General features: G+C 44.3%; 2 protein-coding genes and 1 long non-coding RNA gene across 5 annotated transcripts in view; 1 reads left to right on the top strand and 2 right to left on the bottom strand.

Annotated features, from left to right (window-relative positions):
* LOC120639522 (cytochrome P450 93G1-like) overlaps positions 1-6156 on the top strand; it is a 6844-nt gene extending 688 nt beyond the window's left edge. The window contains exons 1-7 of one of the 3 annotated variants that reach the window (XM_039915380.1): positions 1-78; positions 229-342; positions 461-595; positions 736-815; positions 1387-3462; positions 3556-5099; positions 5201-6156. The exon at positions 1-78 is cut by the window's left edge and continues 688 nt beyond it. In XM_039915380.1, coding sequence (XP_039771314.1) covers positions 4191-5099; positions 5201-5836 — 1545 coding nt within the window. In that variant the 5' untranslated portion in view covers positions 1-78; positions 229-342; positions 461-595; ... (1 more) ...; positions 1387-3462; positions 3556-4190 and the 3' untranslated portion in view covers positions 5837-6156. The remainder of the gene's footprint in view (positions 79-228; positions 343-460; positions 596-735; positions 816-1386; positions 3463-3555; positions 5100-5200) is intronic. The other 2 variants (XM_039915378.1, XM_039915379.1) reach the window with 2 other exon arrangements.
* Positions 6157-22560: 16404 nt separating this feature from the next.
* LOC120643031 (ELMO domain-containing protein A-like) lies at positions 22561-56200 on the bottom strand. The gene is made up of 8 exons (XM_039919571.1): positions 56099-56200; positions 55856-55924; positions 55378-55432; positions 33623-33707; positions 33341-33395; positions 33034-33154; positions 22797-22842; positions 22561-22666 (listed from the first exon to the last, which is right to left on the bottom strand). The coding sequence occupies exons 1-8, from the start codon at positions 56198-56200 to the stop codon at positions 22561-22563; spliced, it is 639 nt and encodes a 212-aa protein (XP_039775505.1).
* On the bottom strand, positions 29972-30608 carry LOC120639521. The gene is made up of 3 exons (XR_005661465.1): positions 30515-30608; positions 30185-30424; positions 29972-30099 (listed from the first exon to the last, which is right to left on the bottom strand). It is a non-coding gene; the product is annotated as an uncharacterized LOC120639521 (long non-coding RNA).
* Positions 56201-72089: the final 15889 nt, after the last annotated feature.

Below are 72089 nucleotides of genomic sequence, written 5' to 3'. Positions count from 1 at the left end.
TGGGGCTGCAGCAGTCCTAGGAGGTGCTGTTGTACCAGCAAGTCAACTACGGCAACGTCGACGGGATTGGCTCTCAAGGTATGTCACTCAGTCTCTCAGTCTGGGTGATAAATTTGTGCCCCTGTGAACGAATCGGTTGAGTTACTGATGTGAAATTTGTGCCCCTATGAACGAATCGGTTTTACTGATGTGCTGCTGTTGGCGGGGCAAATGTTGGCTTGATTGCAGTGGATTGACAAGGAAGGCAAGACACCCCTGATGGTCGCCTGCATGAGGCCTGACCTACTCAACGTGGCCAGGTGCTCATCGAGTTCAGAGCCAATGTGAATGCCTACCGCCCTGGTATGGACGCAGTTCTTGTCATGCCTTCTGCTGCTTGTTACTCGGCCATGTGGCATAGAAATTGGGTCTGCACAAGTTTAGTGATTTGTTACTTTTTGTTTCGGTGGTATGAAATCAGCTGAAGCCAGGTTATTATGCTCACTCAAGCTGAAGTAATTTATTTAAATACTACCAAGCATTTTGGGAGAAGGGGGTGGGGGTGGTTAAACTGCTCACTTGAGTAGCCAATTAGGGTAGATTTCGGGCAAGCAAGGTAAGGTTGACCTCTGCAGCCCCTTTAGATAGTTTTGAGTACTATATGCTCAGCAAAATCAAATCAAGAAACATTGGTTAATTGAAGAGATTTGCTCTGCTTGTCGCATTCGTAATCACCACATTTTATCCATTGGGTAGGGTCACATTGTGGGACTGCATCGCACCATGCTGCCAAGAAAGGCTCAACGAGACTGTCCATTTACTCCTCTCACATGGAGGTATATGAGGAACAATATATGGAATGCTTTATTCCTCTCTTGTGAATTGGATTGGGTCTCTGTTAATTGAATATATTGCTATATTCCTGCAGCTAATCCTTTCATACCAAATGATGATTGCAATACCTGCCCCTTTCTTTTAGTTTCTCGGTAGAAATCCTATATGATGCCCTTGATTTAATATTCCACATGAGCACAAACGTTTCGTTAATGGCAAAAAAGATGTATATTGAATTTTTTAAGGGAATACATCCCTTGATGTAATATTCCACATGGAGCCCATTTGGTCTTGGTAGTGGGTATAATAATGCGCAGGTTATCAGAAATGGGTGTCCAAGATGAAATAACATATTATAAGTACAGCTTGGATTCGTGTCATTTGTTCCAACGTATATCTGTTAGCAGATTGCAAAATCTTGTGAACTGTTGGACTTGGAAGAACCACTTTTACAGTAGGTTTACATGTTTCTCTTTGTGTCCCAAGACAGCATGCTATGATTTACACAGCCCTTCTAATTTCCCAAGAACTCCTTTGCTGCAGTAGGGTTACATTGATTTTCTTACACTGCAGATAGCTTATGGGGGAAGTATGCTATAGACATTCGGTTTCTGCAAGAGATAAGGATATAGACTTACATGATGTGCTCATCTCTTGACACCCAATGCTGAAAGAAAGGCAAGTAATACAAATCTCTTTTACAAAAGTTATGAACAATTCGCAGTTAGCCCTATAGATATTGCTGAAGACATAATCTTATTATGATATTCTTTTACTGAGAAATATGCAATGTGGTGCCCTTAATTTCATTTTTCTGGAGAAATGATTTCCTCTTCATGTTATCTACTAGCTTATATGGGTCCTTAACTTGCAATCAAATATTGTGCTGATAACCTTTGTGTTGTGACAGTATCATGGTTCTTAGTTGTTACTCTAACCTTATCATGATGCCATCTTTTCAGAGAACAGATAAGTATTTAGGCAGTATTGAAACCTGAAACAAAGTGGATAAATAACTTAATGAAGCCCTGAATGAGTTTGGAATGCCATGGCACATACGTTTGCACACTAAGAATAACCATTTTCTCTTAATATTTCCATGCGTTGCATTGGTACACAAAGCGCTAAAAATCCTACCAAGTATAACCTTGGGCATGTAGGACAGTGATTAATGGGGCTCATGGATTCTAGGTGGTCCTATCCTTTGGGAAGGAATGGACACCGAAATGCCATCATATCTCACTTAAAAAATGCTCGGCCAACTCTATGGCTGTTAATACAGCAATAAATACTCCTGCTGATCTCTGGTGATGGAATTGAGATTAGAGTATAATGTCTAATGAAATTAGAGTATAATTCCTATTCTTGGGACTGAAGCATTGAGATGCAAGAATTATCGATATGATACTTCCTAATTGTAGTCCTGATGAAACACTCCCACTGGCTAAAATTAGTAGCTGGATACTCAATCACTTAGCACATAAATGATTGGTGGGTGGTCATAGAAAGTAAATACGTGAAAGAAAGGAAAATTGTTCTTTTTGTGGTTAGATTTGTAGACACGTGAACGATGATTCAATGCGAATCACGCACATATCAAAATTTTCTTTGATCCTGCAGATGAACTCATCAACTGCACTAGGATTTCTCTCTTTTCTGCTACTGGGCTGGACTTCCTTACAATGAAATTACCGATCGATCAGATATTCTGATTAAATTAACTGCTTGTTTGATTAAAAATTAGCCTGGCCAAAGTAGTGATCTCTTATAGAAATATGTGGTCATTTTTATTCCTTCCGGATGTAGCTCAGCAAGTCTCAGTCTGTACCATCTTAAGGGTGAACGCCATTCCAGAAAGAAATATTCTCTGCTCAAGTTGTATTCAAACAAATCACTAGCCTGAACATTGTATGTAATATCAATCTGGAACCCTATCTCATGCAAATGTATTCTTTTCTGGCTATCTGATGAGCCATGTACAAGTTTCAGTTTGTACAATGTATATTCTCTGCGCGCTCAGTGAAAAAGCGACAAATTGTGGTGTATATGCAATGGCTAAGCTACTAAAAAGTATTGGGGTATGACAACATCCAGTCGGGATTTAGGCAGATTGCTAAAAATAATAATTAATGTATTTTGCTAAAAAATAACTCACCTTTCATAACTATTGTTCAGCGGTCATCAGAACGCCAACCAATTTGGCGGTATCGTGAGGCATGCCCCACCTTACCTCCATTTTCTGCTTGGTGAAAACAGTCATGGCTGAGCACTTACTTTGAATTATTTGATGCCCCAAATCTGCACTAAATGGTAGCTAAACAAGTCACCCACTATAGCTCTCTCTCTCCGCTCTAAATGGTTGTTTCTTTATGAAGCACTGCCGCTGCAGGGCAGAGCAAGCTTTTCACCTATACTAAATATTTCTGCACACATTTTTGATCTGCTACTGAATATTCTAAATCTATCATACTGTTCTGGTACCATTATCTAACATATTGAAGAAGTTCGATGGTGAGACTGACATAGGTTGTTCGGCCATCCACACCCTGACCTTGACTGAATCTCTATGTGGCTTCCAATTTGTTCTGACTCACTTCGATAACAGGCAGCTGCTGATCAAATCAAATCCTGGTGAAGTTGTGAGGCCTGGTAGGTGTTTCTTAACACAAGACTGCAAAATCGTGTCATTCTGCCTTGTATGTACGTTTGACCGATGCTCAATTTTGATGCAAAATTGTGCAGATTCTTTCAAGGCGATTAATGACGAGGGCATGCCCATGTACCAGAGGCCCTTCATGAAGGGCAAGCCGTACATCCACTCCTCGGTTGAGTTCCCGGACTCCTTGAACCCGGAGCAGTGCAAGGCCCTGGAGCTGTAGGCCGTGCTCCTGCCGAAGCCTAAAACACAATACACCGACATGGAGCTGGACGAGTGGAGAAAATGCCGTATGACGTATTGAGGAATAGATGCGGAGTCGGCAGCAATAGCACCAGGAGGCCTACGACGAGGAGGCAGACATGCCTGGCGGCGCCTAGAGGGTGCAGTGCGCCCAGCAGTAGGTGGCTGGCGCCGCAGCAAGAATTGTTTGATGGTGGCGGCAAATTTGTTTTTAAGCATTGTGCGACTATTGTTGGCTCCAAGTATTATCTCCGTACGATATACTAACGTGCACCACTTTTAAAAATTATAAACTATAATATTGTTTATGTATCTATGTTTCCTACAAATATTTTACGCCGCCGTGGAAATGCACGGGCATTCTACTAGTAATAATAAAAGAAGAGTTTCGAGCACTAATACTACTTGCTAGACAGCTCGATCTTTAGCTCACTAGCTATAAGACACTGCACCTCGCTCGATTACGGTGGCCAGAGGCATGCAAATGGAAGAGCAGCAGGGCAGCAGCATGGTCGCCGATCCGGTGACCGCAGTCCTAGTGGCGCTGATCGCGGCCTTCACCACCGCCGTGGCCTTGCACCACCTCATCATCTCCCGGTGGAGCCTGCAGCAGGCCCTCCGGCTGCCACCGGGCCCGACGAGCCTCCCGGTGATCGGGCACCTCCACCTGCTCCGGCCGCCGGTCCACCGCACCTTCCAGGAGCTGGCGTCCCGCGCGGGCCCCCTGATGCACATCCGCCTGGGCTCCACGCACTGCGTGGTGGCGAGCACCGCCGACGTCGCCGGCGAGCTGATCCGCGGCCACGAGGGCAGCATCTCCGAGCGGCCGCTCACGGCGGTGGCGCGGCAGTTCGCCTACGGCTCGGCGGGCTTCGCCTTCGCCCCCTACAACGCACACTGGCGCTTCATGAAGCGCCTCTGCATGTCGGAGCTGCTGGGCCCGCGCACCGTCGAGCAGCTGCGCCCCGTCCGCCGCGCCGGCGCCGTTGCGCTGCTGCGCGCCGCGTTGGCGGCGTCGGCGCGCGGCGAGGCGGTGGACCTCACCCACGAGCTCATCCGCCTCGCCAACACCTCCGTCATCCGGATGGTCGCCAGCACCGTGCCCCGGAGCGTCGCCGACTACATCGCCCTCTGCCGCGGCTGGGACCTCCAGGGCCTCCGCAGGCGAGCCGCCGACGTCCACCGCCGCTTCGACGCGCTGCTGGAGGAGATCATCAGGCACAAGGAGGAGGCCAGGGAGGAGCGGAGGCTCCTCACGGCCGACGACCACACGAAGGCCAAGGACTCCACGACGCACAAGGACCTGCTGGACATCCTCATGGACAAAGCCGAGGACAAGACTGCGGAGGTGAAGCTCACACGGGACAACATCAAGGCCTTCATCATCGTGAGTCGATCAGTCCTACTGGCTACTGCATGATCAAGGTTTTAAATAGTCAGCTATAGCTACCGCTGGATAATGATGTATGTAATATAATATGTATCTAGGACGTGGTGACTGCTGGGTCGGATACGTCGGCGGCCATGGTGGAGTGGATGCTGGCGGAGCTGATGAACCACCCAGAGGCCCTGCGCAAGGTGGTGGCGGAGATCGACGCCGTGGTGGGCGGGGGCCGGATCGCCGGCGAGGCGGACCTGCCGCAGCTGCCGTACCTGATGGCGGCGTACAAGGAGACGCTGCGGCTGCACCCCGCGGCGCCCATCGCGCTCCGCCAGTCGTCGGAGGAGATGGTGGTGCGCGGCTTCACCGTGCCGCCGCAGACCGCCGTGTTCATCAACATCTGGGCCATCGGGCGGGACCCGGCCTTCTGGGAGGAGCCCCAGGCGTTCCGGCCGGAGCGGTTCCTGCCCGGCGGCGGCGCCGAGGGGCTGGAGCCCCGCGGGCAGCACTTCCAGTTCATGCCATTCGGCAGCGGCCGCCGGGGATGCCCCGGCATGGGCCTGGCGCTGCAGTCCGTGCCGGCCGTGCTGGCCGCGCTCGTGCAGTGCTTTGACTGGGCGGCCGGTGGCGACGGCCACCAGTTGATTGACATGGATGAGTCCGACGGCCTGGTGTGCGCTCGCAAGCAACTGCTCCTGCTCCGCCCCACACCTCGCTTCAACCCATTCCCGGCCGTCGTCTGATCTAACTTTACCCCGTCGGTGATGACCATGTCCTCTATACATATATACATTACCTACCACCATGGAAGATAAAATCGAATTGAAGTATGTGGATGAGCAAGCTAAGATCCAAAGAAACAGCAGGCACCACCGTACCATGGATGGATACGGCGTGACATTCATTTGTCCAATGTCGTCCTTGGTCATCCCTTTGATTGATGAGCACTCATGAGTCATCAATTAAGTTGGCAGGACACTGCGTGCTTCTTTCTTTATGTTATAACCAAAGTTTTAAATAGCCGACTATAGCTTCCGTTATAGACCGCTATAGTTTCTAGAAAGGACAGCCGCTATGATATTTAGCCTGTTAAAACCGGCTGTAGCCGCTGTTGCTATATATCGCGCGGGCTACAAACACCAGATCCATCGCCTGAAGAGGAATCGGTTGGCGCTTGGGCCTTTTCTTTTGCATATTTGGCCCAACAACACAGTGTGGCCGTTAGCGCATTCGGTTTCTGGCCACCCGTCGGCATTAAATTTATCCGTACAGTTGGTCTGCCGGCTGCTTGCATGCATCATGCTGGATTTATTTTTCTTGCAAGGAATCTTGGCCAATCATGTGCATGCACAGCTTGCATGCAACATGCATAATTTATTTTCTTTCTTACTCCCCCTACCCAAAAAAACTAACGTTTAGGACATGATTGCGGTAACCAAAGAGTGGTTAATTAGGGGTTAGTTTGCCATCTCTGCCCCAAATAAATATGGTTGCAGTTGCTCTCTATACGAGAAAGTAAACCAGCCCACCTGGCTAGTGAGCGGAGGAATGAGAGTGGCGCTCCAAGTTCGAATCTTGGGGCTGCAAATTTGTTTTGCTGGCGCGATTAACGAAGGAAATTAAGGAAGGCAGCCGAACAGACTGCAGGGGCAAATACGTCCACGGACGGGTCGTGAGGCCACAACGTCAAGTTTTACTGCATGTTTATTTTGATGAGAACATGCAAACTGCAACATGCTAGAAGGCAGGATCTTTTTTCTTCTAATTTATTTTAATTTTCTTTCTATGCTGTCCTTAGCTGTTTTCATTTTTTTTATACTTTTAGTCTTTCTGTGGATAATATTTTTGGCATGTATCTCATCTTTATTTTTTCTCCCCTTTTATTTTATTTTTCTTTCTTCTTGTCTAATATTTTTATTTTCTATTATTCTTTTTCTTTCTTTATTTTTTTTAAGGATCGATGATAGGGATCGATGAAGTAAATGGGCTATCGCTAACAAGATGGTGATGCTGCCTATCGCTAACAAGATGTTTTTTTTTTGCTTGCTAGCTGATCGCTACGTGCTGTACAAGGCAATGGAAGGTTCACATTTATGAGCGATTCATGCTCAATGTATACTAATTTATTTGTCGCGATAGCGCGCTATAGCGCTGTCGTAGGTTTGTGGAGACCCACAGCCGGGTGGCGTAGTGCACCCGCCTAATCCCAGAGGGTGAATACTCGGGGAAGCGCTAAGCGATTCGGCAGGTCTACCTAGGGAGCAAGAACACAAGAACACTCGAGGATTTAGAGTGGTTCGGGCCGCCAAAGCGTAATACCCTACATCCACTATGAGTTGTATTGCTCTTGCGTAAGAATGAATCTATCCTCTGCCAAGACTGGGTACTGGCCTCTGCCGGGACTTCTCCAGCCTTGGCTTTCTCTAACGGGTGTCTCCCTTTTATAGCCCAAGGGGACGCGTACACAGGCGTTGAGACCCCGACAGGTGGTCCAATGCGGTGTATAGTATACTACGCAGAAGGCATTAATGGTGCTATAGTGGTTGAGAATCTCTCCCCTGATATGCTTCATCGCCCTGTGGACTCTCTGACCGAGGAGTGGATTCACTTGTCCCATCGGCGAGGCGCCCATTGAGATAGTGTAGGTTGCGGCGTAGACTGTTGGGTCTACTGCGTAGGCGTCATGATGGGCAAAGGCAAGCCATCGTGTCCAACTGGCGTAGCAGACTGACATGCGTGGCGTGGGCGGCGCCAGCGGTTGCACTGTGTGCCTTGGTAACGTGCGATCAACAGTGCAGTCTGGCAAAAGTCGCCTCGGGCTCTGCTGTGGCAGAGCGCACTTACGTCTCCCGTATTGAACGCGGTAGGTGGGCGAGTCTTCCCGAGGAAGCTTCGCGGCTGCGCGCGTGCCTACGCCTGCGGACACGTGGCGGCTCCGGACCTGCCCCAGGCGAGGTGTTTGTTCCCTCCCCGCTGAGGGGTTCGGATAGTATATGGGGTCCGGGACCCCGTGGGAGGTCCGGGGCCCCCGGTTGTTAAGGCGCGGAGCTTCCCCTCCTCAGGGACACGTGGCGTCACCGGACCCATCCTAGAGCGGGGAGCGGGTCCGGGGCCGTTGGCCCGATGAGGTAAGAGCCAGACCCGTGGGGCCCGGCTGCTCCGCCCCTTATGGCGTAATTACGGATGACTACGCAAGTCCTGTCTTGCTGCAGTAGGAGTGGGTATCCCTGTTACAGGGTACCGACAAGTGCCAAAATAGCGCCGCTATAGCGGCCAGAAGTAACTGTCGCGATGCTCATTAGTGTGCTATAGCGCGCTATAGCGCCGAATAGCGTCGCTACAGCGGTAAAATAGTGTTTTGGCTAAGCTCCCGCTAAATTCTATAGCCCACCATTTTAAACATTGGTAAAAATACTTATTTGTTTGTATTATTAAAATATTTGTTCCCGGTAGTCGAACCTAATTTTTTAGTATTAAAAAATATTTTTGAAAAAAATCGTGCAAATATAGGGAAGTGTGGTCTTGTTTTGAAGATCTTGTCATAAAAAAGATAATGATGCAATCCAAATTTAAATTGGATACTCGGTATAATAGTTATAACTTTTTTTAGTTTTGGATTTGCATGCAGATGGATGATGTCAACATTATTCGTCTATTTCTGCATGCATGCTCTCCTATAACCAGTGGTATGCCCGCAAATTTGATTGGATCTGTACGTGGGAATTGAATCTACACTCGGTCCAGTGATGGGAAACAGTCCGCTTTAGGTGATGGTTACCCTAATCATCACCCGAAGCGATGTATAGCCACGTCCGGCTATGGCCCGCTAAATGCCGGCTATAACCCGCTAAGCTGTGGAAGAACCGCCCGACATAAACCGGCTTAAGTGCGCTAACCATCATTGAAAATGCAATTAGGTTTAACTCGCACAGCATATGGAGCACATCGGCAGTCCGTCGGGTAAAATCCCGATGAAACCACTTAAACCTGGTTCGAACAAAGCAGCATAACTCACGCGAAGGCGAGTCTAGAGATTACAACACCTCACAATATACTACATCACAGAGTTTAACATAATATTAAAATTACAAACCAAGTTCCACACTTAACAAAGTACTTCTCGTAGCGCCAACATAAAAGAAATTCACCAGAGTTCTTTATTGCAGCAGATACAATACACAATATCTAACGACGGTATGGGTGTCACGATGAAGCCCGATTCGTGACATCACTCGTTCTTGTCATCGCCGGCCGGGGACGTATCCCACTCCACGGACCAACCCGGCGGGAGAGTGCAAGGCCAGGTCAGACTGGCAATCATGGCCTCAAAAGTATCTCCTGAAACAAATTGAGCCACAAGCAAGGCTGAGTATACTAATACTCAGCAAGACTTACCCGACTAGGATATACTTAGTCCTCTAACTAGACATGCAAGGCTTTTGGCTTGAGGGGGGTTTGTTTTTGCTGAAAAGCCACAAAGAGTAAGTCCTTATTTTCATATTTTTGCTTTCAAGTTCTAGTTCAATTAGCCATTCTACATTAGCATCTATCCAATAGCATACACGGTGGAATACAATTATCTTTCATCATCCAACAATATTCATCATCATATATTCCACTTATTACTCTATGTGGTAAAAGGATCAAGCAGTCTCAATAACCGGTGAGAAACGGACGATTCGAATCGAATTTGTTAACCTGGCCAGGCAGACCTAAACACACATCACGTGGTTACTCCCAGAGTCACACATGCAACTTTTCCCTTCAATTCCCGCTTCACGGAACAGACCCACCACCCTCGACTACAGAGCCCGGCTCTGCACCCGTCATTAGCTAGATGAGAACGACGTCAAGACGATGGGGAGTATATTCCGGCCGCGGTTCAATCCAGTACTTAAGCTTACCGATTACCATATTCTCGGCATGTGATTAGTACATTCAAACGCTTAACCACCACTACCACACACTGCGGCCTTATCACTTTTCACTAAACAGACGGGGCATCCCGAGTATCACGACCCCGCCCGTAGACCTTATAGTTGTAGCAAGTAGTAAACAACCAACTCCGATAATTTCTCGCGAGTGACAGGAAATCACTCGACTTCTACCGAACCATTAGCATAGCTAACTAGAGACCTACACATACTAGTGTTCAAGCATCGGTACCTAGGATCATGCAACTAAGGTTCCAGTCAACTACTGTGAACTTAAATGCACAAGTAGACAGGAACAATAGTAAGTTGCGTAAATTTAAAATAGAAGGACATGCTCCGGGGCTTGCCTTCCTGGGCGTAGCTAGTCTTGGGCTCTTCCGGATTCGAGTTCAGGTCTTCAGTAGCTTCAGTTAGATTCACTTGAGCTTCATGCTGCTCACTCTCGGACTCGGGCACCAGCTCGTATGTTCCGTCAGCGAGAGTAGTAGTATCTATATGAGATGCACATGGGTGAGTTGTTGTGATGGTAATAATTTATGAATTATTTCACAATAAAGGTGTAATCCAACAAGACTCAAATTAGAAAATAAAATACTGTCATTTTTCTTTCATTGGGCAGTCGTTTATAGAGTAGAAAACAACATTAGTTATTTCACAAAGTCAAAGTGGGGTTTTCAGCATATACCAAAACATACAAAAGATGTTTCCTTTAACAAAACTAACGATAACATGCTTTGTCCAAAACTATAGTTACACATCATTTCTGAGATTGAAATTCTTATTTAGTGTACTTCATAAAGTATAGATCTTGCTGTAAAAAATTGAGGAAATTTTCATGCAGCAGAAAAATTATGAAAAACCATATACACAGCCACTGCTAGGATATGAAACTATTTATACAAATCAAACCATGCAAGTAATGGTGCCAAAAATTTTTACTGAGTCGTGCCACACTTAAGAGGAGTCCACTGTTAATTTTTCAAATTTTATGGAGTAGTACACAGAGCATGAAAAATAAGACAAACTTTACTAGCAATAATGCAAACTTATTTCTACAGAGGGTTATACTTAGTTTCTGAGTCTCAAATTTTTACAGAGGAGTCTACATACGATTCTAAACACACTTTAAATTTATCAGAATTTTTTTCCAGACATAACACAGGAGTAATAAGATTGACAAATTTGATTTACATATAACAAGACTAATTAGTACAGAGAGTTACAAACTGTTTTTGGCTCTCAAAGTTTGTATGCTAGCTTATCTTCTGAAGACTAAGCCACGGTAAAATTTTTAGATTTTTCCATATGCAACAACTATTTATCACAATATAGCACCATTTTTAATGATTAATTCACAGAGCTAGCTACACAAATCTAAAAATAATGAAACTTGGACAGTGGTGTTCCTCTAGTATTGTAAGCACACAAAAAAGTTTCATTCACATGTCTATATAAAACATCCAGAAATAAAAAGTAAATTACTCTACTAGATCTAGCCAAGACTAGGGTTTCATCTAGTTACATGTGTTAACTGGTGCTCAAAATTTTACACAAAGCTAAGGATGGCATGAAGTAGCTACCAGCCAAAAATCACCCAAAGATGCTCAGTAGAACTCCTAGAATAATTGTAGACTATGTAATCTAATCTTTTTCCTAGATTAAAATATAGACAGAAAATAAATGTGTGCATTTAATGAAAGTTGTAGATCTAGTAACAAGGAACTCAGATCAATTGAGTTTGCATTTTTCCGATTTTTCTTCGAATTTATATCAATTTTACAAGTTCACTGCTTTGGAAAAACCAAAAAGGAAAAAGAACTTTTTGCGCAGAGGCCCCTGGAAGAAGTGTTTTCCTCGCGGATATGCCCCTGGCCGGACTTTGGAGTAGGGGAGGTGGCGGGCGGCCGAAATCCGGCGCCTGTGGTCGCCGGCGGTGAGGGCCCGGTGGGGGAAAGGCAAGAGGAGAGTGAGAGGAACCTAGGTGTGGGCTCGGTTGGGGCTGGGGTGGCCGGAACGGGCGGCGCCGCGGAGAGCAGCGGCCGGCAGTGGCGGCGAGCGGCGGCGGCGACCGTTCGGCGGTCGTGGGCGACGGCGAGCTGGTCGGGGAGTACTGGTGGAAGGCAAGGAAGCTTCCTGCGGGGTCCGTTGGACGTGAGGAAGAGCGGAAGAGGGGGCTCCGTGGGAGCCTAGGGGGCGGCGGCGGCCATGGTGGGCGGCGGCGGCCGTTCCCGGGCAAAGGGGCACACGGCCTCAGTTCTCGAGCTCAAGAGGGGAGAAGGAAAGGGGTGAAGACGTCTCGGAGCTCGCGGGAAGGGTCTAGGCGGTCAAGGGGGAGAGAAGGGGTGAGGCGCAGTCGGCCGGCTCGGCACGGCGTCGCCATGGCGCTTCGGTGGCCATCCTCGGCATGTGCGCAGGGGGCGGCGCCATGTGGCGAGGCCGAGCGGATTGGGAGGGGGCCGGTTTGGGAGAACCCGGTGGCGTGGAGGCGGTTTTGGCCGGGGAGGACGGCGCGTGGCCGGCGGCCTCGGCTCGGCCGGCACAGAGCAGGGGAGGGAGAGAGGGAAGAGAGAGAGAAGAGTAGAGAGAGAAAGAGATTTGACCGAGTCAAAATTCAAAATTTTCTCAAAATTTTCCACATGAACTCGAAAATTTTTGAATACGAAAGTTGTTCAAAATTTAAAATTCTACAACTTTCGTTTCAGGCATAAACTCATTTGAAGCCTAGTTAAAGAGTTAAATTTAAATTCTTGAGGAATGTACATTATTGCCCTATTCAAGTTTGAATTCAAAATTTTCCTTCAATTTTTGTATAGCAACTTGAAAAACTTTGAACACGAAAGTCGTTCATCATTTGAAACCCTACAATTTTGGTTTTAGGCTAAAGTTCATTTGAGCTATATTTTAGAAATTATTTTTAAAGCATTTTTGTTTAAAATTTGAAGGATAGTTTAAATGTTTGAAAACTGTGGTTTGAAAGACTCGTCATTTCATGTGCAAAATTTCATTTTCTCCCTTTGACTTCAACTAGCATTTGGTTTATCATAACGTTAGTGAGATACCTATTCAATCTCATATGCATACTTGCATTGGGTTAAAAGTTATTTAAGGTTTTTGACCTATGCACATATACACATAGACACACATACATACACATGCATTTATTTCGATGTTTCTTGGTTAAAGGTGCATGATTCGGTGCTAATGACCCTGGTTTAGCTAATTAAACACCTGGAGTGTTACAACCTACCCCCCTTAAAAAGAATCTCGTCCCGAGATTCAAGTGATTAGGCTAAGTGTGGAAGGTGTGTGTACCTTGGAGGGAAGCTAGAAAACCACGGTAATGTTCATTTAGATAAGTTTCAGTCTCCCAAGTGGCTTCTTCTTCAGTGTGATGACTCCACTGGATTTTGTACATTTTAACTACTTTTCTTCTTGTTACCCTTTCTTTCCGATCAAGAACTTTGATAGGATATTCCACATAGGAAAGGTCTGGTTCTACCCGTATATCCTCTTGTTCGATAATCTCCGTGGGAACTCGGACACATTTCTTAACCTGAGAAACATGGAAGATGTCGTGTATGGTGGATAGTTGCGGAGGAAGTCTCACTCTATAGGCCACGGGTCCTCAAGTTTATATGATTTCATAGGGACCAACATACCGGGGAGCTAGTTTTCCTTTCACTCCAAATCTTTGTACACCCTTGGTTGGGGAAACCCGAAGGTATACATGATCTCCAACTTCGAATTGCAAGGGCTCTCTTCTTTTGTCAAAATAGCTCTTTTGCCTAGATTGTGCCACTTTAAGATTTGCTTGGATTACCCTCACTTTTTCCTCTGCCTCGGTTACAAGATCCGGTCCAAATACCACTCGTTCTCCGACTTGCGACCAGCTCAAAGGAGTACGACACCTTCGACCATACAAGGCTTCAAATGGTGCCATTTTCAAACTCTCTTGATAGCTATTGTTGTACGAGAATTATGCTAGAGATAGGCACTTAGCCCAACTCTTGTCAAAGTGAATAACACTAGCCCTCAACATGTCTTCTAGGATTTGGTTTATTCTCTCTGTTTGTCCTTTGGTTTGAGGATGATAAGCTGAGCTTCGAATCAGTTTGGTACCAAGAGAAGCTTGCAATTGTTCCCAAAAGCATGCTATGAATTGAGTACCACGATCAGAAATGATCATTTTGGGTACGTCATGTAGGAAAACAATGCGATCGAGATAAATCTCGGCATATTTCTTGGCAGTGTAGGTAGTGTGTACTGGAATAAAATGTGCCGTCTTTGTGAGCCTATCCACGATAACCCAAATAGAGTCATGCTTCTGGAATGTGCTTGGCAATCCAACAATGAAATCCATACTTATGTCTTCCCATTTCCATAATGGGATAGACAAAGGTTGAAGAGGGCCGGCTACCTTCAAGTGGCTGGCTTTTACTCGCCGACAGGTATCACATTCGGAAACATATTTAGCAATTTCCCTTTTCATCCTAGTCCACCAGAAGTTTTGTCTACGATCTTGATACATTTTGTTACTACCTGGGTGAATAGAGAACTTGGAAAGGTGTGCCTCATCAAGGATTTGCTTTCGAAGTTCATGATTCTTCGGAACAACTATACGGCTTTCGAACCATAGAATTCCTTTATGATCTTGGTGAAAACATTTATATTTTTCTTCCCCTTTGAGAGCTTTTGCTTGATGATTTTAATACCTTCATCATGTAATTGCGCCATGATAATTTGATCGTGGAGGGTTGGTTCAATGGAAATGTGGTTTAAAGTGCCTTGGGGAATTATTTCCAAATTGAGTCTTCTCATTTCAGAACATAGTGTCTGGTTATAGGATTCCACAGCTAGGCAATTACAATGAGTTTTGCGGCTTAGTGCATCCACGACTACATTGGCCTTGCCCGGATGATAGTGCACCTCGAGATCGTAATCTTTGATTAATTCCAACCATCTCCTTTGCCTCATATTTAGATCGGCTTGGGTGAAGATCTATTTGAGACTCTTATGGTCTGTGTAGATATTGCAATGAGTGCCCATAAGATAGTGTCTCCAAATCTTTAAGGCATGAATGACGGCTGCTAACTCGAGGTCATGAGTAGGATAATTTTGCTCATGGGGCCGAAGAGCTCGTGAAGCATAGGCAATGACTCTATTGTCTTGCATGAGCACACAACCAAGACCCGTACCCGACGCGTCACAATACACATCAAAGGGCTTGGCATTATCAGGTTTAGCTAAGACGGGGGCCTTAGTCAACAGTTCCCTTAGAATATGAAAAGCCTTTTCACATTTTTCATTCCACACAAATTTTACTCTTTTCTTCAACAGTTCGGTCATAGGCTTAGCAATTTTTGAAAAGTCCGGAATGAATCGACGATAGTATCCGGCTAAACCAAGAAAACTGCGAATTTGATAAATGGAAGCAGGAGGTTTCCAGTCCATCACTCTTGCACCTTACTAGGATCAATGGCTATGCCTTCACTGGATATAATATGGCCCAAAAATTTCACCCTATCCAACCAGAATTCACATTTGGAAAACTTAGCATATAACTGATGATCTCTAAGACGTTGATGAACGATGCGCAAGTGTTTGGCATGGCCCTCCTTATTCTTGTAATAAACAAGGATGTCGTCGATGAAAACCACGACTAACTTGTCAAGCTCAGGTATGAACACCGAATTCATGAGATACATGAAATAGGCAGGTGCGTTTGTGAGGCCAAAGGACATGACTAAGTATTCATATAGTCCATATCGTGTGGAGAAGGCGGTTTTAGGAATATCACAGGGTCGGATTTTGGTCTGATGATATCCAGAGCGAAGATCCAACTTGGAAAACACCCTAGCTCCAGCCAGCTGATCAAATAAAACAAGAATGCGGGGAAGGGGATATTTATTTTTGATTGTCACCGCATTGAGAGGCCGGTAGTCCACACACAACCTCAAACTATCATCCTTTTTCTTCACAAATAGGGCCGGACAACCCCAAGGTGATGCACTAGGGCGAATGAAACCTTTGTCAAGAAGTTCTTGAAGTTGAATTTTTAATTCGGCCAATTACTTAGGTGGCATTCTATAGGGCCTCTTTGAAATAGGTGCAGTGCCTGGCTGCAACTCAATAACAAACTCTATGTCCCTATCCGGTGGCATTCCTGGCAAGTCATCCGGAAAAACATCGGCAAACTCGCATACCACTGGGATTTCTTCTAATCTGGATTCACTCATGGCATTTGCACAAGAATTGGTGCACTCTTGGGAGGGTAAATAAAGAGTAGTGGCTCCTTGGGTTGGAGAGTTTATTTCAACGGCTCGGGAAGGAATGTTTAGGGTTACTCCATGTCGAGTCATCCAATCCAAACCCAAAATAACATCCAGGCCTTCCAGTCCTAAGATGATAAGATCGCTGTTGATGATTTTACTACCCAGCTTGATTGGCACAAGCCGTATCATTTGATTAGAAGCAACTTTACCACCGGGTGTTGATATCATGTATGACCCCTTCGTATGATAGAAATCAAATCCCATTTTTGCACCAAATTTTGCACTAATGAAACTATGTGATGCACGGGAATCAAATAATATCACTGCAGGCTTGTGATGGATAGAAAATGTACCCGTCATTACTGGCGCTCCCTCCGGCAGTTCTGCAAGAGTGGTGAAGTTGACCCAACCTTGCCTGACCTGAATAGTCTGCCTTCTTCCCATGCTCTGGTTGTTCTGAGTAGAACCTTGACCCTGGTTTTGTCTCCTGGGCTATGGACAATTTCGGGCGAAATGAGCTGAACTCCCACAGTTGAAGCAACGATTATTATTGTCGGGATGAAATGGTTGCTGGGCATTTGGCCTGGGGCCTGCTAGCTGAGAAACAGGGGGTCGCATTACACCCTGCTGCTGTGGCGGCCTAAAAACCCAACGCCCTGGCGGAGGGGCCTTCTGAGGGATTGTAGAAGAAACATTCTGCATGAAATGATACCTCGGTGGCTGAACACTCGAGGGCCCAGGTGGAGCCTTTCGCTTTTTCTCGGCACGATGAGCCACAGTGCAATCCTCTTGTGTAATTGCCAGATTAACTAGCTCATTATATGTGTCGACCCTAGTGGGGTTCTGACATTCCTTGAGCTTGGTATTAAGTCCTCTGCGAAAGCGGTCACGCTTCTTAACATCTATGTCAGCATGATAGCCCGCGTACTGATAGAGACCATTAAAAGCTTGGGCATATTGGATAACCTTACGAGTTCCTTGAGTAAGAGCCAGGAACTCATTCAGTTTCCTTTCCATGAGACCCTCTGGAATATGGTGACCCCTAAATGCATTCTTGAATTCATTCCAAGTAACAATGTGATCGGCCGGGAGCATGCCATGATAGTTATCCCACCAAAGACGCATAGAACCGCGAAGCTGTTGCGCGGCAAAATGAGCCATATTTTCCTCCGAGCATGGTACCAGAAGTAGTGCAAACTTGGACTCGATTGTGCGAATCCAAGCATCCGCATCCAGTGGTTCTTCTGTCCTGTTGAACAGAGGAGGCTGGGTTGCGAAGAACTCCTGGTAACCAGCAACTTGAGGTTGATGGGCGTGGTGTCCACCTCGTTGCTGTCCTTGGACAAGTTGGCGGAGCAACTCAGTTTGGGCGCCTAGGACTTCCGCGAAGCCTGGTGGTTGGAGTGGCGGCTGTTGCGATCCGATACCACTCGCATTCGCAAAACCATCCGGAGTACCACGCGTCGATCCCACCATCTGGAACATGCAAAAACTCTTTTTTGAGCAAGTGGTATACAATGCCCCAAAGTACAAAAGAGTAAGTGCAGAAAAATAGAACTCGCATGAATTATTTAACAACATGGACAGAAGGTTGTTCGTTTCAAGAAAAAAATCACAACTCGCGTTCTGTTCAACCAAATCCTCCCAACTTTTGACAGCAGAGGGGTATTTTAACATTCTACAACTTTTGTATTCTACTCAAGCACTTCGGCAGATAAAGTCCTTTGCTGAGTTCAATAACTTCCTATATCCAGACATGGCAGACAAAACAGAGTCTAGATAGACCTTAATCGTGAAAAATAACACGTGCTCAGGTGCAAACCTCAATATTCCCCACTACCCACATGTACATTTATTGATTTCCAGTTTATGGTCATATGCATGCACGACCTATTCGTCCTCACAAAACAAACAACTACCAAATAGCTTTGGACTTATGGGGTTAGCACCGGTGGCATAGCACAAATTACGTCTCTCCCTATATTTGTTTAGCCGAATTCTAACCGTTCTTAACTTAACGTAATCACGGTTAGTGTACCTGTAGAAGATGCATAGCATGTATATATATGAATATTCACGACTGGACCCTTCGTGCCAGCACTCACGAACGGCCCCCATGTGTCCTACACCACATGGGTAACGCATGTGCAGTTGCCCACATATTCACCCATACATTACCGTTCACTATAGAAACGGCAGCCATACAATTTTTCCGCCGTATGGCCAACGTTAACATATGCCACCGAGATAACGTATTCACGAGTTCCTTTACTCCCAATATAATCCACTGATGGTTGGTATATTGGCAGCAGCTCAAGTAGGCCACTGCTTGAGCACAGCGTTCTGTTCGCATCACCGACGGGAAGGTCAGACTCCCTCAGCTGACTGAGTATATTTTACTCCCAATATAGTCAACCGATAGTTGGTATATTGGCAGCACCTCAAGTAAGCCATTGCTTGAGGCAGCGTTCAGCTCGCATCACCGACGAGAAGGTCAGACTCCCTCAGCTAACTGAGGATCCTTACCTTCTTACCTTAGCGTAGGTGCGTCGTTACAGAATCTAAGGGTTGATTATGCACAAAAATAAGGTCTGACAGAAAGTAAAGTGCTGGAAGTCAGATATATAATGACATAAATTAGGTAGCCACCTAGTAACTTCCCATAATTCCCCTAGGGCTTTACGAACTAGGCACCATCCTTAACGAACCAACGTATTTTGCAAATGCAATTTTTTTGTGTTCAAAATTTTAATAATAATTTTTTTTTCCAAAACTTGTCGCATTCTCTGGTGCACGCTTTGTTCGGCTCTGATACCAGCCGTGGCAAAACCGCCCGACATAAACCGGCTTAAGTGCGCTTACCATCATTGCAAAGGCAATTAGGTTTAACTCGCACAGCAGACGGAGCACATCGGCAGTCCATCGGGTAAAATCCCAATGAAACCACTTAAACCTGGATCGAACAAAGCAGCATAACTCACGCGAAGGCGAGTCCTGAGATTACAACACCTCACAATATACTACATCACAGAGTTTAACATAATATTTGAATTAGAAACCAAGTTCCACACTTAACAAAGTACTTCTTGTAGTGCCAACATAAAAGAAATTCACCAGAGTTCTTTGTTGCAGTGGATACAATACACGATATCTAACGACGGTATGGGTATCACGATGAAGCCCGATTCGTGACATCACTCGTTCTTGTCATCGCCGGCCGGGGACGTATCCCACTCCACGGACCAACCCGGCGGGAGAGTTCAAGGCCAGGTCAGACTGGCAATCATGTCCTCAAAAGTATCTCCTGAAACAAATTGAGCCACAAGCAAGGCTGAGTATACTAATACTCAGCAAGGCTTACCCGACTAGGATATACTTAGTCCTCTAACTAGACATGCAAGGATTTTGGCTTGAGGGGGGTTTGTTTTTGCTGAAAAGCCACAAAGAGTGAGTCCTTATTTTTAGATTTTTGCTTTCAAGTTCTAGTTCAATTAACCATTCTACATTAGCATCTATCCAATAGCATACACAGTAGAATACAATTATCTTTCATCACCCAATAATATTCATCATCATATATTCCACTTATTACTCTATGTGGTAAAAGGATCAAGCAGTCTCAATAACCGGTGAGAAACGGACGATTCGAATCGAATTTGTGAACCTGGCCAGGCAGACCTAAACACACATCACGTGGTTACTCCCAGAGTCACACGTGCAACTTTTCCCTTCAATTCCCGCTTCATGGAACAGGCCCACCGCCCTCGACTACAGAGCCCGGCTCTGCACCCGTCATTAGCTAGATGAGAACGACGTCAAGACGATGGGGAGTATATTCCGGCCGCGGTTCAATCCAGTACTTAAGCCTACCGATTACCATATTCTCGGCATGTGATTAGTACATTCAAACGCTTAACCACCACTACCACACACTGCGGCCTTATCACTTTTCACTAAACAGACGGGGCATCCCGAGTATCACGACCCCGCCCGTAGACCTTATAGTTGTAGCAAGTAGTAAACAACCAACTCCGAGCGGATTGGGAGGGGGCCGGTTTAGGAGAACCTGGTGGCGTGGAGGCGGTTTTGGCCGGGGAGGACGGCGCGTGGCCGGCGGCCTCGGCTCGGCCGGCGCAGAGCAGGGGAGGGAGAGAGGGAAGAGAGAGAGAGAAAGATATTTGACCGAGTCAAAATTCAAAATTTTCCACATGAACTCGAAAAATTTTGAATACGAAAGTTGTTCAAAATTTAAAATTCTACAACTTTTGTTTCAGGCATAAACTCATTTGAAGCCTAGTGAAAGAGTTAAATTTAAATTCTTGAGGAATGTACATTATTGCCCTATTCAAGTTTGAATTCAAAATTTTCCTTCAATTTTTGTATAGCAACTTGAAAAACTTTAAACACGAAAGTCGTTCATCATTTGAAACCCTACAATTTTGGATTTAGGCAAAAGTTTATTTGAGCTATATTTTAGAACTTATCTATAAAGCATATTTGTTTAAAATTTGAAGGACAGTTTAAATGTTTGAAAACTGTGGTTTGAAAGACTCGTCATTTCATGTGCAAAATTTCATTTTCTCCCTTTGACTTCAACTAGCATTTGGTTTATCATAACGTTAGTGAGATGCCTATTCAATCTCATATGCATACTTGTATTGGGTTAAAAGTTATTTAAGGTTTCTGACCTATGCACATATACACATAGACACACATACATACACATGCATTTATTTCGACGTTTCTTGGTTAAAGGTGCATGATTCGGTGCTAATGACCCTGGTTTAGCTAATTAAACACCTGGAGTGTTACATAAACGCTGTAACGACAACCCTGCCACAAAATGTCTTAGCCAGCGATTTAAAACCTTGGTTGTAACTGCACGATCAATAAATTGTTTGAATTGGGAGGAATCATGAGTCATGAAATTGCTTCAGTACATAAGTTAAATGCTTCTCTCCCGATCAATCATAAATTCCTAGTAATGAAATAAAATTGTGCATGGAAATCATTTGTTTGAGCACAATTGCATGAGTGATTTGGAGCTTCATTGGATTTTTCCAGTAGGAGATCTGAATTTTGAGTCCGTTCCTTGATTCAAATTCTCATCACAATTTAGAGCCTAGTAGTTAACTTTTTTTTGAGGGGCCTTAATAATTGACTAAAGCTTAAGGATATATCTAATCTACTACTTTTTTCTTTGGACCGTGACCCATCACATCAAGAGGCCTACTCCTGCCTTCAATGCAGTCCAGCCCAGCACTATCTCCCTTTTTCTTTGGCACAGCAAGCCGGCCCAGCTTCCCTTGGCCCAAACGCTCTCCCTACATCTCAATCGGGTTCGAAGCTTGGGACCGCGAGAACGGGCTCGAGATCCATATCCATTGTGACCGCCGTCTTCCTCGCCGTAGATCTCTCTCCTCGGTGAGCCCCCTCTCCTCGATCCCCGACTCCCCGTGTTGTGTTCCCAGAATCCCTTTGATCCGCGGGCCAACGACGAGAGCGAGGATGTTATGGTACCTGCTGATCCTTTTATTGAATGAATGAAACACACCCATCGTTTGGAGACTAATCTGAAGCACCAGATATGAATATGACTACTGTCGTTGTAACTGCTTATCGATCAAAATGTGCGTGCATCTTAATTTTGTTCATATGTGGGGGCTTATTTTCTCCATGAATCTCTGAATGTTTGTGACTATAGATAACTTTAGGTACCTTCACTTCTCCACAATGAAACCAAATAAAAAGTTACAGACTGATCTTTCAAGCATTATGTATATATCATCGCTGAGCGAAAATTGCTCATAATTAATAAGCGCATCCATCGAATTCCGCTTATATATATTAGGAGAGAGGTTCATCAATGACAAGGCATATTTCGACGGCATTCTGACAAGCAAGATGCTCATATATATATATATATATATATATATATATATATATATATATATATATATATATATAACTCGTTCGATATGCATACTAGATGCTACAAGAGAATGGACCTATAAATATGAGCAGATACCGAAAACACAAAGACGACCACACTACTAGTTCATGCATATAAATAGCCTTATATCTATAATTAAAAATGACACCAACGATCTATCGATGCTTGACACTAGCTTAGATGCAACCTAACATATATATGACTAAATATGAAGCAGATAGTAAGGATACTATGATGACGACCGACATTATTATTTGGATCCAACCTACTGATGTAAATTAATTCAAAATTAAGATCAATCCAGCAGCTTACTTTGAACTGCATATACGATATGACGCTCGCATCGCTAGCCACTGAGCATCCATCATCTCGAAAGAGATGCAGTAGAGCACGTCGAATGCATCCTCGTGATCAAATAATTAATTTGCAAGATCCATCCATCCATGTGGCAACCAAACACAAAACACTTAGTGGAGTTCATGAAAATCAGTCGCTCCTGGATGTGATAGATCAAATATACAGCAGCATTACTAGTTACATACCTGTCAACACTTTGATAAAGTTAATCCCCGGCAAAGATTTCGGCCGTGCTGAAACCCAAAAATAAAGCAAAGGAAAAGAATCGAAAGCAGTCAACAAGCTTTTCCTTTCTTTCAGGTATCGCGTATCATATCTGAAGGAATATATAACCCAAACCAGCACAGTTACTAGCAGTTATGGAACCAACAATCATTCAATCAGTTGTTGCTTGCAAAGAGATGGTACGTGATCAAACAAATTGAAACGAACTAGGTTCATGCCCGTGCGTTGCTACGGGAAAAAATATTTTTCATTAATATACACATCACCGATCAAGATAACTATAAGTGCTCAAACATAATTTACACGCAATAAACAGATCATTGATCAAAGATGAAATAGGAGTGTAAAACATAGTGTTATCAGAACTGTCGTCAAAACATCTGTCATGATTGTTGGTCAAATTTAGACCCGCAGAAGCAAAGTAATAATACATGAATGTTCATAACACCTTTTCAGTAATCTCAGCCTTCAACTTTCACATGATGAGAGTGTCACAGGGTCTAGTATAGTAAGAAAAATTGAACCAGGGACAAACAGAATTACATAGATTCAGCCTTCAGATGAGGAACAATAACTTTGTTGTGAGGAAAACGAGAATTAGTTTGGTGCGGCTGTGGTAGACCATTAGCAGCTTGATACAGAGACAAAAAAAACACCACGCTCAATAATTGGGATGTTCATTTTACGATAGGGATAACACGCATATACATAGTTGGTATACAAGAAACTTTAATTGGACACACAGCAGCGCGCAGGGCACAACTATCCTTGAGTCACTCACTTGATTTCAACACTTTTCCGGAATATCTGTGAATAAACAATTCAGGCCCGACTTAGTTTATTTACTGTTAATATCATGTTATGGATAGAATACAGATATTACTCATTACCTCTGCATCATCAACATACTGTATGGAGATCTCAAGTAGTATACCCATGACCAGACCTGAGACACAATTTCAATAAGTCAAGATAACACATTATTTATTTCGAGTTTATAGTCATTATGAATAAATACTATAGAAAAATAAACTGATAATTAAAACTATCATTACCTCACATCTATAGTGTAAGAACCTCCTTATATACAATATTTTTGGTGAACGTACCATTACCAATTGGAATATATTTGTTCTCAACCTTTTTTGTTTTCTGCTATTCTTTTTACCCTTCTTCTTCTTCCTCTTCTCGATTTTATTCGTTTCTTCATCCTCCTCAATAGCATTAGGCGGTTTTGCGAGAATCTTTATGTTCTTCCTTGAAGTGGCTCTAGACATCGCAACATACAGTTGGCCATGAGAGAATACCGGCTCAGGAAGGTACACACCGACATGTGGGATAGTTTGACCTTGTGATTTGTTGACAGTCATGGCAAAACTCAGTCTAATTGGGAACTGCTTCCTTTTAAATTGAAATGGGAACATCTCGTCATCAGATGGGCATAATGGTATCCGAGGGAGGAAAACACGTTTTCCAGCATGTTGACCTAACACAATTTCTGCGTCGATTGTATTTCTTTGAAAACCTAGTACAACCAGCCTTGTACCATTGCATAGCCCGTTAGCAGGATCTATATTCCTAAGCAGTATGACAGGACAACCAACCTTGAGTTTTAGCACATGAGGGGGGAGCCCATTAGGGGTTAGAGTATTAAGAAACTCCGCTGGATAATAGTTGCGAGGATCATCAACTGCAGCATCGAAACTATGGTACTCCATCTCACCACCTTGGAAAGTACCTATCATCTTCATATTAATCTTATCAACCCAATCATTTCTGGTAGATAATATAGCTCTCGAAGTGATGTAGTCTTTATTTAACATGTTCTCATTCAGATTTGGAAATATGCTATTAATTAATGTATCAAGGTCACTTGACTTCCTAGTATACGGGATGCAAATCTCATCCGGTAGTTTGACCTCACCGTCGGAATTAACCTCTTCCGTTCCACCACCGATGCGCAACAAATAATCCGTGAACCAAGGGTCTCTTTGTGCTCTCATATTGCGAACCAGTTTAAGATGTCGCATGGAACCCCATAGATACGATCTCCGTAGGGAAGCATCGACAATTTGAGCCCTGGACCCCCTTCTAACAACTGGTAGTACTTGCCTAAAGTCTCCACCGAACACAACTGTCTTACCCCCAAATGGCAACTGAGTCTGATCCATTATATCTCGTAGACTGTTGTCTAGTGCTTCAACAGCTTGCCTCTTTGTCATAGAAGCTTCGTCCCAAATAATAAGAGACACTTGACGGAGCAGCTTTGCAGTACCACTCTGTTTCGTGAAACTACAAAAACTTCCATTCTCAATGGTAAGGGGTATCTTGAAATGGGAGTGGGCCATTCTCCCACCAGGCATTATTGATGCTGCAACACCAGATGTAGCTGTCACCACGGCAAGCTTGTTCTGAGTTCGTAGTGTCGCTAGCAGAGATCTATATAGGAAAGTCTTTCCGGTACTGCTAGGACCATCCACGAAAAAGAGTCCACCTTTATCGGAATCAATAGTTGCCATGATCTCCTCATAGGCGTCCCTTTGTTCTTGGTTAAGGGAGTTGACCAATGACACATCATCGAAATTCACCTCGACAGTTGCCTCCTCAAATATTTCATGAGGAATACCATTAGCATCATCATACATCTCATCAATCTCCGGAAGAGGAAATGTCTTAATGTCCTTACCCATTGACTGCAACATATTTCTAATATCAATAAGTACCATTTGTGTGGCTATATTGGATGATGGACTATTTCATCGATAGTCCTCTGACATTGCATCCATGTGTTTCTGCCAAAGTGCAAACACATCACTTGGTTCACAAAACACCAAAATAGTTGCAAATAGCCTTCGTAGTGAAGAAGGCATTTGGAACGTAGAAGCTTCCATAAGACACTCATCTAATGTATTATCTTCTTCAATTATACCTCTTCTTTCGGCTGCCTCGCAGAATGTAGGTTGCACGACACCATCAACCATTTTAAGATGGTCGAATGAGGTAGCTCCAGCAACATGGTTAAGTAGAACGCGAAGATAATAGCGTTCCCCCTCAGCTGGGTGTGCGGAGACAATTCTACCAATCTGCTTGCGTCCCTCATATACCCTTCGCTTCTAGAATTTACCATTGGAGTGCCAAGTATAGAATTCCGGAAAATCATGATATAATATCCCACGTGCAAACTCGTTGACCCTATTTTGAGCAAAATATGTTGTAAGCATTGACTCTTCCGCACCAGGGCGATTTACTATATTTTGTATATTAGAACGCTGATGGAATGACACCGTATGCATATCGGGTAGATGAAGCTGCAATTGTTTCACTGGTGGGTGGTTTTTGCTTAGGTCGAAACCATATATCCTCCACATTGCTTTTGAAGGCGTCACCCACAGAGCATCCCTAAACTGCTTTATCTCATCAACGTTACCACAACTGTCTGCATTATCACCTTCTCTGACAGCAATAGATGCCCGATCATGACCCTTGTAAATGTATTTGATTAAATATTTTAACAGATTTAATGCTTCCACAAGCTTCAACATTAATATGGCAATTGAACGTGAGTAGCAAATAAGGGTTGTACGGGACTACCCATCGATTGTCTAGCTCATGACCTCTAACCATTTCCTTACGTCCATCATTACGTCACATGTATATGGGGTACGAGTCCTTCCCCTGAGATGTGGACTCGCAGAAGGCCCGTGGATAGCGATTCTTACAAGATGTACGTCCCTTAGTGCAAGGACAAAATGGGTTTAAAACACCACACGGGCCATGCATCATGTGCTTGGTGACCATCTTGTACAACTCAGGAAACATTTTCTTGTTAGGAAGTTCTGCTGAGATAAGAAGATCATATTGCTCAGGACACGTAAGCTTATACTTCCATTTCATGATCAGCAAGAAGTGAGCATGTGGTAACCCCCTCTTTTGAAACTCCACAACATATACATAAGCACGAACTTTACCAAGGATGTCATTCTTCATCAGTTTTGTCTTCAACACCTCAAGTTTTGCCCTGAAAACCCTAGTTACGAGATCAGGGCAATCTTGTGCAGTTTGACCAAGCAAAAGATGTTGTTTGATCTCATCCTAATTTGGGTTGCATGTCATTGTGAGGAAGATATCTGGTTTCCCATACTTTCGCACCAATGCCATGGCATCCATGTACCGATGTCTCATGTCCCGAGGACCTCCAATGAATGGCGTGGACAGCACTGTCCGTTTCCCAACAGCATCTGCACGACCCTCGCCGGCATGCAAACTATCAACGAGACCTTGGTATAAATCAGCCCGTAACTCCTGCTGATTATTCCTGATGTAATCTAAGCGTGAACTTTCAATCTTTATGTATGTGTCCACAGCAAACTGCTGGAATAGCCGTTTACCAAAAAATATTGGGTTAAATATACCAGGACGCATCTGGAATTTGTAGCAATAATAATCACGTACTGACACACATAAATTGCCAGGCCCACCTACAAATTTCCAAAGCTAATATTAGTGAAGTGCAATATGGTACAAGTAGTGTGTAATAAGAACTATGATTACTTTTTTGTAATCCATGAACTATACCTTCATCATCATCGCCATCACTTTCAGCACGAGCCTTTTGGTATGCACGGGCAGCCTCAACTTCTTGCATAGTCACACCAACCTTCAGAATGCAATTATGCCAACCGAGCTCCCCTCTGGAGAAGAAAAGTGGATATGATAATGCATCATAACACGCTTGATATGACCGAATCCCCTACACAGACCTATCCTTCCCTTGCAGGAGAACACTATTTTGGAACTAACCTAGGAGTTCACTACCCTCAATCCAAACGGCAGCAACCTCTGATGTAAGAGGCACATTATAAGTCCTCTAATCCAACTGTTGGTCCAGATTCAATGCAATATGGTAGTCTTCTATATCTTCAACGTGACCCATTGACCTCAGTTGTTCGGAGTATGGGTTGCCCCGAAGTATCCCAACTAATCTTTCTATAACCTCCTTGTCCTTTTCCAAGCAATCTTCACGACACCTACAGTATCGATGCTCAAGAGAAGGATCATCATCATAGAAGTATAATTCAAGGTGTATAGGTTCTGTGCCTTCTTCCTTACCAAATGATCGAACATTATGGTATATCTGACCATGTGCACGGAATGTATAAACCCCCTCATTTCGCATGTTGGTTGTCATATGGTCAAGGTGGCAATACAAAGATGTGAACGAGAAATGACCATTAAAGAATCTGATGTTTGCACGGAAGTGTCTAGCATCAGCATCAGAGCTTGACCAAAGCCTCATGAGTTCAAGTGGTGTGTCTGGGGATGATAAATGTATCTTCCCACTACGACAACAAAATCCAGGTGGCTTGAACTGAAATTTCTTTGCGTTGCAGTGTTCACAGTTATCAACCGGCTCAAGCATATGCGTCTCAGATGGTATGTTTTCAAACACTTTGCCAAAGGGATCAATTACATCTGGCACATCAATATCATCTCCACACAAACTAACATCAGCATCATTGTCGGCTTCACCGTCTGTACATATATTAAAAGCCATCAGTATTCCATTCTAGTAGAAGTTAACACCCTATTTTCCAATCAAATGACATATATTTTGCCAATACCTTGTCCAGCGAAAAAGTAACCTTCGTCTTCTTCATCATCCTCCTCGAAAATAACATCCTCATCCCCATCTATTTCAATAGTACGATCATTAAGTTGACCCGAATACAACATCAAATTGACTAAAGTTGTTAATGAAAAGTAGGGAGAGTACCATCCTCGACCATAGGAGATTGTGTCTACAACACTCAGGGTCTTTTTGCAGTCGCATGCCACCTAAACCTTTTAAATTAAAATTAAAGGTACAATTATTTTACCAACATAGTAATCATGCTTTTGAACATGAAATTAAAATGGTCAATATTACCATCAGGATTAGTGTAGATTGGCTGTGACTGTGATGCCATCCAGCTGCTGACCTTAGGTGCAGATCCACCTGGAGAGAATGCTTAGTTTGTTTGGTCCACACAATTGTACGGTGTAGCAATAATTTTCATTAGAGTTTTTTTTTTCATTTTACCAATATCAATTTCTTCATGCCCTTGAGTCTTAACCGGCTCCTTATAATCCTCATGGTCGTGTTGTTCTTCTGAAATAAAACCAGTCGCACATTAAATTTAATAATTCAATATAGCAGTTATTGTTATAAATTTAATCTTTGTTGTTAGGAAGTAATTACCCTCACGTGATTCTGTTGACAGTTGTTCGCCACACCCGTCTGCATCATATGTACAACTATGATTTTTTCCAATGGTTGCATGGAACTCAATGTTTCTTTGATTACGGAGTGCATTTCTCTCAACAGCAACCACACGACGCCTAGGTAGACTACGTCCAACCCCAGACTCCATGCCCTGAACATCTGGTATCTGTTCAACTATCGGTGGGATGTAAACAGGTGATCCGCTAAAACCCGGAATAACCAATTCACTCGCACTGGTTACGAGTTCTATGGGGGGTGGAACTATAATTTCGGGCACAAATTGAGGGTTTGCCATAGCTATAGAATCAGGGTGTAAGTTGTTGGCTCTGAATTCTTTCATTCTATGTTTATATTCATGTTTCCCCTCCTTTCGTGCTGGCAATCTGTTCCGCAACTTTTCCTTTTTAACCTCTTCTTCTGTCCTCAGCAACTTTTTCACGTGGTATAATTCTCGGCGACGCTGATTAATTAGCGCCCTCTCTTCAGTAGACATCGACTCCATTCGTGCTCTATACTTCTCCCTTCGTCGCTCCTTTGGGTTAATGGATTCTGACACACCCAACACGGGTGATTCAAATATTAGCAACTAATGGAATATATTGAACCATACTGAATCACATGCTACTATGTGAAAGGTAATATAGTTGATCAACCAAGGTGCTACGGGTTGTACAAATAATATTCAGCAAAATAATATAGTCTATATATATTCAAGACTCAGGTACAATAAAAAGTTGATAATAGTCTTTATTTTTTTGACAAAACAACAATATATATTCCCCACTAAGATCTATTGCACCCAAACCTAATATCATGTACCGAGTGAGGAAAACAATAACATTATTATGTGCATGTATAAAATATTGCAGACTGCTTGCACTATATTACGATCGCCAGAGCCGTAGTTGATTCAACTACATACCTGTACGTTGTGCTCCATTATCATCTATAATGGGTTGGTCATAAACAATAGCGTTATTCAAAGATCCATATGTGAATAGCCCTGATATGACCAAATTAGATATGTTAGATCGTGGTCGTCATTGAACAATTCAACACAAACACTATTCAAAAGCCAAACATAGTACCTGCAATTTCCCCCGCATTTACGGCACAATTCTCATGTGGATTAACAAATAACTCAGCAACATTCTTTTTGGTCGAAAGATTGTCATCTACAACATCAATCACATCAATAACTTCATGAAAAAAATAAATGCATTATGCATAACACACGTCGGAATTGCATTTACCTTGGTTACCGCCCGCATGCACAATATTCATCTCGTGTGAATTCAGGTTGTTCCCACACCCGAGGGCTTCGATCCCTGCTTGGAAAAATAGACAAAGTGTCAAAGATTGGAGCCCGAAATAGAATTTGATCTTGCATGGCCATCAATGTCTGGTGATGCGTGTACCTTGCCCACAACATAAATCTCTGATGAAGTTGTCACTCCTATGTAGCCATTCTGACCCCTCATCATCATCAGCTCGGTTCGGTCCTGTTGAGTACCCCAAAACAGCCCATTAGAAACTGCATTGTTTTCAGGCAAAAAACAGGTCAATAAATTGAGGTGAATACCAGTAAGATCAATAGTCTACTGCACCGCATGCTCATTTTCAGTAACAATAGATTCATTCTCTGCGGTAATCCCCTTTTTCCTCCTGTAAGCTTCACGACGCCTCTTGTTACGTTCGCTTTTTTGCTCTTCCGTCAACGAAGCAGACCTTGCTCGGTCCCTTTGCCGCTTAAGCTCTTTTGAGTCTACACGTACAGGAGTAAGATGAAACAGTTTCAACTGCGGATAACACCACAATCATGGATAATCTATATGTGGTAAGTGACTTACCAGCGCGGGGTGTGTTTGTCAAATCACCGAATGGTTCCCTTGACACACCATTCATAGAGATAAGGGTTGTTTTTTCTATTGCATGAAACCTCTCAGTGCAAATATTCCAAAAAAATGTTGAACCAGGATAATTTCGTTCAAAAAAAAATCTGATAGCCGATAGAAGCGCAATTTATAAACAGGGGCCAAATGTCAACCCTACTAACAAGCGCAATTAAAAAAATTAGAACACCACTACTATTCTTGCAGGTAGCATTCAGCTCGATGCAAGTTAATCTGATAGCCGATAGAACTTGCCTGAATTCATATTAGGAAACATGCTAGATGTGGGCAAACATAGTGTCAAATATCACAAAAATTTATAAACAGGGGCCAAATGTCAACCCTACTAACAAGCGCAATTAAAAAAATTAGAACACCACTACTATTCTTGCAGGTAGCATTCAGCTCGATGCAAGTTAATTATTATACCAGAAAAGTTTGATGGTCTTAACAAGTTTCTTCTTAGAAATATTTTATCTGAGAGAGTTGGTATTGATGGTCTAAAATATATGTTGTGCTAAAAAAACATAGGCAAAGTAACTTGATCATCTACTGGAAACCCTGCAAGCATGGTAACTTACCTCCCAGAGCGTCTTGTGTTGCTCGGTGTCCTGCACGGCCACCTCCTTCTTCAGATTTTGGAGCCTCTTATCAATCTGTCAACCCAAAACCGGAAACATTACACCATCAGTGCAGACAACATCGCTAGCCAACCAACCACTCGATGATATGTTGTGCTAAAAAAAAGGTAAGGAATCTCTTTTCAGCAACTAAAAAAAAATCTGCTCCGCTGATTTGATATTTGCAGAAAGGGGTTAACAGAGAGTGTGCCAAGCCATTAAATTATTCACAAGTGAATCTGATTTCATATCTGACGATCCCACATGAGGAGCAAAATTAAATAACAAAGGCAACAAAACATATAAATGACCCAACTCTGTGCAAAATGAGCAAAAGATCGAAGAACGCCGCCATGGTGGCCGGATTCCCTGCGATTCCAGGCGCGAGAGAGCGCGGGGAGTGGGGGAAACGAAAGAGGAGAGGGAGGGGGTTCCGTTTGTATCTTACTTGCAGCAGGGATGCATCGTGGTGGCCGCGCTCTGACCTAGAACCGGCGCGACGTTTCTGTTCGCTTGAGGAAGACAGGCGGCGGCGTTGCCTATCGCGCGGGTGGGAGAGGGACGCGAGCGGAGGGGGGGGGGGGGGGCCGCGACAACAGGAGGCGCGGGGTCGCAGGTCAGAGCGCGCAGGGCCAAAGCTGCGCTGTAGGGCAAGTCCGTGGGGACGGCGCACGGCTGCGGCGGCGGCGCTGCGCAGAAACCGCGGCGTCCTGATGGCGGCGCACGATCAACGCAATGGGTCAGAGCGGAGGCGTGGATCACGGGCTGATGGTGCGATCGTGCGTGGGGCGCGGAGCGATGGCGAGGGCATATGATCGTGCGATAGCAAGCGGTGATGCCGGTAATCACATGGCCGAGATTTTCGAGTCGCACGACCAACCGGTCGCCACTTTGTTCTTTTTAGTAGTGGGAGATAAACAAGCCTTTGTTTTCTGTTTGAAACCACATGATGATTCTGGTGAGACCAGCTTGTTCTGCATACTAGTATATATGGATGATCAGGCAAGGCAATCATGGGTGGCACAACGCATATATGCAACGGGACGAGACGGTTGCGCATCGGTTAGCAGTTAGCACCAGCTGCATCCATGTGCCCACTATTATAATGCTCATCATCGAACAGTCGTAATCAAATCCAAAGATTCCTCATCTTGAGAAAGGGAACAAAACCTAATACTATACAGCAATGTGGCTGCATAATCATGGGGCTGTTTGACTCGTACGAATGCAGTGGCACATGGTGGGTTAGATGTACATACGTACTTTGATTACTACTTTTAATAGTGCTTTGACCAAAAACAAATCTGTTATGATGCAACGCACATAGTCTATACATGTAAATTCTCAATTCCAAGAAACTACTAGACAGTTTCACATGCAAAGATTAGATGCCATTCCCGGCCCCTAAGAAAAAAAAAAGAATACCTGAGTTGAGCTCCAGCATCTGAATCAGCATGTATGAGATGTTTATACCGGCAACCGCAAAGGGGTACTCCCACACAGCTCGCATTCCTTGCTGCTTCAGCATTAACCTCTTGAAAGGAGCCTGCTTAATTGTTGGATCAAAATAACCGGCAAGCATCAGTCTATATACATATGCAAGGCAAGGTGGGCACTTTGCTCATTCCTAAGGATTTCATTTTATATACAAGATCGACGAATCCAGATTCCATCATATAACCTTGGTTTCTGGCACATACATCATTACACATACTAAAGAAAAAAGACATACCGGATATGTTGTTGCGAAAAACAAAAGGTTCTCAAGTGAAATAAATCCACAGCCCCTGAAATCATAGTCAGATGATACTGTTATCTGTCAGGGAATACATGCCATTTGCTGGAATAAACCAGAGGCTGATTGTGGACCTCTAAAAAGAAAGAGACAAGGAGCATTTAATTTATTTCCAGAAAGAGCATTATAATTTATTCCAGTAAAACTAAAAACCAACCGTGTGAAACTTAGTTTAGACAATCTAAAATAGGGCACACAGAAAAAAAAACTATAAGTAACCTGAAATCAGTCGCTGGGTTCACGCCCTGCCACCCCATATCTTTCCACTGTGCTGAAACTAAGCTATTTAGCTCTGTATCAGGCACTACCGGACTTCCAAACTTTGCCGAGTGTCAGATACACTCGGCAAAGGATATATTACACTCGGCAAAGTCTTTGCCGAGTGTAACACTTGGCAAACGACACTCGGCAAAGGTTCCCACGGCAAAGTTTATTTTGCCGAGTGTCGGAATACGAGCACTCGGCAAAGGTTTTGCCGAGTGCCCTGATACTCGGCAAAGAAGCCACGTGGCGCCACCCTGGTCCCGCGGTTTGCCGAGTGTCTAACGGCAGACACTCGGCAAAGTTTCAAACTTTGCCGAGTGTCCGACTCGGACACTCGGCAAAGTCCCCGCGCCAGGGTACCTCCATGTGTCTGGTTTGCCGAGTGCCAGTACTTTAGCACTCGGCAAAGTGACTGCGCTGCTGACCTGTGCAAGCTCCTTTGCCGAGTGTTTTGGCTTAAACACTCGGCAAAGTGGTGAATTTTTCTTTTTTTTTGTTTCGTTTTTCTCTATTTTTCCATACAAATACAACAGAAATATATGTGATTGCAGAGGTCATTACAGGCAGTTATAGTCCATCACATATGATTGACAATGACGAGAATGGCATCGATACAAATAACACAGTCCATCACATATATCACAAGTCCAATACATAACACGAGTCCGATACATAACACAAGTCCATCACATAGAATATAGTCCACATATGTCACAAGTCCGAAACATAACACTAGTCCATAAAACAGAATATAGTCCGATACGTATAATAAGTCCAATACACTAGTACTACAAGGCACTCACTGTAGCTAAAACCATCGGCAACCTGTCTCAACTCGGCACTCATGGACGAATCAGTTTGGCCCTGCAAGCGTATGCAGGATAGGTTGGTTAACACGTATAGCATGATACGGCGCCACTCTTCATGGTTCAAGGTCTTGTACCTCGCATCACTTGCACTTCCAAGTTGTCCTCGGAAGATGCTGAGACTCGATTCATTATCGCCGGCATTGTAACGAGGGGGTGGATTATGCACGCTAGGAATATTGTCACCATAGTATGTGGTTGTGAAGTTTGACACCTCCTCCAAAATATATGACTCGTCAATAGAAGCTTCAATTTTACATTTATTTTTGCATTTCGTTCGAAGGACCTTCAGACATCTCTCAATTGGATAGCACCAACGGTACTGCACAGGCCCCCCATCCGTGCTTCATACGGAAGATGTAGAAGCAAATGCTGCATCGGATTGAAGAAGGCGGGTGGAAAGATCTTCTCCAGCTTACATAGCAACACAGGGGCCACTTTTTCCATGTCCGAAATAACAACCCGAGATAACTCCTTAGCACACAGCTGGCGGAAGAAATTGCTCAACTCTGCCAACACTCGCCATATATTATCAGGGAGATAGCCTCGAACCATCACAGGAAGAAGCCGCTCAATCCATATGTGGTAGTCATGACTCTTCAGCCCGTTGATTCGCATCGTAGCCAAATTAACTCCCCTCCTCAGATTTGCTGCATACCCATCTGGAAATTGTAACTTTTGGATCCACTCTAGTGCTTCCTTTTTTTGGGGCCTCGTTAGGACGAAATCCGCCGGAGTCTTCCTCCATTGTCTCCCTGGTCTCGGAGTCTTCATTTCGTATCTTGGTCTATCACACAAGGTTGCCAGATCCACTCGAGCCTTGATGTTGTCCTTCTTCTTATCTCGCCCCAATTCTTTTCAGTGTGCATGGCATCAATATTGTGTGGAAGGAGAAGATCATTAATATAGGGAAGCCTCCACAAGCCAGAGACCTGAGTCCAAGAATGTTCTTCGCCATATCCCACAAAACCACCTGCATCATTGACCTGGAGAGCATCTATCTGAGCATGAAGCACGGCACCCATCAGCATCTGCGGTGCAGATTCTGTAACTACGACACCTTTTGTGAAGTTCTTAATGTCTCTTCTAAATGGATGGTCAGCAGGAAGGAATTGTCAATGTTTGTCAAACGACGAATACTTGCTCCCCTTTCTCAACCAAATGAACTGCAGAGTTGCCTTGAATGTTGGGCATGGAAACTTTCCATGAGTACACCACCCGCAGAAAATGCCATACGCTGGGAGGTCATGCAGAGAGTAGTGGTACCACACATACATTCTGAAGTTTGTCTTTGTCGCTCTATCGTACGTCCACACCCCCTCCTCCCATGCTTTGATCAACTCATCGATTAGAGGCTCCATGTAAACACTCATTTTATTCCCTGGGTGCTCAGGAATAATCAACGACACAAATATGGTTTGTCGTTGAAAGAGAACACCGGGGGGGGGGGGAATTCAAGGGAATAACGAACAGGCCAACATGAGTATGCTGCGGCCATCATACCATAAGGATTGAACCCATCGGTTGCTAGCGCAACACGTACTTTACGAGCTTCTTTAGCTTTCTCATGATGAATCTCATCAAAATGAGTCCATGACTCACCGTCGGAGGGATGCACCATCTTATCTGGGTTGTATCGAACACCTTTTTTTGTGCCATGTCATCTGTTTCGCGGTTTCCTCAGTCATATAGAGTCTTTGGATCCTTTGAATGAACAGAAGGTAACGTACGATTTTCACAGGAATCGTGAGCTGCCTCTTAGGCTGACCGTCACCTGCATCCACCTCCAGGAATCTTGAGGCTTTGCATTTTGGACAGTAAGTTTCAGCCTCGTGCTCTTTCCTAAATAAAATGCACCCATTAGGACAAGAATGTATCTACTCATATGGCATCTTCAGTGCACTAAGGATTTTCGTCGCCTGATACATTGTCTTGGGCAGAATGTGATCTTCCGGAAGAATGCTCCCAAAAACGGTCGACATACTATCAAAGGCGTCTTGGCTCAGGCCAAACTGGGACTTTAAGGCCATAAGGCGTCCAATGTCATCCAGCTGAGAAACCTTTGTTTGGCCGTGAAGAGGTTTCTGTGCCGCCTCCAACATCTCGTAAAACGACTTTGTGCTTGCCTCTGGCTCCTCCTCCTGCGGTCCTTCACCAAAATGTGCCTCCTCATAGTCGTGTAACATGTCCCCAATCCCACCAGCAGCATCACATTCATCGATGCGTTGCCTCACGACCTCGTCCCTCATACGATGGGCTTCACCGTGAAAGATCCACCGGGTATAGTCTGGTGTAAATCCATAATTGACAAGATGTTCGCCCATGACCTTCTTTGTCTTTCGTTTCTGGTTTCCACAACTCTTGCAGGGACACCACATGAATCTCGACCCTTCAGCTTGCGCCCATGCCCCTTCCAAGAACTCGTTAGTCTTCTCAATTCATTCATTGGTCATGCTAGCTCGAGTTACCCGGCCGGTGTACATCTGTAACACGCTAGGTGTCTGCACAGTAATTAAAAAGGTGTTTGCACAGTAATTGTGTATGTTTGCTATGCATCATGTGCTTGAATTACTTAAAAAGGATCTTTTTGTAATTATGAAAGGTTATATGTGTAATTATGATTTTATGCAAGGTCCTTTATATAGTTATTTTTGAATATAGCTTTTGTGGAGGGTGTTTTTGTAAAATTTCAGTGCATTTATTGCATGGTAGCCATTTTTGCTTGTAAGTCTACATTTGAAGTGAAATTGCTTTGAAAAAGACAAATTTCCTAGAATTCAAATTCCTTTCTATGTTTTTAATTTTAGCTCTTGAATCTTTGGTCAAATAAATTTTTGCACAACATCAAAGTTGTAGATCTTGAAAAGTTGAACAACTTTCATGTTGGGCACTTTTCCATTTGAGCTTTGGTTTAAAAGTTATTGCTTGTTTACAGACTAGTCCCTGGAATTTTTGGAAATTGCAAAATCGTCCTTATCCCCATCTCCCACCTCCCTGCTCTGCTTCTTGCCGCCGTCCACCGACAGCGCCACCACCGGCGCCGGGGGAAGCTTTCCCGGCCATTACTCCGCCACGCGCTGGCACCCACGCGTCGCACCGCTCCTCCTCCCTCTCCTGTTGCCTCGCGCTGGAGCTCCCCGGCCGTGCCACGCGTGCCGCCGAGTCCAGAAGCGCCCGCGCCGCCGCCACCTCGCCGTCGCGGTGGAGAGCCCGCTGCAGTGGCCGCCGCACTCTTCTAGCGAGCGCCCGAGCCCTACAAATACCCCAGAAACCGATTCCTACCGCCCTTTTGCTCTCTCCCCGCTCCCACACCGCAGAACACCGCCGCCGCCCCGCTGGAACGCCGGCGAGCTCACCCCGCCGCGGAGCCGCCACCCCAGAACCGCTCCACCCCAATAGCCCCCACCTTTAGCCGCGCCTCATCCTCGCGCAACTCCCAGACCACTTCCCCTCGCCCAATCCTCACCGGAGCACCCTCGCTGTCGCTTGCCTCCGCCGCCGAGCCGCCCTGATCCATCGAGCCGCCGCCTCCGAGCCCCTCCCCGCACCCCAAGACCACCCTGTGGTGCGCCTTGAACCCGTGAAGCTCCCACACCCCTCCACCCTCGCCGCCGGTGAGCCCCTCGCCGGGAAACGGCCGGTCAACCGCCGCCTCCCCTCTCTGACCCGGCCCAGGGACCTCGGGTTGAAAGGAAAGAAAACCCAGGGGGTTATTTGAATAGGCCTAGACTCAGTTGAATAGTGCCTTAGGGACTGCATTGTAATGTTTTTCAGTGAACTTTGAAATTCAATATCAATTCGTAGAAAATTCGTCAAATAGCAAATCTTGATGTTTTAGAATCCTCTTGAAGATATCTATGCAGTAGAACCATAATATGTTAGGCTTTAGTTGCAAGTTTTTGCTGTAGATTTTGATTTGTGTTTCTAGTGCATAAATATTAGTTGTTTTCATCTTTTTCTTAACTACTGCATAAAGCCATGTCTTGCAGTGAAACTTTTATGGTAGTTTACTTATGTAACACTAGCTTTTCTGTAAAAATTTCATGATTAGTTCTCTTGTGTAGCTATTTATTTGATTTAATCCTTGTTTATTAGACTTTATTTATGGTAAATAGTTCCTTTTCTTGTTAAATGCTGAAATTATTCCTGAGTGTTCATCTGGAGTATCTTAGCTTGTCTAGAAAGTTTGAACTTCAGTTCATGGCTAGATCAGGGGCTAAAAATAAATCTTGCTAATCTGTTGTCTATATTGTTTATTTTCTCATATTTATTCCTTTATAGATAAAATCATGAACACTTCGTAGTTGCTAGTTCCTTTCGGTGTCAACCTCCTGTTAAATTTTGAGCTTCTATTTTACTATAGTTTGACCTGTATAATTCAAGATTGTGCTAGGTGTTGCCTGCATGAATGATTTATTGTGATTAAATGGCTACATGTCTTGGCATGATTTTTATAGGGTAGATTACTTTGTTCAGGTTCTGTTTAGTGTATTTTTGGCAGAATTTAATTCTGTTTGTGATTTGAGTTGTTGTTTTATTAGCAATCCATGACTTGCTTGTTATAAGAAACCACCCCCACTTGTTAATGAAATTAGTATAACTTGTTTGTGCTGTTGATCATGATGCCTTGTGTAGTTAAATTTGATATTTAACTACTCTATAAACGATTGCCCATGTGTGATTATAATGTTGTTCTTGCATTACATGTAGACACGACTGCCTTATCGGACGGGACGTACGAACTGATCCCGGAATCTGACGGAGGTGATCTCGAAGTTCAAGTAAACACTGCTGAACTAACTGCAGCCCCGGACCAAAGTTCGGAAGAGCCTAGAGCTGAAATAGTTAGCAACTACCGAGAAGGCAAGCCCCGGACATAACCCATACTTCAAATTAATATCATTTACTGTATTATTTATTTGTGCATTTACAGTTCTTAGGAGTTGAAATGAAACCCTAGATGCATGATCCTAGGTACCCATGTACTGAATACTAGATTTGAGTTCGACTACTTGCTAAGCTTATAGGACCGGTAAAAGTCGAGTGATTGCCTGTCACTCGCGAGCTTTATGGGAATTGTTTGTTTACTTTCTGTTATCAATATAAGGACGACGGACGGGGTTGTGATCGATATCATGACTTTATGTGAGACCCCGTCTATGTTAATGAACTTGCTAAGGTCGCGGTGTGTGGTAGCGTTGGTTAAGTCTTTGAAAGTACTAGCCACATGCCGTCAATATGGTACGCGGCAAGCCTAGTAGCCGATTGGACCGAGGAGTGGATATACCTGACACTCTCTCTTAGGGATAGGTTTTATTTTTATGTTGCGCAACACTGCGACTTCAAGGGACAAGGGTGGACCTCGTAGAAGGGTGGACCTTGGAGCCCTGTAGTCGGGGAGGGTGTTCCTATCCACAAGCCGGAAAGAAAGGTCAACGGTTGTTTGGGAATGACCCGACGGTGTTCCAGACGTGTGTGCTAGGTTATCCTTGCAAGGTTGAATTTCGATTCAGAATCGTCCGCCTCTCACGATGAAATGAGACTGCTTGATCTCTTTGCCACACAGAGTAAGAAGAGCAACAATACTTTAATCAATATTGATGTTTGCTTAGTATTCTACCATGATTGGATAGTAGTTGCTTACATAGAACGGTTAATCAACTAGAACCTTGAAAGCTAAAACTTGAAAGTAAGGACATACTCTTTATTGCTTTTCAGCAAAAGAAAACCAGAGCCTCACAAAGCCTTGCATAGTCTAGCTAAGGTGGGCTGCTTATACCCGTTGGCGGTTAAGTCCTGTTGAGTATTAGAATACTCAGCCTTGTTGAAACCCTTTTTCAGGTATGAGTTTTGAGGATCAGATCGATAGCTTGACCTATCCTTGCTCGTTGCCTCCTGGCTGGTCCATAGAGTGGGATACGTCTTCGGCCGGCAATGACTATGACGAGTGATACCATGCTTGGGCTAGCCTGGTATACTTTTACGACGTGTTGTAGTCGTCGTGTTTTATCGTCCGCTGTTTTAAACTCTGAACTTATACTTATGGCTTGTATAACTGTTTTACTTAAGTTGGCTTTGTAAATAATCGTTTGAACTGGTTTGTAATCTTTACTATGCCTGTATTGTAAAATTGTGGTTGTAATATCTCTGAACTCGCCTTCGTGCGGGGTATGCTTGTTCGATCCAAGAATCGGTGGTTGTATCGGGACGTTACCCGACAGACCAAAAATTGTTCAGTTTGAAGTGCGTTTAAGCTAATGTTGCCTTTATGGTGATGGCCTGCGCACTTGAGCCGGGATAATTTAGGCGGTTCTGCCACAGCTGGTATCAGAGCTGCAAGCGTACACCAGAGGTGTTGGAACCCTAAAAATCGCTTTTCGTGTAAAATTGACCAAAAAGGTGTTTCTGAAAAACTACGTTGGAATCGTTAAGGATTGTGCATAGAACGTAAAGTCCTAGGGAATTTACGGGAATTATTAGGTGGTTATTTATGTATGGTTTATGTTATCTGACTTCCAGCACTTTACATTTTGTTAAACCATACTCACAAGCAATCCTTAATTATTGTAACGACGCACCTACATGAGGTAAGATGGTAAGGATCCTCAATCAGCTGAGGGAGTCTGACCTTCCCGTCGGTGATGCGAGCCGAACGCTGCCCTCAAGCAGTGACTTACTTGAGGTGCTTCCAATATACCGACTATTAGTTGACTATATTGGAAGTAAAGTGTGCTCAGTCAGCTGAGGGAGTCTGATCTTCCCGTCGGCGATGCGAACCGAACGCTGCGCTCAAGTAGTGCCCTACTTGAGCTGCTGCCAATATACCGACCTCGGTCGACTATATTGGGAGTAAAGGAACTTGTGAATACGCCTCTGAGTAGCGTATGCTAACATTGGCCATACGACGGGAATTGTATGGCTGCCGCTTCTATAGTGAGCGGTAATGTTTGGGAACGCTTTCATGAGTGCTGGCTTGAAAGGTTCATTGGATATATATATATATATATATATATATATATATATATATATATATATATATATATATATATATATATATATATATATATATATGTTCTGTCAAGCTTCTGCAGGAACACTAACCGCGATTCGATAAGTTAAGAACGGTTAGAATGTATCGACTAGCTATATAGGGAGAGCCGTATTTATGTATACCACCGTGCTAACCACGTAAGCCCAACGATAGTTGGCAATTGTTTATCTTGTGAGGAACGAACAGGACGTGCATGCATATTTGGTTAATGTTCTAATTGATTCCTAGTCTTTGAAGTTGTTACATGATCTTTTTAAGGAATTCCTAGTATGAATCCTCATAGATAAGTGTTAGTGTGCTTAAACTATAGGTGGATTAGATTTTGATTTTAGGAGCAGGCGTGTTAAATACTTAGATTTTCCTGGATGAAAAAGGTGGTTTTGAGTCATGCCTTCATCCTAAGCCCCATCTTGTTGTTTTAAGGATCTTTTACTTCCTTAGAATCTCAAATGATGAACCAGTACCGATTGTGGTTTATTATTCTTTGAGTTTGGAACCATATCATCTTTTGATTTAGAATCATATTTGTTTTTCCGCAGTCTTCTTAAAGCTTTATTTGAGAAGTCTTGAGATAATCACATTACTCACATTTGAATCCTTTTTGATTCAGATGGCGACTTGTTCCCAGGTCTTTTGGGATGAGGAGGGAAATGCTCATACCGATTGTCAGTACTGGGAGGGTTTTCCTAGGATTCTTTGGGATTCACTTCGTATCTTCCACTACCCAGATCCACCCCAGTACACGGGGCACCAGTTTTCGGAGGATGGAATTAAGAAGAACAGAGTTACAATGACCATTCCTCAGCACCCCACCTTGGAGTGGCCACCGATTGAGATTGAGGTGATTGGGTACCGTCTTGTGGATGCTTTTGAGAAAGCAGCTCTCAACGCTATCACCACTTTTTGTGAGCACCATCCCGAGGAGATAGCAGCATATCCTATTGGTTTGTTTCCAGCAGTTAGTGCTGGCAATGCAGAGTGGCTGTTCAGAGTCACACACTTTGGGCACTTGATTGGAGATGTAGCGGATGAGACTATTGAGGCAGTAGTCAGATATATGAATGCTCAGTCTCACTACCAGATACTCCAGCAGTGACACATGGACCAGGTGATAGACTTGGCCCAGAGTTTTCAGCGAGGCCTTCGTTTGAGGGATACTCAGATTCAGGGACTTCAGGATGCCGTTGCTGGGAGGGATCTAGCCATTGCACAGTTTGAGCATCAGGCTATGGAGCATGGTGCTGAGATAGAGCAGCGCAACATAGTTATTGGTTTTCTTCAGGGGCAGGTGAATGAGCTTCAAGCAGATTGGGTTGATGCTTTAGCACATGTTGGTATGCTCCAGGAGCAACTAGATGCCGCAGCCGAGCCTGCAGCAGCAGAAGAGGACGCGGAGGAGATTGAGGGAGTATCTGACATAGATTCAGAGCACGCACTTGCTGAGCCTAACCCTCAGCCGGATGACTCTTCTTCCGGCGTGCCTCTTCTGTGGGCAACCTCGACGACTTCTAGGCGCCTTAGACTAGTCCTAGATAGTTCGTGTTTTCTCTTGTTGTAGCTTGTACATAGGAAAGAGATGTTGTAAGATAGCCCTAGGGAGGAGTACCACTTGTTGTATTATATGTGGTAAGGGTGAGTGATGTAGGTTGTAAGAAAAATGCTGCTTTGGATGTAATATAAGTAGCGACTACCAGTTTGGAAATCAGGATCTTCCTACTTGCTAAATCTCTTCATTTGTGCATTTTCACGCCGTTTGATGAATGCTAAAGATGTTGCAAATTTTGTGGCATGTGTGCTCATCAAATGTAGCCTGTGGAATCTGTGAGACTAAATTTTAGTCCAATCCCTTCTATGATCTCTGATGTTTAGCAGCATAGCACATAGCAATGAAGAACAAATTGATAGATTATTTTCTTTACCCTTTTCTCTCAGCATTGAATCTTTATACGATGGAGCATGAAGCTATCTAACAGCTGACCAGTTTTGATTTTTGTGGGTGGCACAGTTATGTGTTGTGCATATTGTGCTACACCGCATCTAGTTAAATTTTGCTGATTTTGTTCTATCCAATGTATGATCATTGCACGTGCCATTGATTTCGGAAGCGAGAAATATTTATCTAATGGATGTCTTCCATAATTACAGATGGTTGGTCATACTCGCGGAACGCCTGATGGCTTCGGTTGTGAAGCTGGCAGTGGATCTCAGCAACCACCGCCACCCCCGTCGAATCTGGCCGAGTTAATGGCCATGCAAACAGAGTTGCTTCGCCAGCTAGTCCAAGGGCAACAAAATCAGCCACGCCAACAGTATGGAGGGCGGGAGGCACAACCAGCGGGTTACCAGGAATTCTTTGGTACCCAACCTCCGCTTTTCAGCAAAGCTGATGACCCACTGGACGCCGATGCTTGGCTCCGTACCATCAATTCCAAGTTTGCTTTGTTAGCAGTACCGTGTGTTGATGCAAACAAGGCCCACTTTGCCACTCAGCAACTTCGCGGTCCTGCACGTATATGGTGGGATCATTATTGTGCAATGCAGCCTGCTGAACATATCATATCTTGGGAGGAATTCAGAACTGCCTTCAGATCACATCATATTCTGGATGGACTAATTGAAAGGAAGTTGAATGAGTTCTTGGCTCTAGATCAGGGAACCCGCACTATTCTACAATATGCACAGACCTTCAATCATCTGTGCCAGTATGCGGGCCATCATGCTGATACTGATGCCAAGAAACGTGATCGTTTCCGTCGTGGACTCAATACCAAGCTCAAGGAATGTTTAAACTTGGTTCAGCCCAATACCTTTACTGAGCTGGTTAATATGGCCATTACGCAAGAGGACTGTATTGCTGCACATCGTGCTGAGAAAAAGCGAAAGGCACCAACGGGACCCTCGAGTGCCCAGCCACCGAGGTATCGTCTAGTGCAAAATACTCCACCTAGACCTCCACAGAGAAATGCCCCCGTGGGCAGACATGTCTTTAGGCCGCCTCAACAACCAGGAGGATTCAGACCTCCAGTGCCTCAGCAGCAGCAACAACAGCAGTTTAGTCAAAGGCCGAATGTCCCACAGTTCAATAGTGGGAATGGTAATAATTGATGCTTCAACTGCGGCAGTGCTTCTCATTTTGCCAAGAATTGTCCGCAGCCCAGAAGAAATAATCCAGGGCAAAACTCCAACCAGAACAACAACAAAGGCAAGGGCAAGAGGCAAATGGTGCAAGTCCGGCAAGGGCGAGTTAACTTCACTACTCTTGCAGACCTTCCAGAAGGAGCACCAGTAATGACGGGTACTTTCTCTATCCACAATAAACCCGCAGTCATATTATTTGATTCTGGTGCAACGCATAGTTTTATAAGTGCCAAATTTGGAGCAAGGGTAGGATTGGACTTTTGTCATACTAAGAGATCTTTTATGATAACAACTCCTGGTGGGAAGATAGCTTCCAATCAAATCACTACACATGTACCCCTTAAGTTGGGTAGTAAAGTGATAAAGACAGATTTGATTTTGTTGAATTTAGAAGGCATGGATGTTATTTTGGGCATGGATTGGATGACTAAGCATAAAGTACTGTTAGATATCCCTTCCCGAGCTGTCGAGATAGATTCACCACACCAAGGAGCCACCATACTCTATCTACCACAACGAGAGTGCTTCAACTCTTGTGCATATGCCACAAAAGAATTTAAACTTGAAGATATCCCTATTGTGTGGGAGTATGCAGATGTGTTTCCAGATGATTTGCCTGGAATGCCCCCTGATAGAGATATTGAGTTTGTCATTGAGCTTCAACCCGGTACCGCCCCTATATCTAAGAGGTCGTACCGAATGCCTCCAAATGAGTTAGTAGAATTGAAAGTCCAACTCCAAGACCTTCTTGACAAGGGCTTTATACGTCCAAGTTCTTCACCCTGGGGATGTCCAGCCTTGTTTGTGAAGAAGAAGGACAACAGCTTGAGGCTGTGTGTTGACTATCGACCACTCAATGCGGTCACTATTAAAAATAAGTATCCTCTTCCCCGCATTGATATTCTGTTTGACCAGTTGGCTGGAGCTAAGGTTTTCTCTAAGATTGATCTTCATTCTGGTTACCATCAAATAAAGATCAAGCCTTGTGATATTCCAAAGACTGCCTTCTCTACCAGATATGGACTATATGAATATCTGGTTATGTCTTTTGGCCTTACCAACGCCCCAGCATATTTTATTTACTTGATGAATTCAGTCTTTATGCCAGAGATGGATAAATTCGTCGTGGTTTTCATTGACGATATTTTGATCTACTCTAAGAATGAAGAAGATCATGCTGAGCATTTGCGTATCATTCTTCAACGATTACGGGATCATCATCTTTATGCCAAATTCTCCAAGTGTGAATTTTGGTTGGACAGTGTGAAATTCTTAGGCCACACTATCTCCAGTGATGGTATATCTATTGATCCAACTAAAGTACAAGAAGTGATGGATTGGGAATCTCCTATTTTAGTTCATCAAATTCGCAGTTTTCATGGTTTAGCTGGATATTATCGTCGGTTCATTACTGATTTCTCCAGAATAGCCAAGCCTATGACGGAGTTATTGAAGAAGGGAGTGAAGTTTGCTTGGAATGATAAATGTGAAGAAGCTTTCCAAACTCTCAAAGCACGTTTAACTACTGCTCCAGTATTGGCTACACCGGACAGTACCAAACCTTTTGATGTCTATTGTGATGCTTCGGGTACGGGACTTGGTTGTGTGCTTATGCAGGATAACCGGGTTATTGCCTATGCATCAAGAGCTCTCCGGAATCATGAGAAGAATTATCCAACCCATGATCTGGAGTTAGCAGCTGTCATTCACGCTCTTAAGATTTGGAGACATCATCTTATGGGGACTCACTGTAATATTTACACTGACCATAAGAGCCTCAAATATATCTTCACTCAAGCTGATCTCAACATGAGACAGAGACGCTGGCTAGAGTTGATAAAGGATTATGATCTAGAAGTGCATTATCATCCAGGAAAGGCTAATGTGGTTGCGGATGCACTCAGCCGCAAGTCACAATGCCATTGTCTATCTGTAGAACCATTCAATGAAACTCTATGCCAGGAAATGATGAAATTAAACCTAGAAATGGTACCTCAAGGAAGTTTGAACCATATATCCCTTGAGCCTACACTTCATGATAGCATCATCATGGGGCAATTACATAATGAGGGTATCAAGGTCATCAAGGAAAGTTATCACAAGGAGAAGCAAAGTATAAATGTTTCTGAGTGGATCATAGAGGAGTTCTATGGTTTGAATCTCGACTAGTTGTACCCAAGGATCCTCGGCTTAGAAAGCAAATCCTTGATGAAGCACATCTATCGAAGTTTTCGATTCATCCCGGTGGTACCAAGATGTACCACGATCTTAAACAAAACTTCTGGTGGACTCGAATGAAGAGAGAGATCGCCAGATATGTTTCTGAGTGTGATGTCTGTCAAAGAGTTAAAGCTAGTCATTTGAAAGTAGCTGGTACTCTCCAACCTTTATCTATTCCATCCTGGAAATGTGAGGACATCAGTATGGATTTTATCGTTGGCCTACCCACTACTCCTCATAAGCATGATTCTGTTTGGGTAATCGTTGATAGACTCACCAAGACTGCTCATTTTATTCCAGTACACACCACTTATTCTGCCAAGAGGTACGCAGAGATTTATCTCGATCAGATTGTTCGTTTACATGGAATTCCAAAGACGATTATTTCTGATCGTGGGCCTCAGTTTATTGCATGTTTCTGGGAGCAAATGCAAGAATCCCTTGGAACAAAATTGATTCATAGTTCAGCTTATCATCCACAAACAAATGGGCAAACTGAACGAATCAATCAAATCCTTGAAGACATGTTAAGGGCATGTACTATTCAATATGGCAAGAATTGGGTTAAATGCCTAGCACTGGCAGAGTTTTCATATAATAACAGTTATCAATCCAGCTTGCAATTGGCACCATTTGAAGCATTATACAGTCGAAGGTGTCGAACTCCTTTGAATTGGTCACAAGCTGGAGAACGCAAAATTTTTGGGCCAGATTTAGTCTCTGAGGCAGAGGAGCAAGTCAGAGTTATCCAGGTTAATCTTAAAGTAGCTCAATCAAGACAGAAAAGTTATGCAGACAAAAGAAGAGATCCTTTACAATTTGAGGTAGGGGACTTCGTATATTTGCGAGTATCTCCTACTAAAGGTGTTCAACGCTTTGGCGTAAAAGGGAAATTAGCACCCCGATACATCGGACCATTTGAAATTATCGAAACTTGTGGACCCGTTGCCTACCGACTTCGTCTTCCATCTCAGTTTGCTGCCATTCATGATGTCTTCCATGTATCACAACTCCAGAAGTGCACCAGGGTACCTACTGAGATCCTTGAACCACAGGATATCGAGATTGAATCCGATCTCTCTTATAAGGAGTATCCGATCAAGATTCTTGACACCAAAGAAAGAAGTACTAGAAGGGAGAAAGTTAAAATGTACAAAATCCAGTGGAATCAGCATACTGTAGAAGAAGCTACTTGGGAGACTGAAAATTTTCTCCAAAGAAACTTTCCCGACTTTCTTAGAACCAATCCAGGTACCAATTCTTTGCATCCTTTTCTTCCTGTAATCTCGGGACGAGATTCCTTTTAGGGGGGAAGGCTGTAACACCCTAGGTGTCTGCACAGTAATTGAAAAGGTGTTTGCACAGTAATTGTGTATGTTTGCTATGCATCATGTGCTTGAATTACTTAAAAAGGATCTTTTTGTAATTATGAAAGGTTATATGTGTAATTACGATTTTATGCAAGGTCCTTTATATAGTTATTTTTGAATATAGCTTTTGTGGAGGGTGTTTTTGTAAAATTTCAGTGCATTTAATGCATGGTAGCCATTTTTGCTTGTAAGTCTACATTTGAAGTGAAATTGCTTTGAAAAAGACAAATTTCCTAGAATTCAAATTCCTTTCTATGTTTTTAATTTTAGCTCTTGAATCTTTGGTCAAATAAAATTTTGCACAACATCAAAGTTGTAGATCTTGAAAAGTTGAATAACTTTCATGTTGGGCACTTTTCCATTTGAGCTTTGGTTTAAAAGTTATTGCTTGTTTACAGACTAGTCCCTGGAATTTTTGGAAATTGCAAAATCATCCTTATCCCCATCTTCCACCTCCCTGCTCTGCTTCTCGCCGCCATCCACCGACAGCTCCACCGCCGGCGCCGGGGAAAGCTTTCCCGGCCATTACTCCGCCTCGCGCTGGCACCCACGCGTCGCACCGCTCCTCCTCCCCCTCCTGTTGCCTCGCGCTGGAGCTCCCCGGCCGTGCCACGCGCGCCGCCGAGTCCAGAAGCGCCCGCGCCGCCGCCACCTCGCCGTCGCGGTGGAGAGCCCGCTGCAGTGGCTGCCGCACTCTTCTAGCGTGCGCCCGAGCCCTACAAATACCCCAGAAACCGATTCCTACCGCCCTTTTGCTCTCTCCCCGCTCCCACACCGCAGAACACCGCCGCCGCCCCGCTGGAACGCCGGCGAGCTCACCCCGCCGCGGAGCCTCCACCCCAGAACCGCTCCACCCCAATAGCCCCCACCTTTAGCCGCGCCTCATCCTCGCGCAACTCCCAGACCGCTTCCCCTCGCCCAATCCTCACCGGAGCACCCTCGCCGTCGCTTGCCTCCGCCGCCGAGCCGCCCTGCTCCGTCGAGCCGCCACCTCCGAGCCCCTCCCCGCACCCCAAGACCACCCTGTGGTGTGCCTTGAACCCGTGAAGCTCCCACACCCCTCCACCCTCGCCGCCGGTGAGCCCCTCGCCGGGAAACGGCCGGTCAACCGCCGCCTCCCCTCTCTGACCCGGCCCAGGGACCTCGGGTTGAAAGGAAAGAAAACCCAGGGGGTTTTTGAATAGGCCTAGACTCAGTTGAATAGTGCCTTAGGGACTGCTTTGTAATGTTTTTCACTGAACTTTGAAATTCAATATCAATTCGTAGAAAATTTGTAAAATAGCAAATCTTGATGTTTTAGAATCCTCTTGAAGATATCTATGCAGTAGAACCATAATATGTTAGGCTTTAGTTGCAAGTTTTTGCTGTAGATTTTGATTTGTGTTTCTAGTGCATAAATATTAGTTGTTTTCATCTTTTTCTTAACTACTGCATAAAGCCATGTCTTGCAGTAAAACTTTTATGGTAGTTTACATATGTAACACTAGCTTTTCTGTAAAAATTTCATGATTAGTTCTCTTGTGTAGCTATTTATTTGATTTAATCCTTGTTTATTAGACTTTATTTATGGTAAATAGTTTCTGTTCTTGTTAAATCCTGAAATTATTCCTGAGTGTACATCTTGAGTATCTTAGCTTGTCTAGGAAGTTTGAACTTCAGTTCTTGGCTAGATCAGGGGCTAAAAATAAATCTTACTAATCTGTTGTCTGTTTTGTTTATTTTCTCATATTTATTCCTTTATAGATAAAATCATGAAAACTTCGCAGTTGCTAGTTCTTTTTGGTGTCAACCTCCTGTTAAATTTTGAGCTTCTATTTTACTATAGTTTGACCTGTATAATTCAAGCTTGTGCTAGGTGTTGCCTGCATGAATGATTTATTGTGATTAAATGGCTACATGTCTTGGCATGATTTTTACAGGGTAGATTACTTTGTTCAGGTTCTGTTTAGTGTAGTTTTGGCAGAATTTAATTCTGTTTGTGATTTGAGTTGTTGTTTTATTAGCAATCCATGACTTGCTTGTTATAAGAAACCACCCCCACTTGTTAATGAAATTAGTATAACTTGTTTGTGTTGTTGATCATGATGCCTTGTGTAGTTAAATTTGATATTTAACTACTCTATAAACGATTGCCCATGTGTGATTATAATGTTGTTCTTGCATTACATATAGACACGACTGCCTTATCGGACGGGACGTAAGAGCTGATCCCGGAATCTGACGGAGGTGATCTCGAAGTTCAAGTAAACACTACTGAACTAACTGCAGCCCCGGACCAAAGTTCGGAAGAGCCTAGAGCTGAAATAGTTAGCAACTACCGAGAAGGCAAGCCCCGGACATAACCCATACTTCAAATTAATATCATTTACTGTATTATTTATTTGTGCATTTACAGTTCTTAGGAGTTGAAATGAAACCCTAGATGCATGATCCTAGGTACCCATGTACTGAATACTAGATTTGAGTTCGACTACTTGTTAAGCTTATAGGACCGGTAAAAGTCGAGTGATTGCCTGTCACTCGCGAGCTTTATAGGAATTGTTTGTTTACTTTCTGTTATCAATATAAGGACGACGGACGGGGTTGTGATCGATATCATGACTTTATGTGAGACCCCGTCTATGTTAATGAACTTGCTAAGGTCGCGGTGTGTGGTAGCGTTGGTTAAGTCTTTGAAAGTACTAGCCACATGCCGTCAATATGGTACGCGGCAAGCCTAGTAGCCGATTGGACCGAGGAGTGGATATACCTGACACTCTCTCTTAGGGATAGGTTTTATTTTTATGTTGCGCAACACTGCGACTTCAAGGGACAAGGGTGGACCTCGTAGAAGGGTGGACCTTGGAGCCCTGTAGTCGGGGAGGGTGTTCCTATCCACAAGCCGGAAAGAAAGGTCAACGGTTGTTTGGGAATGACCCGACGGTGTTCCAGACGTGTGTGCTAGGTTATCCTTGCAAGGTTGAATTTCGATTCAGAATCGTCCGCCTCTCATGATGAAATGAGACTGCTTGATCTCTTTGCCACACAGAGTAAGAAGAGCAACAATACTTTAATCAATATTGATGTTTGCTTAGTATTCTACCATGATTGGATAGTAGTTGCTTACATAGAACGGTTAATCAACTAGAACCTTGAAAGCTAAAACTTGAAAGTAAGGACATACTCTTTATTGCTTTTCAGCAAAAGAAAACCAGAGCCTCACAAAGCCTTGCATAGTCTAGCTAAGGTGGGCTGCTTATACCCGTTGGTGGTTAAGTCCTACTGAGTATTAGAATACTCAGCCTTGTTGTTGAAACCCTTTTTCAGGTATGAGTTTTGAGGATCAGATCGCTAGCTTGACCTATCCTTGCTCGTTGCCTCCTGGCTGGTCCGTAGAGTGGGATACGTCTTCGGCCGGCATTGACTATGACGAGTGATACCATGTTTGGGCTAGCCTGGTATACTTTTACGACGTGTTGTAGTCGTCGTGTTTTATCGTCCGCTGTTTTAAACTCTGAACTTATACTTATGGCTTGTATAACTGTTTTACTTAAGTTGGCTTTGTAAATAATCGTTTGAACTGGTTTGTAATCTTTACTATGCCTGTGTTGTAAAATTGTGGTTGTAATATCTCTGAACTCGCCTTCGTGCGGGGTATGCTTGTTCGATCCAAGAATCGATGGTTGTATCGGGACGTTACCCGACAGACCAAAAATTGTTCAGTTTGAAGTGCGTTTAAGCTAATGTTACCTTTATGGTGATGGCCTGCGCACTTGAGCCGGGATAATTTAGGCGGTTCTGCCACAACATCCACTCACGGTTTATCTTCCAAGATATCAGCGACTACTATCAAATTTAAATGCATGTAGACGTTCGGCTTAGACTCTAGTAGGTAAAGATAGGTCTTAATCCCACCTGACTATGCGTAGATGAGGTCAGTTTATATGATCCACTCCTATCCAAGACAGAATTTCGGCAGCACCTCCCAACTGTTCTCCAGATACACATCCCGGAAGGGAGATTGTGTATCCGGAGAACAATGGAGAGATGTTGCCAAGATTCTGTCTCGGATGTGAGCGGACCATGGAAACTAACCCCATCTACGCATCATCGGGCTATCCAAATAACGTGGACAATTCGAAACAGATACAGCCATAGATATGTAAAAATCTGCATATTTCGAACCATATCTATTTCGAACAGGAGACGCCTAACTGGGTTACGAGAACTACGAATAGAATACGAAAACAAAGTCTTGTACACGTGCTCACCTACGGGCTCGACGGTCGGTGCTGCTCGACGACGGCTTGCGGCCAAGTGAACGAGTCGACGACGGTGAATCAACCTCCCTTGTCAACAAAAGAAAAAAGGGTGTCAAATTAGTGTCAACAAAAGAAATCAAGCACTGGCAGAAAGAAATTAACCTGTTTTGCATTTGCATTTGGTCACCGCAATTTTGCATTGCAATTGTTTCTACTGTCAAGTACTACACTTGAAAAGTTATTTATTTTCTTGCAGTTAAGTTCTTGCGATTTATAGTGTAGACATCTACTGCTAATATTTTGCTGTTCACTTAAGAAATCCTGTTGTGTTGTAGCCTTCCAAGGGAAACCCTATCTGTGGGGAGTGTTCAGGCGCAGGTCATGCAAGAGCAAAGCAGCTAGTCAAGTGAAACAAAAGGTTTCTACATCACATGCTGCGAAGAGAAAGGACCAGTGCCACGGTTTCTACATCACATTGCAGTACATTATCTCACTAAAATAAACATAGCATATATATTTGAAGATCTCTAATTTGACAACACTAATGCAAAATCCTAGCATTATCTCATTCTACTTACCTTGTTCCTCAGCGGCAGTCCGCAGCGGCAGTGGCGGCGGCGGAGGGTGCCGGCGGTGGCAGCGGAGTGTGTCGTCGCGGCGCTGCAGAGCCGAGCTCACGCGGCTGCCATGGCGGGCTGGGTTTGCCGAGCTCACGCGGCGGGCGGGGCCGGCGTCGAGGTGCCGCGGGCGGGGCAGGCGTCGAGGTGCTGCGGCGTGGAGGCGCCGGGCGGGCGGGGGCAGGCGTCGAGGTGCCGCGGCGTGGAGGCGCCGGGCGGGCGGGGGCAGGCGTCGAGGTGCCGCGGCGTGGAGGCGCCGGGCGGGCGGGGGCAGGCGTCGAGGTGCCACGGCGTGGAGGCGCCGGGCGGGCGGGGCAGAGCCGATCTCACGAGGCGGCGTCTCTCCGGCGTGGAGGTGTTGGGCCCGCGGTGGCACGACGTCGGAGCGGCGTGGAGGTGGCGCGGGCGGGGTCGGCGTCGAGGCGGCGTCAATCCGGCCTGGAGGTGGCGTGCCAGCCGCGGAATGTGGCGTGGGCGGGGCCGGCGTGGACGCGGCGGGGCGGGGCGGCGCCGCAGCGGGCCGACGCCGCTCTGGCGGGGTGGCGCGGCTGCGTGCAGGTGGCGCGGTGGCATGGTGGCGTGCAGGTGGCACGGCGGCGCGGTGGCGTGGAGCTGGCGGGGCGGCGCTGCGACGCGGCGGCGAGGAGGTGGAGTGACTGTCAGCATTGTGTGTGTGTGTGTTGTGTGTCCGTGTGTGCGTTGTGCGGCTAAGTGGGGGGGGGACGGCGTATGCCGAGTGCTAGATCTAGTACTCGGCATATGCGGGGTTTGCCGAGTGCTAGTGATGCGGCACTCGGCATACTCAGGGTTTGCCGAGTGTCACAGATATGGCACTCGGCAAACATTTTTTGTTTTCTGATTTAAATTCTAGTACTTTCGATTCAAAATTTGAAATCACGAATTTCTTTTAATATAATTCGAAATTTAATTATCAAATGTACTCAACAAATCTTATTTCATGTGTCCATAAAAAATATTCCATTATTTCAATCACTAATAACTAAATGTCAAATTATAGGAACTAATTCTCTACATTTGCCAAAAAAATTGAAAAAATATTTACCTAATCAGAAAAATAACCAAAATTTAACACGAACCAGTTCATGATGTCTATTGCCTATACAAAAAATTTCACATGCTTCAACGAAGAAAATTACATTATTTCATGCACTATTAGTTTAAATTCAAGTTACATCACTATAAATACTATAGATGGAAAAAATTCGCGAAATTATCAAATGGATTCAGAAAATTACCAAAATTTAACATTACACAATCCATCATGTCTATTAGCTATAAAAAAATTTATGAAGTGAAACCCCAATTCGAACGTCACTCTGAATCATAATCTCAAAGAATACATCTCGGTTCTATGAAACTTCTTCGGAGATACTTCGTTTCGTAAGAGATATACGTGACAACTTTTACAAAACCTTCTCAATTTTTTTCTATAGACTCCCTGTATGTTATCATGATATCATAACAAATTTTATGGACTTTGACTACTTTTGATTTTTGTAGAATTTAAAATCTATTCGTCAACATCTCATTCTGTCCCGTTTCGTGATCAAGATGTTCAAATTTTCCTTTCAATTGATTGACAATGTCTCAAAATTGGACTAAATAACATGAATATAATTTTTTTCATTCATTATACTATATTATTCGAATCAATTACGGCTCCAATTTGAATTATCCAAAAATAGCATTTTAATGAAACAAATTAATAACATATACGGAACTTATACAGAAATATACCAAATTTCGATATGTTGTACCTTGACTAGTATAATAACAGAACAAAAAGTTTGGAAGGTAGAAGCTAAAGTTTTTTTTAGTTTGCCGAGTGCCTTGACTCTGACACTCGGCAAAATCGTAATATGCCGATTGCCGTGAACCTGACACTCGGCAAAGGAGCACATTTGCCGAGTGCTTGAGTTAAGGCACACGGGAAACACTACTTCCGTAACGGCGTTGGGACGGTGTTGGATCACATGGCGGGCGCGTGCTATCTTTGCCGAGTGCTACAAACACGGCACTCGGCAAAAGCCAATTTTACCGTGTGTTTGCGTTCCAGCACTCGGCAAAAGGTAAATTTGCCGAGTGTCAAAATGTTGCCGAGTGTTTTCTGGATAACACTCGGTATATTCCCTGGTTGCCGAGTGCTCGACTTTTGGCACTCGGCAAAGCGGTCGGCACTCGGCAACAATAGGGTTTCCGGTAGTGAGGAAAGGAGGCATTCCAAAGAGCCCTAAGTGATTCCTAATGTCAAAGTTCACAAGATAACGAAATACACAAGTCAACATCTGTTTCAAGTCAATGAGGTATAAATACTAAAATAAAGAGCAAAATACAGTTGCAAGCTGAAGCATACCATGCATGATGCTGAATGGACTTAGTTGCAAATTGAAGCACATTATTGTGCTGAATGAATGTAACTAGTTGCAAGTTGAAGCATATTATTGTGCTGATTATTGCAAGAATGAACTGAAATCATGGCAAATTTACATGATAGTTTAACACGCAGGGCTGAAACTATAGCTTTTCATGTCTCTTTTTCTATCCATACAAATAGTCTTGCAGCATATTCATTCTTTTAAATAACAAAATCAATTCCAGCCTTTACATCATGGGATGCACTCAGCCCTATTACTAAGTGTTCTGAAGCCAGTTAAAGTTTCTTACCTGATGTTCTGGCCGAGTTTCATCATAAGGTACATTTAGCCTTTCCTTCAATTTTTGCAATCTCTGTTCCTGAGTATTTAACAAAAGGTTGTTTCAGTTGCAAGAAGAGAAGAAATTTGATATGAACATTATATGTACTCTCTATATATCATTTCCTACAACGAGAGAAGAGACCATCCAGAATCCTCTAAGGGCGCATGTATTTTGCCTAAACACATTTTAGTGATGGCAGAAAATCTGTACCTGAAGAGGGGTCAGATCAAGCACTAACTTCTCTGCACTGACTTGTCGCCTTTTGCCTGAGCTGTTGAAGAGCCCTCCAAACCATGTCTTATTTCCAACCATACTACCATCAACTGCAATGAAGTTATTCATGGAGCAATTGAAAGGATCAGTACACTACAATAGTTACTAGTACTATCGAAACATATATCCAATAATGTTCATAAATAATGTGACACGCTACCGACACAAAATGTGTTTGGAAGAATCACTAATAATTTCCCTAAGACACAAGCAATCTTTCATGCTTAAACATATGAAGTAATAATATCCAAAATTAGAGATTGTGTATTATTGGGAAGGAAATTAAATGATGTACATCACATAGCTATCACGTCAGGTAATTCAGCAAGATGGCAACAGATGTGTGTCAATAAATATTAGTGATTTGTATGAACAATATACTATTGGAACACCAAAACTAAAATGGATTTGTGCATTAAGAAGAATTATGTGCTTCAATCTTCCTCAATATGGCCTGCTTCTATGCAAACTTCCATCACAAACATTGACATGCAGCGTACATAAATGGATCGGAAAATGCATTGACATTTGCAGAAATGATGATAACCGAAGAATTGTACATTGGCATATGAGCCTGCAGTTGTGATGTACATGTACATACTCTAACTCATATACGCCGTGGGAGGGAAGGCTTGGGAGCAATTGGATAACATGGAGCTGACACGTGTCTCGGTGGACAGCCCGATGCTGGCTCTGGAATTTGTCCCCGCCGGTTCACGCACGTGGCCGCTTCCCGTCCACGAGACGTCACCGTCTCCAATGCGCCGACTCCGGTCCTTTGTTGGGCCCACGCCACGCCGCGCACCCCCTCGTGGCTCCCACCCGCTATCTCTTTCGTTCGCCTTTTTCTCCACGGAGGCGCCGGAGGAGGGTGGGGAGAGCTGGGCTTCAGTGGAGTTGAGAGCTACGGTGGACGAGGAGGAGGTCCAGCGCTGGTGCGTCGGCCGGCGGTGGCGAGGCGCGGCTCCCAACTCCCGTCGGAGCACGAGCACCGCCCCTCGCCTGCACTGCCTCTACGGTGAGTTCCAGATATGGGCTTTAGTGGGGAAAAGAGCTAGGAGGGGAAATGAGCTGGGCCTCCCGGCGGAGCAGCGCCTGTCGCCTGCCGTGCGTCCGCCCTCTCTGCGCCTTGTGGTGAGTTCCAGATCTGGGCGAGTTAAGGCTTTTCTTTCTTCCTGGTGTTCCTTTCATGGATGGCTGATGTTTGCCTTCTATGTTTCCATGGATGCCTGATGTTTCGCTTGCCTGCCTGTGCTCTGTTCGTCGGCCGGCTGGACCAGTTCTCCTGCTGTTCACTGTCTCTCTGCGTTGTTCCAGTCAAGTTCGTCCTCCTAGTTTAGCTGATATATGTTCGTCGTTTGTTAGTTTTGTTCGATGCTTGTGCTTGTGCTTTTGTTCGTCGTTTGTTAGCTGGGCTCATGTTTTTCTAGTACAGAGCAGGGCATAAGTAGGAATGGTTCATGTACATCTGAAATATCGGATTGTGCTGTGTAAAGATCAGATTTATTTTCAGTGAAATGTAATATAGACCTTCAAGTATTATTGTGTGCTGGTACAAAGCAGCCCAGCTTCGTGCTAGATGGTGCTGCTTTTTTTTATATGGTGGCTAATGAGTTACTGCAGTTTGTGCTTGCTAAATATCAAAAAATTGCTAATCAATTAATTCTTTCATGCTTTTTGGGTGTCTTTCTCATGTTGCGACGCTAGCTGCTCGTGAGTATGGGGCTCCCTATTTTCATCAGGTGTGTTGCGACTTTTGTGGTGCTGCTTAGTTGCAGAGGCTTCGAGAAGACTGTGGGTGGCATACTGGCATACATTTTTTTTTGCGAAAGGGAAGGTATATTAGAAAAGTTGGAGCACAGTGCACCTCCCTAAACTTACAAATAGAACCTCAAAGAAAAAGAAAATTACAAAGAAGCCCCTAGAAGCCCTGTTCATCTTACTCCTATGCACCGTGGAGGGGAAGAGCTGAGAGCAATCGGACGCTCCCGAGCAACATGTGTCCTCGGAGAGTGGAAGCCCGACGTGCTTCCCTGAGAGAGGAAGTCCGATGTGGGGTATGCATTTGGTGTTCGCTCCTTCCGGCCCACCATACGCAACAATCAGTCTATTGTCACGCCCTCCAACATATCTTTCTTTCTGCTCTATATGCATATGTAACCATCAACACATTAACTATTTTGCTCTATATTTTCAAGTGGGTGCGGCGTAGCGCGCGGTTTACCTAGTGGTACCTGTTGGCGTTGGAGTTGAGATGTCAACGGAATGCCCATCAAATTGAAGGAGGCACTCTTTGTCAATGTGAATGGACCAGCTAGTAATCAATCGATCAATCAATGTGTGGGGACGAGGGCGGCGCATCAGGAGCTAAGTGGGGAACCATGATCCATGAACACACATGCGTATGCGTATCCCTCTGCCCCCTTGCTATTTGTTGCTGGTCGTTTTGGAGGAGGCATACACAGGATCCTGCGTTCTCTTCCTGTTGCTGCTGGATGAGAGCTGGAGATTGACGAAGGGAAGGGAGGGAAGAGATTGGAGAATTGGGAATGGATTATTCCAGGTTCCCCAATCTCTCCGTCGACCACCCCACCCCAGCCCAGCCCTGCCCTGCCCTCCGCGGATCGTCGCTGGAAACTATGCCAGCTCAAGGCATGCTATTTCTCTCTCTATGCTCTCCCCCATGTTGGCGACCGGCGCGGGTTTTAGGCACGCCGCCAGCTCATGCCGCACAACCATCCATCCCTCCCTTTCTTTGTCTGCAAAATTTTTCTTCCTTGGCTGACCATTAAGGAATAAGCTGACCACGCTGCTCTTGTTAACGGGTATTTTTTTTGTTCAGATTTGTTGGATTCTGGAACCATCCAAGCAAGTTCTTCAGATGAGAGTCTGTTGCATTTCATACTGACAGCAGGGAAGCAGTCCTTCAGTTGCAAAAAAGAGGAGGAGGCTCCTTTTTGGGGCCGGGGCTTGCCTGTCCCCTTTTGGTGTCCCGATTGGTGTCTCCTCACACGTGGAGCTCATTGGTACTGTTTCCTCCCGGAGCTGGGCCCTTTTTTTCTGCCAACAGCCTGGCGCTTGAGAAAACAGAACGGTTCCGGGTCCGTCTGAAGGGAAACGGGCACAGAAAAACAAAAATTTTCTACTCATATCCAGAAATTACTACTGTTCACACGCAGGTACTGTAGCAGGGTACTGCTCACTCGTGAGAAAAGGGTAGGGTTAGCCTTGGGTGCCCCCTTCCCCTTGCTTTTATAGCCCCTGGGCGCTCCCTTAGGTGGGCTCCTCTTGGGCGCCTTCTTTGGGCCTGAGAGGCCCATTAGTGCACCTAAATCCAGTCTAATTTGGATCTCATTCTTATTAGGTTTCTTTTCCTTAAGTGTGTGACCCTATGAGCTCACAAGCGAATAGACATGGCCCGAGTACTCTTACTCGGCCCAAAGCAAGACATGTCAACTCCTATATGCACGCAAAGATCATATCAAACGAGCCGTCACAATGTCATATACATGCTGTTCTTTTTGCCTCATGATATTTGGTCTAGCTCCAAGCCAACCGCTTTTTCTCGATCCTGTGATTCGAAATCCTTTGTTAACTCTTAACCCCCAGCATGGCCATGTATTTCCTGATCCGAATCACTCGAGGGGCCCAGAGATATCTCTCTCTTGCAGAGAGGGGCAAATCTCATCTTAACTGACCATGTCTCACAGCATGCTTCTTGACAGACCCAAAAGCCACCTTTATAACTATACAGTTACGGTGTAGCGTTTGATGGCTCCTAAGTAAGTCGGTTCACATCTTAAGTACATACGACGATCTCAGGTCTTAGGACACAGCGTACATATTGTGTAATGAGAAGTCATCATCTCGTGTTGGGTCAGTTCAGTCTCATGTCTCACATGAGACCACATTTTTAGTTTGACATCCCCATGTCCATGACTTGTGAAACATAGTCAATCAACTAATACATGTGTCAGTCTAATATTCATGTGTGTCCTCACATGAACTCCGACTAGGAACATTTTAGAATATCCATACAAGTAAAGAGTTTCACAAATACTTCACCTAAGCATTAATCAATACAAGTTGTCATCCATGGATATTCAAAGAACACTTTATTAATCATGAATACAAGAAAATATGATTACCTCTAGAGCATATTTCCAACACCGTCACCCCCGCTCTATCTGGCACAAGGCATCAGGACTCGATTTAGTGATGGGAACTTGAAGCTCGAGGGCAACATGCTCAATTTGGGTTGCGTGATCTTGGGCAGTAAGAAGTTCGATTTGGGCAGCAGCAAGCTTGAACTCGATGGCAGGCACCAGATTTTTGGTGATTGAATCCTCCCAATTCCAGCTGCTTGAACTCAATTTTTTATGGTGAAGAAGGTCTTCATTCATGTTTCTCTGATTTTGATTTAGGTGGCCTAGACCTAACAGATTCGAGTTGTAGGTTCTCGATTTGTAGGTTCAAGGTACTATATCCACCCAAACCAAAATTACGCAGCAATAATCAAGGTCCTGAACCCTGGAAACTCAAATCGAAATTAACGCAACAAGAATTGATGTTTCAACCATCAAAATTGTACTTTGCACCACCAAAATCTAGAAGCCGTAGCAGAATTCACGGCCCTATCCACCTAAATCGAACCAAGCACTAAAGAATTGAGGCTCCCGCTACCGAACTCGAGCTTCCTGGATCCCAAATCAAACAGGAAAGAGGAAAAACATAGAACGGAATGACACCGTTTTCTCTGATGGCAGTGGACAGAAAAGGAGGGCCCAACTCCTGGAAGAAGCAAATGGATGCCCTCCATGTGTCCGGGGACACGCATGGAGACACGCAAAGGGAACAGGGAAGCTGCAGCCCCTTTTTGGAGGCTAAGGCCTCTGCTTTCACAATTTATGCCTCCAAAATAGTTGTGCTTTAAGGTGATTAAGATTAGCAGATACTAGAAGAATAGGTTTGCACATTGCCTTGCACTACAGGCAAAAGCTGTGAACAATCACAGTTCAGCTTTTTTCTCTTGTAATTCCCGGGACCACCGGTCTACAGCACTTCAAAATGTAATGGGTCTGGTTGATCTTATTGATAACTTGACTGCATGGCCACATGCATCTGTGAGGAGCAGTTCACGGAGAAGCATTTATCCTATTGCTCTTTTTTAAAATAGCTGTAGTTTTCGTACCGTTCGTCAAATTTAAATTTTAATTGCACAGCTGTATTTCTTTTGAAAAGACCTTAACAAGACATCACTTGCATATGTTTCAACAATATTTTTCAAATACACATAAATTACTTACATAGATTAGAAAAATAAAAAAATACTCAATTGACTTGCTAAATTTACCCATTACTGATCATGCAATAAATATCCACCTACCCTAACACAATTATTTGCCAACATCCTCTAATCACATCATCCAATTATCTTCTAAATACCAACATCAATATCCACTTAACTAAATGTAGAGGAGTCGAGCAATATTTTGTAAAATGATGAGCAACTTTTGCAAAGTTCATAAGCAAATTAGAATACACTAAAAAGCATTTTCTGACATGAAAAAATATATATTTGAAACATAATGGTGTGGGATTTTATTTCAAAGCACTTGTTGAAATGAGTACAACTGTGTAATCGGATTTTGATTTGGACACTCAGTATTGAAACTACGATCTTTTTCAAAGCAGAAAGATTGCCACAATAGGAAATTGCTATTAGTGACTTTCCCTAAAAGGAACGGCCGTACGACGGGGCTAGCTTACTGTCGGCCGTATGTTAGCCTGATCCATGTTTAATATACTAGCAAAATGCCCGCGCATTGCAACAAGAGAAAAAAAGTATCCTTCAACATATTGTCTATTTAATATGGCTAAAAACTTAGTCTTGTGAAAGAAATAAAATTAATAATTACTTAATGTTATAGTAATAAAATGGTATATTAAATTAATATCAACATTATTAACATAATCCTTCTAACCAAGTAGAAAACCACAAACCCCACCAATCTTCTCAGCCTTATATTTTTTCTAAAAAATCGACGATACTGACACCCACTGTGGGTGCAGAGTGTTTCCTAATTTTTTTTTCTAATACAAAACTGTCCAAAGTGAAAGGATATTTTATTTTATATTTTAAAATCAAAGCACCCTTAGTTAGGACAACGATTTGATGTGATTTGTATTCTCTCTTTCATCTAATGCCTATAAGTTAAAAGAAAACGTGGCAAAGGTAAAATATTGAAATTGAATGTTTGTTCTGTTTTTTGTGTTTGCTCCTCTTAGATCATCTCTAGCAGAGTGAAGCGCCCCGACCCGAAGATCAAGGCTAAACCATGTATTAATTACCGAATAAGGTCTCCGGCATAATACATGTTACATCAAGTGGAGTTCAGAGTCATACAGAGCTTTATTTAACACGTACATGAGAAGTAAAGTGACAACACAAAGCTACACAGAACAACCATAGGATAACAACTAGCATAGCGACATGCAGGACTAGCTTTTCATCCATCACGGCTCCACTCAATCAGCTTGGGTGCGGACACGATCTACTCGTAGTCTTCTGACACAAAGTCAGGATCCTTTGGAGAAAAATCAACAGGGGTGAGTACAAAAGTACTCAGCAAGCTCCACCTCACCCTACGGGAGGGGAAATGACATGCACGACGCACATTGAGCACAATGCATTAGCAATGCAACTAATGGTAAGCAACCCCTTCCCAACACAACCCACAATAGATAGCTTACTAGTTGTCAGGACCACACCGTAGCCTGTCCATACCGTGGACACGGACCATTCGAATGGATTATACACTCTGCAGAGGTCGTACACTGTACCCACACGCTTGGCTGTCCGAACGGACAACCGACATAGCCGATACCCAGCCGTGGTCACGCCCCAGCCCGGCCGCACAAACCCTCGGGCCCTGACCCCAATGGTCTATACCCATAAACCATCCCTGCGACCGTCAGGCTAACCAGTGGGATTAGGCTAAGTCCAGCCCATACCGGAACCTGTGATCGTACTAAAGTAAGCTAGGTGAGATGTCAAAACAACTCGGTCCTTATAGTTCACCAGGGCAGCAACTATCTCTCAACATACCAACTCGAGCCTACCACCACGGTAGCACTCACCTGCCAGTCTACCACCACGGTAGCGCCGGCTCCAGCATACCCAGCTGCCCTGGTCTTAGCCAGATCCCTTCGTATCCTATTCTCAGTTCTGGATATGCATGACTACTCAGATGCATGCATGAGCACACTCAATCACTCAAGTACTGGTATATGTAATCGATCCTAGACCCAGGCTACAGCTAACCGTCCTCACATGGATGTGTGGCAGCCCCGCCTAAATTAATCCGGCTTAAGCGCGCTAACCATCATCAAAACAACAATCAGGGTTAACACGCACTTAAAACGGAGTAATCCGGCAGTGCGGTCGGGTAAAATCCCGATTAAACCACTTGAACAGGATCGACAAAGCAGTCCAGAGAATGCAACATTCCACAAATTTTACAGCATAGAGTATGAAATTGAATTATTATTACAAACCAAGTTTGAATTCATAAAAGTATAACAGAGTTTAAGTTTGACGGAAAACGAACGATAGTCTAGCGACGAAACAAGACGTCATGATGAAGCCCGTACATGACGTCAGCCACATCCTCAGATGTACCACCTGAAAAACAAAGCCACAAGCAAGGCTGAGTATACTAATACTCAGCAAGGCTTACCCGACTAAGGGTATACTTAGCCCTTTATCTAGACATGCAAGGCTTTTGGCTTGAGGGTTTGTTTGCCGAAAAGCAGTAAAGAGTAGATCCTTAATTTTATATTTTAGCTTTCAGGTTCTAGTTCAATTAACCATTCTAGGTGACCATCTATCCAATTGCATACATGGTGGGAAACAATTATCTTTCAACATTCAACCAACTATATTCATCATCATCATCTTTCACTTCTTACTCTATGTAGCAGAAGGGTTAAGCAGTCCCAAACCGTGAGAAGCGGACGATTCGAATCGAATTTGTTAACCTTGCAAGGCAGACCTAAACACACGTCACGTGGTTACTCATAGAGTCACACGTGCAACATTTCCCCTTTCTTTCCGGGTTGTGGATCAGGGTCACCGTCCTCGACTACAGAGTACGACGACTCTGCACCCGCATGTGCGCGCATGAGAAACGACGTTCAAAGAAGGTGAAAGTAAAGTCCACTTGCCGGTCCAATCAGGTACTTAAGCTTACCGATTACCATATTCTCGGTATGTGTCTAGTACGTTCAAACGCTTAACCACCACTACCACACACTGCGGCCTTATCAAAATTTCACTAAACAGACAGGGCATCACAAGTACCACAGCCCCGCCCGTAAGCCTTATAGTTGCAGCAGGTATTAAACAACCAACTCCTATAATTCTCGCGAGTGACAGGAAATCACTCGACTTCTACCGAACACTTAGCATAGCCAACTAGCGACCTTCACATACTAGTGTTCAAGCATAGGTATCTAGGATCATGCAACTAATGTTCCAATCAACTCCTGTAACTTAGATGCACAAATAGATAGAAACAATAATAAGTTGCATAAGTTTACAATAGTAGGACATGCTCCGGGGCTTGCCTGGAATTAACACTAGGTCAGTGTTAGTTAAAGAACAACTGCTCGGCGAACATCTTCCTTCGGTCGTGTACATCGGGATCCATCCGTCCATCTTCTGGATGTGTCCACCATTCACCGTCTTCTGGCTCGACTCCAACGTCACATCCTTCACGTGGTTCATCTATCGTACCTAAATGAAATGCAACAATGTATACGTATGAATGCAAAGTTCCGAGTGGCTTAGTGATTTAGGTGTTAATAGTTTTCCTTCACGATAAAGTTGCAGTCCAACATGAGGTGAGTTTGGATGTGAAACTTCTTAATTAACATTTTCTGGGCAGTCATTTATAAAGTGGTTATTTAATACAACTTAGTTCATAAAAGAACGGGGTGGTTTCAAAATCTTACTAACTCATGTAACACCAGCACTTTAACAAAGACTAAATCACAAGTGTATAGTCCAACAATAAAGTTCCTCCTAGCTAAAGGCTAAATCGTATAGGTCAAATAGTGCAATTAATGGCAGTGAAAGCTTAACTGAACGTTGACTAACCTAAGATGAGATTACTATAAATTTTTTTAGATTTAAAAGGTCAGTACACAAGGCATGAAAAATAAAACACGTGATCGCTACATTAATCAAGTTTAAGTCATACAAGCAATTATACTGAGTTTCAGGGGCTCAAACTTTCCTGCCATGATTATGTACTCAAGAGAGAGCTCTAGTAAATGTATGAGATTTTTCTAATGAAGGAAACTAGGGTTTTTGATTTACAAAGTTTATTCATGAATAAATAAAAAGGATTAGTGATACCTTACTAAAAATTCCCAAATTTTTTCTCTAGCATCTAGGAACTAACATAAGGCTTCTGTAAAAATTTCAGCTCAGGAAAATTAAAACAGAACCCTATGGATTAAATTTTATTTAACAAAGGCATAAACCAAGATCTAATGAAACATATAGCTAGATTTGTCAAAATGTCATCAAATTTTTACAGTAAGCTACTCATCTAGGGTATAGCACACTATCCAAAAACTAGCCTTAGTTCAGGACTACAACAGGAGATACATACAAAGGTATATAAAATTAATATTTAATATAGAGATAAAACTATTGGTCAAATGCAAAACTGGATGTAACAAAAGTTGTAGGTCTTGTTGCAAGGATTCCAAAACATTTGGATTTGTATTTTTATGATTTTTCTATGATTTTCTAGGTATTTTCAAAGTTCACTGTTTTGAGTTCATGGCGTTTTTGCGCTTGGCCCCCTGGACTTCTGTTTCTTCTCAGCGCGGGTCCTTGGACGGGGAAGGAACAGAGGAGGTAGGGCGCAGCTTTTCCCGGCGAGGAGAGGCTCCGGCGGTGGGGGCCCCACTGGGGAAAAGCGAGAGGGGCACAAGAGCTACCTTTGGAGGGGCTTGGGGCTCGAGATGGTGGCCTGTGGTGGCCTCGCCGCGGAGAGAGGCGGCCGGCGGTGGACTGGTCCGCGGCGGCGGCGTTACCGGCGGGCCTGGGCGGCGGCGAGCAGGTCGGGGAGCACCAGCAGAGGTCAAGGGAGCTTGCTACGGGGTCCGTTTGGCGCGGGAAAGGGTGGAGGGGTGAGCTCCACGGTGAGCTAGGGGGCGGCGGCGCTGATGGCGGCGGCGGCGGCCGTTCCCGGCAACAGGGGCTTGCGGGGCGGGGTGCTCGCGCTCAAGAAGGAAGGAGGGGAGGGTGAGGACGGCTCGGAGCCCGCGGAAATGGTCCAGGCGAGTCAAGGCGACGGGGAGGGCGTGACGCGGTCGGCCGGAGCGATACGGCGTCGCCGTGGCGCTTCGACGGCGGTCCTCGGCGTGCGCGCACGGGATGGCGCCACGTGGCGATGTCGCGAAGCTTCAGGGAAACACCAGAGGCGCGGAGAGGGCTGGGGCGCGGCGCGTGGACGACGGCGAGGCGACGGCGTTCGACGGCGAACGGCGTCACTGCAGGAACAGAGAAGGGAAATGGAGCGAGGGCAAAATCGTAAATAAAGCGAAGTTCAAAACTCTCGTTTGTAAATTCAATTTTTCTCTTTTCTCCCGAGGTCAAACGAAAAACTTTTGAATACCAAACTTGCTTAAAATTTCGAGATCTACAACTTTCGTTTTAGGCACTTTTTCATTTGAGACTTCGTTTCAAAGATAAAAATTGAAACTTGAGTGCATTTGAAAATATCCAATATACTTTGAAATTCAAATTTTTCTCCCACTTTTGTGTAGCAACTCGAAAAACTTTGAACACGAAAGTTGTTCGTATTTTGAAAACCTACAACTTTGGTTTTGGACAAAAATTCATTTGAGCTATATTTTAGAAATTATTTTCAAAGCAGATTAGTTTGAAATTTGACAAATAAATTAAATCTTTGAACACTACGGTTCAAAGGACCTGTCATTTTATGTTCAAACTTTTAATTTCTCTCTTTGACTTCAACAAGACTTTGATTTAACATGATTTTAGAGAGACGCCTATTCGTTTTCATATGTATACTTACATTAATTTAAATATTATTTACGGTTTCTGACCTATGCATCTATACACATACACATGCCTGCACACATAAATGTATTCGATTCCATCTTCTTGGTTGATTATGCATAATATCATATTTAATATTTCTTACTTAGCATTTTAAAACTCTGGGATGTCACAGGATGCAACCGCTCACATAGGGGTCGATGAAACTTGCCTTCGCTTGTGTACACGGCGGCGGCGGCGGCTTCCTGCCCGTGGTACGGGTCTTCTGGCTCCTTGGCAGGCTCCTCCTCGGTCACTCCGTGATCTACGGGCGAGAATAGCACAACCGGCAAACAAACACAAGCAAGCAATAAAATAAGCTCAAATGGAGATGAAAGTAGGAGGAATAGATATTATATAATTTGAGGAGAGTTTAGGAAAAAGAGTTACGTGAAAAGGAGTTGATATGAAGGAGATATTGAGTTTACAGTATTGATTGGTTGAATGATTTGGATTAAGTGCTCACGGCACGGGGGTGTTTTGGGCCTTTATTAGTGGAGTTAATGGTCAGGGGAGCTGCCTGTCATCTCACCTTGGCGCGGAACAGCTCGAGGAAGAGGATCAATTGTTGGAGCTTCGTTTCGTGAGTGAGCTGGGCTCGGGAGGAGTGGTTCAGCTGACGGAGCGAAGCAGCTCGGTGTGCATGGCTGGTGACGGGGCTCGTCACGGCCTCGCTCATTTTATAGGCGAGGAGAGAAGCAGCGGCGTTGCGCAAGGACGGGCGACGGTGTGGGCTGCGGTAGCTCGCCGTCAACGCGAATAGTGGCAGCGCTGAAGGCGTGATCGTCGAGGCGGCAAAGCCGGCGAGGACGTTGCAGCAGCGTGGGCGAGGTGGGGACGCGGGAGTGGGCGGCACGGCGTGGTGCCGGCGGCAGTGTGCGGTCCCGTCGTGGGGCCGGCGTGTCGCGCGTGCGCGAGCGAGAGTGAGTGGGTGAGGCAGTTCGGCGGAAAAAAAAATCTCGGCCGGCACTGTGCGTGGCGACCCCGATTTTTAGCGAGGTGCGTGCTATCATGACGGGTCTTTTCAAGGTCAATTGTGTGGGTACTCTGTGGCTTCCAGGGAATGATGAAGTTATGGCAAAGGAGGTAGGCGCTATCATGATTGTCTGGAAATTATGGCATGGTACGGTGACTTAAGAGGCTTTTATGGAAAGAGACGAGATGATTTTTATCGTAGGTGCAAGCATGCGTATGCTGGTTACTGGAGGGAACGAATGTACTAACACAAGTCAAGAGTAAAAATAGTTTACCTAGTAGTTATGTAATACCTCGTATAACGTTAGTATTATTTTACGTTACTAGTTTAATTGCAACATAAGTTTTATTTTAGTGATTGTTGGAAATTGAGGCAGCCCTACTAAGTTGAGGATCTACACCAACTCACTTCAGAGTTGGTCAGCTTCTAGTTACTTAGTGTACCGGGTCCTTTTGGCGGCAGAGCCGCCTTTTGCTTCCGGGAGGCAGAGCCTACCAACAGATGAAGCTGGCTTCCGGGTGGCAGAGCCAACCTTCGATGAATCCTAGACCCTTTTGTGATCCCGGGTGGCAGAGCCAACCTTCGATGGATCACAACTTATACACTAAGTACTTAAATTTAAACGGGAGACTAACACTTATAAAGACGCTTACCTTAATGAAGCAATAAAGGAACACACACCTAGCACACTCTACCTATGCTCACTTCTACCATGTCCTTAGATGTGTGTGGGATGGAGTGGAGTAGTATGGCATGGTAAGGGGTGGCACCCTCCTTATATAGGCACCCATACCCTCTTGGATGAGTGACACTTGTCACACTCTAGGAAGTTCCCTACAAATATCTAAGTTCCCTATAAATATCTAATTCTAGAAAATTCTAAATTTTACCATGACAAGAAAATATCCAAGCTTCTTGTCTTCTTATGATTCTTGTGGAACATTCTAGAACCTTGTCATGGTGAACAAAATTATGCCATGGTTTATCCTTATTTTTATAGAACCTTCTAGAAGTTTGCATTATAAATTTCAACACTCCCCCTTAATCGTGATGAAAACTGGGATGTTACAAACCTACCCCACTTAGGTTGAATCTCGTCCCCGAGATTCAACTTCACCACTAAAGAGACTGGGAAACTCGGCTCGGAGCGCGTCTTCTCTCTCCCAAGTTGCTTCTGCTTCCGAATGCCTGCTCCACTGAACTCGGCAAATCCTGACTTCTGAGTTGCGGGTTCTTCGCGTCACAGTGTCTAGAATTTTTACTGGTACCTCTTGATATCTGAGATCATCCTGCAGGTCGATTGTCTCTGGGGCCACTTGTTCTCCTGGTACTCGCAGGCACTTTCTGAGTTGGGACACATGAAATACATCGTGTACATCTGACATCTCTGCTGGCAACTGAAGTTTATAGGCTACCGCTCCACTTTCTTGATAATTGGGAAAGGTCCAATGTAACGTGGAGCCAACTTTCCTCGTACCTGGAATCTGCGTGTGCCGCGAATTGGGGGAAACTTTAAGGTACACATAGTCTCCAACTTCGAAGCTGAGAGTACGTCTTCTTTTACGGCGTAACTTTTCTGGCAGGATTGAGCTGCCTTCAGATTCTCTCTGATTTCTGCTATCTTGTCTTCTGCTTCTTTAATAAAATCTGGGCTCTCAATAATGCGGTCACCGACTTCGGTCCACATGAGAGGTGTGCGACACTTCCTCCCGTAGAGGGCTTCAAACGGCGACATTTTTAAGCTTGACTGGTAGCTGTTGTTGTAAGAGAACTCTACATATGGCAAACTGTATTCCCAATTTTTACCGTAAGTAAGAACACATGCTCTTAGCATGTCTTCAAGGATCTGATTAACTCTTTCGGTCTGGCCATCAGTCTGAGGATGATAGGCTGAACTGAAGTCCAACTTCGTACCAAGTGCTTCATGTAACCTGCTCCAGAATCTCGAAGTGAACTGGGTGCCTCTATCTGACACAATCCTCTTAGGTACTCCATGCAACTTCACAATACACTCAATATATATCTTGGCTAATTTATCACCTCCATAAGTGGTACGCACTGGGATGAAGTGTGTCACTTTAGTGAGTCGATCAACAATCACCCAAACTGAGTCATGACCGCTCTGGGTCCTTGGTAGACCAGTGATAAAATCCATACTAACTTCATCCCACTTCCATACTGGGATCGGCAACGGCTGGAGTAATCCACTGGGCTTCTGATGCTCTGCCTTAACCCTGTTGCACACATCACAATGAGCGACAAATCGAGCGATATCCCCCTTCATACCATTCCACCAATACTTCTCCTTAAGGTTCAGGTACATTTTTGTAGTGCCAGGGTGAATGGAGTAGGCTGAGTTATGGGCTTCATCCAAGATGGTCCTGCGGAAATGACCTTGCTTAGGCACACATAATCTCTTCTTGAACCACAAGACTCCATCTTTATCTACTCTGAAATCTGGGGCTTTGCCTTCACTGTTGCGACCTTTAATCCATACCAATCTTTTATCCTCCATCTGAGCTTCCTTTATCTGGTCATCCAGGACGGGATGGACACTAAGGTTATAGTTGCAAGAGCGGCGTACAACCCTTAGGTTCAACTTCCTCATTTCTTCACTCAGCTCTGGGGCTTGTGTGACTAAGTGATGGCAATATGCTTTACGACTGAGCGCATCGGCCACCACATTAGCCTTTCCAGGGTGGTAATGAATTTCTAAATCATAGTCTTTGATCAACTCCAACCATCTTCTTTGTCTAAGGTTGAGATCTGACTGGGTGAAAATGTACTTCAGGCTCTTGTGATCCATGTAGATTTCACACTTATTCCCAATCAGATAATGTCTCCAAATCTTGAGGGAATGCACCACTGCGGCTAATTCCAAGTCATGGGTGGGGTAGTTCTGCTCATGTGTTCTCAACTGTCTTGAGGCATAAGCTACAACTCTACCTTCTTGCATAAGGACACAACCCAATCCTTGTCGGGATGCGTCGCAATAAATGACAAAGCTCTTCTGATTATCTAGCAAAATTAGCACTGGGGCAGAAGTTAGTCGCCTCTTCAACTCTTGAAAGCTTCTCTCGCAAGCTTTAGACCAGACAAACTTCGTGTCCTTCCGGAGTAACTCGGTCATAGGCCGGGCTATCTTAGAGAAACCTTCGATGAATCTCCGGTAATAGCCGGCTAATCCTAAGAAACTCCTGATCTCCGAGGCTGAGGTTGGTTGCTTCCATTCTGATACTGCCTTGACCTTTTCTGGGTCCACTTCAACACCTTCGGTTGTTAAGACATGACCCAGAAAACTGACTCTCTGCAACCATAATTCACACTTGCTAAACTTGGCGTACAACTGGTGTTTTCTGAGCTTTCCCAGCACAATTCTGAGATGTTGTCCATGCTCCTCAGCACTCTTAGAGTAGACCAGTATGTCATCTATGAATACCACGACAAACCGATCTAACTCTTCCATAAACACCTTATTCATGAGGGTCATGAAAAAGGCAGGGGCATTAGTTAGACCAAAAGGCATCACTGTGAACTCATACTGGCCATAACGGGTCCTGAAGGCTGTCTTGGAGATGTCCTCTTGTCGCACTCTGAGTTGATGATAACCTGACCTTAGATCTATCTTAGAGAAGAACTTAGCTCCCTTCAGCTGATCAAACAGGTCATCAATCCGAGGCAGAGGGTACTTGTTCTTGATGGTGACTGCATTCAGATCACGGTAGTCCACACAAAGTCTCATGCTTCCATCTTTCTTCTTCACAAAGAGCACTGGGGCCCCCCAAGGAGAAGCAGCGGGTCTAATAAATCCC

Source organism: Panicum virgatum, chromosome 7K (assembly GCF_016808335.1).
Source record: "Panicum virgatum strain AP13 chromosome 7K, P.virgatum_v5, whole genome shotgun sequence".
Lineage (NCBI taxonomy): Eukaryota > Viridiplantae > Streptophyta > Magnoliopsida > Poales > Poaceae > Panicum > Panicum virgatum.
This window is presented reverse-complemented; position numbering and strand designations above follow the sequence as displayed.

Coding starts and splice junctions, on each gene's coding strand:
- LOC120643031 (XM_039919571.1), bottom strand. CDS start 56,200: ATGGTTGGAAATAAGACATGGTTTGGAGGGCTCTTCAACAGCTCAGGC. Junction 55,433..55,855: donor AAACTCGGCCAGAACATCAG/GTAAGAAACTTT, acceptor CTTTGACATTAG/GAATCACTTAGGGCTCTTTG. Junction 22,843..33,033: donor GATGCTGGAGCTCAACTCAG/GTATTCTTTTTT, acceptor TTTGGGTTTCAG/CACGGCCGAAATCTTTGCCG.